Source organism: Narcine bancroftii, chromosome 5 (assembly GCF_036971445.1).
Source record: "Narcine bancroftii isolate sNarBan1 chromosome 5, sNarBan1.hap1, whole genome shotgun sequence".
Classification (NCBI taxonomy): Eukaryota; Metazoa; Chordata; class Chondrichthyes; order Torpediniformes; family Narcinidae; genus Narcine; species Narcine bancroftii.
In genome coordinates this window covers 70,803,450-70,875,538 of record NC_091473.1, presented here as the reverse complement: position 1 = coordinate 70,875,538, position 72,089 = coordinate 70,803,450, and the positions used below count along the sequence as shown (strand labels likewise).

Below are 72,089 nucleotides of genomic sequence, written 5' to 3'. Positions count from 1 at the left end.
GGAATGATAATTAGGTGTAAGTCATAGCTGATAATAATTTACTCTTTATTTTCATGACGTCTGAATTCAGGATATTTGTAATGCACTGTAGGGGAAAATCTAGAAAGGAACAACAAAGACATTGGGCACATTGTCATTTCTGGTAAGAAGAAAACTAATTGTGGCTGCTTAAGGCATTCTTCTTGTCTGACTGTAGTCTTTGGCAGTCGGTCGTCATCGCTACCGGTTTACTGCAGGAGCTGCCATTGGCCAGTTGCTTGGCCCCTGTCTGTTGAACATCCAATATAAAAGGCTTGTCTCTGCAGATTGCTGGATTAGAAACCTCATCGTTAGGGCAGTCAAATAAAACTGATAGCAGTGAACAGAGACCTGATTACTATCAACATGTGCAAAGGACTGGCTGCCCTGCCTGCTACTTGCCTCAGAAGGTATGTCTTTAATGATGTGGAGTTCAGATTTCTTTTTGCTTATATTTCCAGGAATACTCACTTCACATTTTAAAAAAAATCAAAGCAATTTGCATATATTTTGTGGATGTTGTACAACGAGTGATCAGATTTTAATGAAAGGGAATGGAATCTTTGTGAATTAATGGGAGATTTGCCTAGAATCTGTAGAAATACAGAAATCTGATTGGCATTGAACAACACTGAGAGACAGTTGATTCAGTTCCATTTAGTCATCTGTATAAACATGAATCAATATTGATATTGACCCTTTCCCCACAGTGACATTTCATTTATTTAATGATACTTTCACAAGACTTGATATCATAGGAAATTCAGTGATGTGAAAGTGTGATGCTCTGTTTGTTATTTCTTGTGTCTTAGTCCTGACTTGTCAGAGCAACAATTCACTCTTTGGGCTTATAGGAAATCTGTTTCCACCTTGAGCAGTTTATTTTTCCCCCAATATGCAGAGATATAGAGTATTTCCATCTGATTCAGTATTATGCTTGTCTGATGCCAAGATCGTGTTTTCTGTACAAAATTCCTTTTGAGGTTCTGTTAAAGTTTTACTTTAGTGCAATTCTATGTTTAAAAGTAAACTGTAAACTAGATGCAATATGTATCTCATTTGTGGCTATTGCTCGAAAAGGCTACTATTTCCAATTACGTTGTCGTTGATATCTGCAGGATGCAAACAATTAGTGCCATTTGTCACAACCTTGGATAATGCTTTGGGGTAATGAGGTTTCAGAGCTCTTGCTAATCTTTTGCGACCAGCATTTGTTTCTTTTCTCAATCGTGTATATATTGATTCCTCACAGTGCAAAGGATATAAAACATCGTCTTGGCTTCCTGTTGCCAAAACCAGAGACATGGACTGAACATTGCTCAGTGCCCATCAAAAAGGATAAGACGGGTGCTTCTCAAAGGTAACTGTCCTCTTGCAACCATTTTGGACAATAAACAATGTCTCGTTTGCACTGCTCCTTCCAAGACAGCTGTAATGAGAATGTGTGGTATTTTTGACACCTCATCTCCACTTTATTAAATATGTTGCGCAAACTCCTGCTGGTTTTCAGATAGAAGGCAAATGAGTAATGCTTCCCGTTTGATATTTCGTTTTGATCTCTTTTGCCCAACTCTCACGTCCACCAACATCTCACCTCAGTGAGATACCATGATTCTGGTGGTTCAGTATGTCAAAGGTGGCTTAAAAAAGTCTGCAATCAAACCTGAACCAGATTGAATGTACTGACATAAAGCACGTATAAATTAGATAAATCATGAGAGGAGGAGAGAATGGGGTTTGTGGAAGGTTGAAAGATTGAGTGTATGGATTTTATTCTGTTCCCTTATCGTCTTTGAAGTTTCTGAGATTACTGGATGGCAAACCCATTTGTAATAGAAAAGCTCCAAACCTGATTGGTCACAAGGCCGGTCAAGCAGAATTTTTTAAGGTTTTATTATTATTTTGATAAATAGAACGCCACTGATCCTGCTTTTACTGATTGTCACCGGAATGATTATTAAGTTCAGCCTAATTCCAAAGTTTCAGTCTGAGGTGATACCATTTTCTATAGAATGGACATAAAGAATCTTATTCCATTTTACTTTGGCATCTTCTTAAAAATAGGAAATCAAAGTATTCTGTGTAGCTTTGGATCAATTGTCCACCCTGTCTTAATGTCTTGTTATCTCAACAACCCACTGTGTAACTGGATCCTGGATTTCCTCACCTCCAGGTCACAATCAGTGAGGATTAGTAAGAACATCTCCTCCACAATCTCCATCAGTTCTGAAGCACCACTGGGCTGCTTTGTTACCCCCCTGCTCTACTCACTTCACACCTACTGTATGACTGTGTGGCTTTCCTGACAATATCACAGTAGTGGGTTGTATAAAAGGCGGTGATGAGTCAGCAGGACAGGAGAGAGACTGAAAACTTGGCTGAATGGCACACTAACAATAACCTCATGCTCAATGTCACCAAAACCAAAGAGCCGATTATGGACTTTAGGAGGGGAAAACTAGAGGTGCACAATCCAGTGATCATTGAGGATCAGAGGTGGACAGGGTGAGAAAATTTAAATTCCTGGGCGTCACTATTGTGGAAGACTTTTCCTGGACCCAACACATCCGTGTCATCATGAAGAAAGCAATGCCAGCACCTCTGCTGTTTCAGAAGTTTGCCGAGGTTTGGTATTACATCAAAAACCTTGGCAACCTTCTATAGATATAAAGTGAAAAGTATGCTGATCGACTGATCATAGTCTGGTGAGGGGGCACCAATACCCTTGAGAGAATGTCCTGCAAAAGGTAGTCGACACAGCTCAGTACATCACAGGCAAAACTCTCCTCACCATTGAGTACATCTACATGGACCGCTGCTGTTGGACAGAGCAGCAATCATCAAAGACCCACACCACCCAGCACATGCTCTGTTCTCGCTGGTGCCATCAGGAAAGAGGTATAGGTGCCACAAGACTCACACCACCAGGTTCAGGAACAGCTGTTACTTCTCTACCATCAGACTTCTCAACAACAAACTCAATCAAGGACTAATTTAAGGATTATTGCTTTGCACATTATTTATTATTAAATATTTATTTACTTTCTTGCACTGTCAATTTGTTTGCATTCCTTTCTTTGTTTACATTTCTCTCTTTTGTATACATATCTTTTCTAGAGTTCAGTATGTTGCAATACCAGTTAGTACAAATTCTACCTAGCCTGCAGGAAAAAGAAATTCAGTGATGTCATGTATGTAAACTGACAATAAATCTAAACTTTGAAGTTTAACTTTGACTTTTAGCTGCTGAGTCTTAGATAGGGAGCGTAGGACAAGGGTACATTGAATGCTATGTTGTGATGGACTGAAGCCTTTTCATTTCTTCTGGTTTTCTTTGAGGCTACTTTGGTCCAACAAGTATTTGCAGCCTCTGGGCAATCCCAGTTTCTCACCAAGAGTTCTTGCAATTTTGTTCTCCCATTAAGTCTCACACAATTCAGTTCAGCCTAATTCCAAAGTTTCAGTCTGAGGTGATACCATTTTCTATAAAATGGACATAAAAAATCTTATTTCATTTTACTACTCACCTACATATTAGAGACAATTTATAATGGCCACTTAGCATATCAACCTGTATGTCTGTGGCACTGGGAAGAAATCAGAGCATCAAAATAAATCCAACTGTTCACAGCGAAAACTCCACAGTGGAGGCCATGTTCAATTTTGGGTCATTGGAGTGATGAGGCATCATGTCTCCAAGCTGCGTCACTGCACCATTCATGTGGAACTGAGCTGTGGAACATGTGTTGGCTGGGCTGGGAGGTTATACAGCAGACAGCAGGATAAAATTGATGTTCTTTCTCATGGCACCAATAACCTGTCTTCTCTAAAATACATCCCCTCTTGTTGGATCCAGTGAGATAATTGGCTTTCCAATCCCTTGCCCCACTTGTCGTTCATTGTGTAAGGCCTGAAGATAAATTTCTTGCTATTCTTTCAACCAAATGAAAGAAGAGCTTGTTTTTGCCATTCCTGTCACCTGCTTGTGGTGATATGTAATTACACCACTAAGTCATCAGGGGTCATCCCAGTGACCTTGTATAAAAGCAGTCCAGAGCTACAGTCTAGCCTTCGAGGTTCATCTTGCAAAGAGACAAGACCTCTTAGTGTACATATTAGTTTATTAAAGCTGTCTTATACTCGCACTGCTGGTGTGGTTACTGTCAGTACACTGCTCACCCAACTTCCACAGGGTTCAGGAGAGCAAAGATCCTGTATTATTATGTTCATACCTTGACAAAGCACTCAGGCCTGAAATGTTGGTCAGCCTTTACTTCCAATAGATGCTGCATGACCTGCTGATTTTCTCCTGCACTTTTGTACAATGCACTCCAGTCCCAGTGTCTGTCAACTTTCCTGTTTACTTGCATTATTGCATTATTCACAACCACAAAACAACTGAAAGTGCTTTACAACTTCAAAAATAGATTTATTTGAAATGCAGCTCTGCTGCAAAGTTGCTGGACCACAAACCAACAAAATGTGCACTGAAGCATACTATAAACCTTTGGGTACGTGATAGAACACATAGTGAGCTAAAACTGGGTGACTTTGCCATGGTAAAAATAAAAATAAGCAAATCTGTGTTTCTGAATCAAATTAAAATTGTTTGAGAATATAACCAAGGACTTTCAGAAAAACTTTCAAAATATGAAATTGACACAGTTGTAGAATTATTCCTAATAATCTATATAACAGATAACTGTTTGTTCATTCTCAGAATGTTTCAGTTACTGGCTCTTTAATACTCCTGATATAGAATTTCCATTCTGTTTACAATACATCATCACCTGCAATAATCTTTGTATATTATTCAAGACGTGAAAGAATTTTGTCTCTAATTGGCCATTTCAATGTCTTTTCCTAGACTCAGTTGGCATGAGGTCAAAGAATGGAGTGAATCTTTGCAAAGACTAGTAATTCATAAAAGTAAGTAATTTTTAAAAAATGAACTTTTTATTAAAATGGGCTGAACCATGTTCTTTATGTTACTTGAATTCAATATCTGGTAAAATGTTCTTTTTTTATTTTACACATGGAAGTTGTTTGAATAACAGTAAAGATCTGGAAAGTGCAGCTACTTAAAAAATTCATGTTGATAAAATAAACACCGTTATTTTACAGCTGGACATTGTAAAATGATTTAGACTAATAGACATTCACAAAATGCACACTATTAAATAGGAGCAGGAGTAGAGCACTTGCCCACTATTCAACATGCTCATGTCTGACTTGCCCCATACCTCATTGCTTCTGTGCCAGTTCCCCATAATCCTCAATTTCTTCTCATAAATCCAACCACTTCCTCTTCAAATACCCTCAGTGGTCTGCCCTCCCGATCTTGAAGAGAATTCCAGCAATATGGAAACATTGCAGCATCTCCCCCGTAAAGCCCCCTTAGAATATTATATGTTTTAGTAAGTGTTCTCACCTCAAATTTCACAAAGAAAACAGGTTTTTAATTAGTTTAGCCTTTCGTAATTGGACAATCCTCTCATCCAAGGAATTAGTCCAGTGAATCTCTTCTGTGCTGTCTCTAAGGCTGGCATATCCTTTCTTTAATAAGGGGACTAAGACTGTACAGAATACTCCAGAGACAGGATCAACAATGCCCTGTATAATTGTAATAATAATGATCTATTTTAATTTCTGTCTTCTAAGCAATAAAAGGCAATATTAGTTTTCCTTCTTATCATCTGCTACACCTGCGTGCCAACCTTTTGTGTTTTATGTACACGTCCACTGAGATCCGTCTGTACTGGTGTCAATTGGAATCTCTTCTTTTTGGTGATAGCTTGCTTTTTGGCAAGTGCATAACACTACATGAGCAACATAGTTATCATAGGGGATAGCACAATGCTATTACAACGCCAGCGACCTGGGTTCAAATCTGACACTGTCTGTAAGGAGTCTGTACATTCTCCCTGTGACCTGTATGGATTTCTTATGGGTGCTCTGGTTTCCTCTCAAATTCCAAAGACGTCCAGGGTTTGTAGCTCAATTGGTCATATTTGGTCAATGCGGGCTCGTGGGCCTGGAGGGCCTGTTACTGTGCTGTATCTCTAATTTTAAAAAAGTTACATTTTCCTTCACTGAACAACATTCAGCAAGTGTTTGCCTGTTCACATAACCTATCTACTGTATATCCTATTGCAGGAACTAAATACAGTCTTTTGTCAGAAAATGCATACTTTACACTGTGTTCCATCCTCAAAATCATTTATCTTAATAGTTAGCCATTCAGAGTCAAAGACTGATCCTTGGGCAGCTCCACTAGTTGTGATTACCAGTCTAAAAAAAGGTCCATTTATCCTAATTCATTAGTTTCTATATGATAGCATGTTCAATTCTTATTAAATCACTTCTCCCAATATCTTTTGTAAAGCAATATTGAACTTGTTTAATTGCATTAAGATTTTCTAAATGACTTAGCTGCTTTTTGCCTTAATGGCAGACTGCAGCATCTTTCCAATAACAGTTATTAAATTATCTGGCTTTAGAATACGACACGCTTAGTCGAGGAAACTGCTCTCTCGTGAAAATATAAATCTTAAATTTGCATTTTATTTTACTAAAAATGACTTATATTCAGCCTTTACATAATACTCATTCACAATTAGTTTGAACAAAACCATTTCAGTTTTCTGACAAAATACAATTTGCTATCATCTTGATAAACAATTGATAACATATTCTACTATAGTTACTGAGCAACATCAATGAGGATTTTGAGGCACTTTATTGAGTAATGTCACCAGGATTGTTGAACATCATCATTTGGGCTATTAAGTAAAATCACTGGAATTATTAAGGGATGTCATTGGGAATATTAAGGGATGTCATTGGGATGCCTCTGGAGTTAGATATAGTCATGGGATCATACAGCATGGAAACAGATCATCACATCCGCACTGGGGCCAAACGATTCAAGTGCTTACCTGGACACCTTTTAAATGCTGTCAGTGACTCTGCTTCTATCTCTTTCTCTCATGCAGTGCCTTCCAGGTTAAAAAAGTCCTCCATAAATCCCACTCTGCTTCCACCCCTCCCATACCCCTAATCCAAAATCTCTGTCCTCTAGTTTTATGCACCTCGGATACTGGGAATAGTTTCATTCAGTCTACCCTATCTATATCCTTCCTAGTGTTATACTCCTCAATCATGTCCCTTCTTCTTCCACACCAAGGAAAACAGACCTTGCCAAGTTAAAGTCCCAGTATTGATGCCCCTGATTAAAGATCCTGCCAGAGGCATAGAGGTCGAATCAAAATTATTTTCGTAAAAACCTGATGTGCACCTAAATTCATCATAATTGTATATTGCATCGTTTCTCCGTCCTTCAGTAAAGAAACTTTGTAAATCAAACAGAAACGGTGGCTGATAAACGAAGTCAATTTTTATCACACGTGAGGACAAGGCTCAAAGACAGCCTTGAGAAAGAGAAACTCAAGAGTGAGAACCCAGGTACAAATGTACAATTCTGTTTACTGTTATTGTTCCAAAATTTGACAGTGGCCTTATCTCCATGTTAGCAACTAATCTCTAGCCATGGATAAAACCCCAGGAATGATCCTTCTGCCTCGTTCCTAAACTGAAGGCAATGATTAATCCTAACCCTAACCCTAACCCTAACCCTAACCCTTAACCCTAACCCTAACCCTTAACCCTTAACCCTAACCCTAACCCTAACCCTAACCCTAACCCTAACCCTTAGCCTCGTTCCCCAAGCGAACGGTCATCGACCATTGTCCACATGCACCCATTTCGTTAGTGGGTGCAAGTGAAGATTTTTGTCCCTTCTTTTTTAATTGGGGAGCTCGAGGCTCAATCTGTTGACAGTTCTGTTTCAGAGTTGAGATGGTAACCCACCTTGGAATCTGCTGTATCATCCTTGCTGCTATCTCAAGATATATCTATACACTGAGCTCCTTGAAGAATTTAAAAGATCACTGGCTTCCAAAAAAAAATAAATATAAATATAAATATATATATTTGAAGTTTATCAGCAAAGAATATAAATTACATTGTGTCATAACAGCATGTGATGTTAGCACTGAAGGGAGAGACATTGTGACTTTATTTATCCTCACCAAAAATATAAGATTTGTGGGACAAATGCCATAAAGATTCTTTAAATTCTTAGACTGTCTCATGCTGCTATGGTAATTTATCTGAAGATAAGTTGCAGCTGGAACTTTAAGTGAAGCAATCCTCCCTTCCTCCAGGGACTGCAACAGATGAGATACTGACTTGTAACGCACAGACACCATGGAGCCCCACTGCCAATGGGAGACCTTCCCATGCTCCAGGCTGGGCGTACGTGTAGCAAGTCAGATGAGCCAGCCTGGAAGCAGAGTGTTTATTTGTGTTGTCAGCTGTCCCAGTCATTATAAGGCCATCTGGTGGATGTTCCTTTGCATCTGGATCATTCGCCTCCTGGGGTTTCTCTGTCACTTGCATCCAACCCGCTTTGATTTCCAATGATTTTTCCAGAACCATGGTCTTGCCAGGGTCACTTACTATCGATTCAGTGTTGACAGATGTCTTATTTATGTTCTGACAAATGTTCGAAGGAGCATACTTGAGTGGAAATGACCGACAGAGTCTGATGTACTTGCTAATTCCCCACCACACAACTCAAGTCTGTGTTCAATCATTCAAAATAATGGAATTGGATGTGCATATGAATAAAATATCACATGACAGAAGCTTGGTCTTTTGGGAGCCAGTGCTACAATTTGGGGTTGCTTTATTCCTCCCTACATCTGCTTCAAAACTTGAGATGATTATTTTACTGTGCCTGCCAGTAAATAGATAAACATGATAATATTTATTTGTGAAGCAAGATGTATCATTTTGTTATGGTTTGCCAGCATTTGCCACCCAAGACAAGAGACAGCAAAATGGTGCAGCTGGTAGAACTATTGCCTTACAACACCAGCAACCTGGGTTCAATCCTGACCTTGGGGAATGTCTGTGTGGAGTTTGATTGCTCTCCCTGTTACTGAGTGGGTTTCATTTGTATGGTCTAGTTCCCTCTCACAACCCATAATGAGCCAGTAGGTTAATTGGCCACTGTAAATTGCCCATAATGCGCAGCTAAGTGTTAGAATCGGGGGGATAGTTGATGGGATGCGTGGAGATCCAATGGTCAGTTGATGGACAGTTAACACCTGCACCACCCTAGAAGACTGAAGGACTTGTTTCTCTGCCACATAACTCTACAACTTGCTGGTTTTAGTGCTTGGCTTGGCATATTTTGTTGTTAAATGTTTATTACTGATTGATGGCAACAAATAACCAAGGAGTCAATTCTTTAAAAATAATTAAATTACATATTCTCACAAAATTAAGGAAGGATTACATATTTATTCATAATTTCTGGCCTTTAATTGCTTTCAGCTGCTGGTATATTTTCTGTTAGTTTCATTTAACACAAAGACTATTATTTTCTTTCCCCACAGATGGTTTGGTCATATTTGCTGAATTTCTACGGACTGAGTACAGTGAGGAGAATATTAAATTCTGGTTGGAGTGCGAGGCATATAGAAAGGACAAGACATCCGCAAAATTGGCCTTCAAAGCAAGGAAGATTTTCGATGAGTATATTGCAGTTGATGCACCCAAAGAGGTAAGTGTACAAACAAAGGGAAAACCAATTTCATGAGGAAGAACATTTTTATGATGGCTCTGGTCTTTTATAGAACACAATAGCACAGAACAGGTCCGTCGGCTCTTGATGTTGTTCTGACCTGTATAAACCTACTCATTTCCCAATTTCATAACCCTCTATTTTTTTTTGAGTCCATGTATCTCTCTAAGAGTCTTTTAAATATCCCTATTGTACCAGCCTCCACCATTACTCTGGCAATGCATTCCAGGCACCTACTACTTTCGGTGTAAAAAACTTATCCCGACAGCTCCCTTAAACTTGCCTCCCTTCAATTTGTATAGGTATTCTCTGGTGTTTGCTACTCTCACCCCAGGAAAAAAAGGTGCTGGTTGTCAACCCTATCTATTCCTCTCATAATCTTTCAGTCCTCTAATAAGTCACCTCTCATCCTTCTTTGCTCCAGAGAGGAAAGCCCTTGCACTGCTAACCTTCCCTCATAAGACACATTCTCCAAGCCAGGCAACAACCTGGTAAATCTCCTCTGGACCCTCTCCATAGCTTCCACATCCTTCCTGTAATGAGGTGACTAGAACTGAAAACAATATTCCATGTCTGGTCTAACCAGAGTTTATCAGAGCTGCAACATTACCTCTTGACTCTTGAACTCAGTCCCCTGATAAATAAAGACCAGCATATTGTAAGCTTTCTTAACTAGCCTACTAGCCTGCACGGCAACCTTTTATAGCTTTTTTAAAAAAATTTCAATTAACATAAATTTGCAAAATAAAAAAAAATCAAAGAAGCATCACAGATATATACAATAAAATACCAAAACCAAACTACGTTGATATACAAAGAAGGAAGAATCAACAACAAATTTTGCACAAAATTACACCCCGTGCCGATCCTTAAAAAAAGTAGGAAACAGAATAAAAAATTTTAAAAAATAGAAAAAAGGGAAAGAAGGGGTAATTCTCCCATATCATGTAGCAAAATCACCTGTTTTCCAAAAGCATTAATTACATACAGATGAAACATTATGTGATTCATCCAGAGCTTACTTCCTCCTTAAGGATAAATGTCTTGACATAGACATTGCTAGGGATACTGGAGTTAGTGGTATTGGAGCCCAAAGATGGGGGGGGGGGGGGTAAATCATTAAAGATTAACCCCCGTACATCTTAAATATGGGTTCCATATTCTTAAATATATGTTGTAAAAATGTCTGAGGTTGTAAGTAATCTTCTCCAATGGAACACAACTATGCATTTCTGACTTCCACCCAGTTGGACTCAGTTGGGAATCAGATTTCCAAGTAATGGTTATGCATTTCCCGGCCACCGCTAAAGCAAGTTAAACAAATTTCAACTGATATTTCATCAGCCTCATTTTAGGTGATCTATCTGCTAATTTTCCCAATAAAAACAATTTTGGCACCTGAGGGTATTGAATTCTGGTAATTTGTTCCAGGGGATTCCCCAAATATTCCCTTAAGGATCTCACCTTAGGTCATGGCCAGGTCAAATGCAAAAAGGTCCTTATATCTTGACCATATTGAAAACATAAATTTGAAAATTCAGATTTAAATTTATTTAATTCTTGTGGAGTAAGGTACAGTTGAGGCAAAAAATTATATTGCACCAGCCTATACCTTACATTAATTGTATTCCTCATGCTGTCCCAACACAGGACAGACCAGCAAAATAGAACAATTTCTATACCCAAATCTGATTCCCATCTCTCTCTTGACTTATCTAGCCCTTGTTTATGGGCTTCCACCTGAAGTAAGAAATACATTTTTGAGATAAATTTCTTTATAATCCCCTTTTGAACCAGAGTCTCTATTTCAGCACATTGCGGTAAAGCCAGTGCTGGACCTGATTTGTCTCTTAAATAAGATTTTAACTGAAGATAGCAGAAAAAGGATGTATTTAAAACTCCAAGTTTATTCCTGATTTGTTCAAATGTCATAAATTTCCCCTGATCAAGACCATCTTGAGAGATCTATGGATTTGGACCCCAAGGTCCTTCTGTTCTTCCACACAGTTAAGAATCCTGCCATTAACCATATATTTTGCCTTCAAGTTTGACCTTCAAAATGCATCACTTCACACTTATCTGGATTGAACCCAATCTGCCACTTTTCCAACCAACTCTGCATCCTGTCTCTAACCCGTTGTAACTTATGACAATCTTCTACACTATCCACAACATCTGCAAATTTTGTGTCATCTGCAAACTTACTGAGCCATCCCTCTACTTCATTATCAAGTCATTTATAAAAATCACAAAGAGCAGGGGTCCCAGAACTGAACACTATGGGACTCCACTAGTCAATGACCTCCAGGCAAAATACATACCATCCACTAATACTCTCTGCTTTCTACAGGCAAGCCATTTCAGAATCCACTCAGCCAAGGTTCCATGAATCCATACCTCATTACTTTCTGAATGAATCTACCTTGGGGGACTTTGTAAATGACTTACTAAAATCTATATTCACCATATCTATTGCCTCACTTTCATCAATTTATTTTGTTACCTCCTCAAAAAAACTCAATTAGGCTCATGAGACATGACCTACGCCTCACAAAGCCATGCTGTCTATTTTTGACATAAATCCTGTCCCTAATAATCCTCTCTGATAGTTTTACCACCACTAACATGAGGCTCACTGGTCTATAATTCCCAGGATTCTCCTTATTATTTTTATTAACTTACAAGCACGTTTTTAGGATATAGGATACAGACAGAAACTTGAGCTCTTGGTACACATTGGGAGTATCTGAGACCAAGATTAAACTTGGTCCCTGATGATGAGAAGCAGCAGAACCAACTACAAGTGTGCTGAATGGCCTGTTTCCTGTTCCTGACATTCACACTTTTCTTCATCATTGCTCCTGGTGGCACAAACCTTCCTTTAAGTTGTTTCTCAGAGCTCATCTTGGTCACAGAAACATGACAGAGAACTATCTCCCCTGTCACGTCTGTATATTTGAATTGAGAATGAAAATACCACATTCCTGGAAACTCCTAATGAACTAAACCAATTAATTGTAGCTGAGCTGGAGTTACTGTTGTAATGTAAAGAAATGGAGCAGGAAACATTTTCAAAGCAGTGAAGATAAATAACCAGGTAACTTCTTGATGTCAGTCAAATCCTTTCCATCAACTTGAATGGGCAGATCACTACACAGTTTAACATTTCAATGAGAAACATCATCTCTAGCACTAGTTGAAACACAAAGCTGGAGAAACTCAGCAGGCCAAACAGTGTATGATATGTAGCCAACATTTCAGGCTTGAGCCCTTCATCAAGGTAAGGACAAAATGTGGGCAGGCACCAGAACAAAATCTCTAACTCTAGTGAGGTCCATCTGGAATGGGTAATCTAACTCAAACAAGAGAAAAAAAAATGTTTCCCCTTCATATTTGTTGGTGAGGAATGCAGACTCCATGTGAAGATGAACAGTTCTTAAATTACACCGTTCACATTAATGTACATGTGATTTGCCTTGGCGATTCTCTTTAACTCAACTTGAAGACAATATCCATTGCCTCCTTCAATTCAGATTTTCTTCATTCCATTCCAAGCATTTTTATGAGTTCTCTTGGTGAGGTTCCCAGGTTAGGTTAAATTGGGATGCATGGTTGAACCTGGAAGTCACAGAGGAAACAGCAGGTAACAGATGAACACAGAGGGTACCTTGGATTCCAAATGCTGGAGGTGACACAATGCCACCACATGTTCACCACTGACACGTTCATTCCCAAAAATATTTACCCTTCAAATACAATTAAAATAATACTGTTGACATCATATTTAAAAAGGAATAATGAGCCATATTTGATAACAACCTAATTTTTAACATTAGTGCAACAATAACATTTGTGTATTATTGATTTGATTGCATCATGATATTTGAATTAAAATGTTAGAATTTCCCAGTAGAAGTATTTCTCAATTCTGTGTAATAAAGTGGACCCCATACTGTTGTAGTGACTAAATTGGTTTCCATGAACTATCAGGTGAATTTGGAAGCTCAGATCAGAGAAAAGGTGAAGAAAAATATTCTGGAGCCAACATCCTCTTGCTTTGATGAAGCACAAAGCAAAATCTATACCTTGATGGAGAAGGACTCTTATCCACGATTTCTCAAGTCAAAGATGTACTTGGATTTACTGAGCCAAACTCAAACCAAAAGCCATCCTAAATTCAAAGAACAAATACCTTTGTCATCTGACCCGCAGCATGCACGTGCTTAGAGTACCTGGTCTGTCAATTCAATATTATTGCTGAAATGATGAAAGTGTTGAACTACTTCTTAGATTAAGTACAATAAAGTCTTCAAAGTTCTTGTTAGGAAAAGTTATCATAATTAAATTTGATCAAAAACAGCACTTTAACTTTAAGAATTAAGATTACGTTTGTGTATAACGTTAGCAAAAGCTCAATTTTTCAATCTAATGATTTTTGTTATCTATGTTGGAAATGTATGTACTGCCTCCTTCAACATTATATGTACTGAAATGAGCCTGTGACCTAATTTCAGGTTTGTATTCCTAATATTCAACATATCTTGTACTTCCTTCTTACGCCAGAGATCATTCAGCCCATCAAATCTCAGCCAAATTTCAGAGCTTTTCCACCTCCCAAATCTGAAAGCTATTCTCCTCCACATGCTCTCCAGCACAACCTTGACTCTCCAGCCTCCTACCTATACGAGGGGGTCATTGCACTTCTTTTGGATGGGGGAGGAAATCAGATCTTCCAGGGTAAACCCAATTGGTCCCGTGGAGAACATGCAAACTCCACATAGAGTTCTGAATTGAACTTAAATCACTCATGTTCTGACATGTCAATTGTAAAATGGATAAATATCACTGTCCATTCACAATTTCTGGTTGAAAGTCCTGGAGCACTATACCCTGCCGAGGCATGGGAATGAGTTCATGATGTGGTCTGTAGTATTTCAACATGGAAGAATGAGCAAAAAGCAAAAAATGTACACCATTGCCTCCCAGTTATTTTCAACATTAAAATAAATGCTGTAAACTTTAACAACATAAGGTCATTGCTTGCTGATTCTTTTATTGTTTCCCTAAAACCCCTTACAATGTTCTTGTGCATAAAACAACACGATGTGATCTGCACAGTTAGTTAGCAAGTGACCATTAGAAAGCTGTATTCATGAACTTTTTATTAATTAAAGTACAATCCATGATGTGGGAGAGTGATTTATAGAAATATAAATTTATAGAAATAGAAGTTTTACTTGCTCTGTATATTTGTCTAGAATGTATCTGTATTTGTGGAAGTTAATTGTTGAGTTTGATGATATCTGAGAATAATTTATTGTACATCAGGAATAACAAGAAGTTTAATTATTTTTATATCCATTAAATTCATCCTCACTGCACACTTTGTATATTTGAGTTAATCTGACAGGCTGTACTGTGGGGAACGTCAGGTAATCAAAACAAGAGCAAAACAGAAACTTTAGCCATAGATGAGGAGTCAATAATTTTGTCTGTATATATTGGTTGAATTATGGTGTGTAGAATTTCCATTTGTTTTTAATATGTAAATAAATTATGTTTCATATTAAATAAATGGTTTCATATTAAACCTTGACTCCACAATCTCATGAAGTTTCTAGGTATCAGGACAAACATAGGAAAGGAAATACCCTTCTGATTATCATCCATTCCCCTTCCTCTGCCGATGAATTGATACTCCTCTCCGTGATGCAACGTTTGGATAAAACACCTGCAACATCAAGGCTACAGGATGCAGACTAGATGAGAGATCTTCAAAGTCTGTCAACAAGAGCAACAAGAGCATCTTGGTAGCATTACAGTTAAGCAAACTGCTTAAGTCCTCAAGGACTAAGTCCTCTGGACTAAGTCTGTAATAGGCAGTGAGTGAATTAATATGAGGGGCACTCCTAGTTGAACTAATCCTCACCAACTTACTATGGCAGACACATCTGTCCAGGACTGGAAAGGTACAAATGGCGACTGCATAATCTTTGTGGAGACAAAGTCTGTCTTCACACCAAGGACACCCTCTACAATTGTAAATGGAACAGGCAGAGGACAGTTCTGGCTGCTCATAACTGGCACTACAACAGAAATATTCCTCATCGCCATCATTAAGCTCCTGTCCACCCCACCCCTCTGTGTCATCATTAACAAGCCCAGGGGATCTGACTTGGTAAAAGGAGAAATGCAGAAAGGCAATACTTGAATACATACCTAAAACCAGTAATCCCAAACCCAATGGAAAAAAATTAAGATCAGCAGTTCTATCATATCTGATGGTGAACAATTAAACTGCGAACAAGAGGCTTTGATAATATTCTCAACCTCACTGCTAGAAAGGGTAGTATCTAAGTGCTAAACATGAAGCTGAAAAATTGGCAACTAGGTGTGCCATTCACAAACATTCATTCAACACTCAGTTCATACAAACAAACTGAAATATAGTTTGGAAAAATAATTGTTTAATGTTTGAAAACCTAAAAAGCACACACCAAAAACAAATTAAATAATGCAAAGCAACTGAAATAATTAATTTTTTAAAAACACAACCACTTAACGTTTCCCTAGAAACGAATGTCTCCCATTCAGTTGAGCAGTCTTTGAGTTCGATATAACCTAAGGCTACTCTTTCCAGAACTGGGAGTCTTGAGAAAGGTGGAACTGCCCAAAATGACTCAGGAGAAGTCAGTAGCACATTTGAGAAGCAGCAGCAGGTGGCATAGAAGAAGGCCATAGCAGGAACCTTCGGTCTGTCCACCTAGTCATGAGTGTAGTCGCGTCTTCAGCTCCATTTGGAGCTGGCATTGTTCAGGCCTCTGTATGGGACAGGCCTTGGGGACCACAAAAAGGATCTGGTCTCTATGTGCATGTGCATGTGGCTAATTATTCTCTGAACCATAGCCAAGCTGCTAGTCTGGACAAATCCAAATGTATGACACAATTTAATTTTCAGTCAACATATCCATACCTCAGGCACCTATAATATTTGATAATGTAAACCAAGCAAAATTAAATTTAAATTTAGACATATATACAGCACAGTAACAGGACATTTCGGCCCACGAGTCTGTGCCGCCCAATTTACACCCAATTAACCTACACCCCCAGTTTGCTTTGAACAGTGGGAGGAAACTGAAGCCCCTGGGGAAAACCCACGCAGACACAGGGAAAACATACTCCTTACAGACGGTGCGGGATTTGAACCCTGGTCTCGATCGCTGGCACTGTAAAGGTGTTGCGCTAACCACTACACCAACCGTGCCATCCAGAAATCCTTGTTCAAGATTTCCAATTGTTTTTAATTTTCATCTGTAATTTAAGTTGCTTTCTGCTGAAGACAAGCTGACAAGAGCAGGATGTTGAAAGTCTCCACATTCTTGGATTTAGTTTCTATGGCGATTTTAAATCACAGTGGAAAATATGCATCTTGTGACAAGCAGCTCATTTTATACAACAGGCATCTTTGAAAACTACACAGGGAGTACATGTTCATGTTCTCCATCTTCACATTTCCCATATGGTCTTACACTTTGGGCTGACTGGAGATAACTTATGAGATTATCTTGTTGGAGAGGTTCTCACCGATCTATAATCCCACAGGGGCAGGACAAATTCTCACCAATCTGTAATCCCACAGTGGTTCTCTCAGAGTTCATCCAGTCAAGGATAGGACATGATGAGTATGAATAAATAATTTAGAAAATGTAACCAAAAGGAAAGATGTCTATTGGCATACGGACTGCGCACACTACTCTGTTTTAAGGGTCTGTGTATCCCAGCTATTTTCCATTATTGAGTTAATAATACTATCATGTATCCTCGATAGCACATTGCTATTTTGCTATTTCTATTTCTCTCGAAGTTACTTTGTTTTACAATGATCACTCCAATACTCTGTCCTAAAGAAAAATTTAAATAAAATCTCACTGCTAGACTTTCCTCAATGAGCATCAGCAATTTCCTTCCATTATTTGGAACACTTACTTAATTCTCTATTTTAATGCATCAACAAACTATTTTGGCTCTCTTGGAAACTTGCAGTTGTAGAGGACCGTTACTCGGGAGGTGACCAGATGGATGACCAGGTGGATGAACACAGCGATCTTGCAAAGCCTGTGCAGGCTAATGGGTTTTCATCCTGGCTGATAGCCCTAGTGGGGGGAACGCCGACCAATCAGTGGCCGGAACACCATTGACGTCACTTCAGGCAGCAATGGCGGGAAAACTGAGCCCAGCAGCGAGATACTGGACCTATCTATATAAGCAAGGACAGGGAGAGCAATAAAGCAGTCTTGACTATAACTGCATTGAATGTGTGTCATTCTTCCACTCTCTGCTATAGTGTGACCCCGAACAGTCCAAAGGGCATTTGGACCCAAAGATGACCGACCAGTCAATGTTCCACGCAGTTTCCTTGAAGCTGCCGATGTTCTGGACATTGCAGCCACTGGAGTGGTTTGAGCAGGCTGAAGCCTAGTTCCAGCTCTGACAGATCTCCACTGATGCCATGAAATATTACAATGTGGTGAGCTCGCTCGACCAGGACACAGCAGCAAGAGTCAGCGATTTCCTGTGGCAGCCTTCAGAACAAGGCAAAGAACTTTTAACCTGAACTTTTGGGTTCTCATGGCGCAAGCATGCCGCTTGACTGTTGCATATGGACAGCCTGGGGACAAGGCCTCATCTGTCCTCATGAGTGACATGCTGGCCTTGGCCAAGGGGCACAAGCCTTGCCTGCTTTTTTGAGTAGGTTTTTCTGGAACAGCTGCCTGAGGATATCCAACTGTTGCTCGCCGATGAGGATTTCAGTGACCCCAGGAAAGTCACTGGTTTGGCTGACATGCTCTGGAGAGTGAAAAGGGACAGCAGCGCTGTGGTGGAACAGGATGCTAGACCATGCATGCAATGAATACCAAGGCTGTAACAACTGATGGAAAGTCAAGTAGACTCCCTACTGACCAGTACTATTTCACAGTGATGGGGTACAGAGGCCTGCCGATGCCGTCCCCCTCCCTGTACATTTCAGTGAAATGCCATGGGCCACCGTTGCTAGTGACTACAGTGGTTGGCTAACCAGACAGCCTCCTCCACATCTGGGACTCTCAGGAAAGCATTCCCTGGTTGACACAGGTGTGGAGATTAGCGTCCTTCTCCCCTCAGCCTACAACACCTGAAATGGGAAACTGGACCTGGCCCTGAGGACAGCGAACAGTAACTGAACAAGGACATTTGGCACCCACACCATTCCTCTCCATTTTAGCAACAGCCGCCTCATATGGACCTTCACACTGGCGGGAGTGGCACAACCACTCATGGGTGCAGACTTTCTCCAGGCCCATTGTCTGCAGTGGACTTCAAAGGGTGGGATTGGTGCATGCCAGGACTTACTAGACTTTCTCCATAGGGGAAGTTAAGTTGCCGCCCCCCCCACCTCGACTCCGTCATGATGTCTGACAATGAATTTACATGCATCCTGGTGGAATTCCTTTCCATTGTGGTGCCACAGTTTATCTCAGCCAAGCCCAAGTACAGGATATGGCACCACATCCTAACACTCCACACCAGGGCATGCCGCCTTCCTTCCGAGAAACTCAACCTTGCGAAAGAGGAGTTTAAAAAGATGGAGGAGCTAGAGTTTGTGCGGCATTCCGACAGTCTATGGACCTCTCCACTACACATGGTGCCAAAAACAGAAGGAGGGTGGAGGCCATGTGGAGGCTACCATCACCTCAATGAGGCCACCACAACAGACAGGTATCCTATGCCACATATACAGGATTTCACTGTGAACCTACAAGGGGCACAGAATTTCTTAAAGGCCGATCTCATCCGGGTCTATTATCAGATCCCAGTCCATCCCGCTGACATCCCTAAAACCGCTATCATCACCCCTTTTGGGCTGTTTGAGTTCCTAAGAATACCTTTTGGGCTCAAAAATGCAGTCCAGTCCTTCCAGAGGCTGATGGATGTGGTAGGCTGGGACCTCAGGTTTACGTTCATTTACCTGAATGACATCCTGATAGCCAGCTGCAATTGCAAAGAACATATGGCCCATCCAAGACAATTGTGCACTTGCCTGAACAACCTTGGCCTCACAATCAATCTGGCCAAATGTCAGCTCAGGCTCGAAACAATAGACTTCCTGGAACACAGAATTAACCAACACAGGGCAACACCCCTGCCCGAAATGGTAGGGGCAAACAGGCACTTCTCCAAACCCCACATGGTGAAGGGCCTCCAGGAATTCACTGCTATGATCAATTTTTACCACCAATTCATACTGGCATCAGTCCACATCATACGCCCCCATTCGCACTAATAGCGGGGAAGAAAAAAGAGGTCACCTGGGACAGGGAAGCATCAGAAGGCATTTCAGAAGGTAAAAAACGCACTGGCTAATGCTATGCTTCTGGTACACCCCAGGACAGATGCCCTGACAACCCTCACAGTAGATGCCTCCAATACAGCGGTGTACTTGAACAGTTGATCAACGGGCAGTGGCAGCCCCTGACATTCTTTAACAGACACCTCCGGCCGTCTGAACTTAAATACAATGCCTTTGACTGCGAATTCTTGACACTGTACCTCGCAGTCTGACACTTCAGGTACTTTTTGGAGGGGAGGCAATTTAAGGTTTTCACAGACCACAAACCAATAAAGTGTCATGACTGGTGATCCAATCCATCCAGACCCTGATTCCTGCCTACAGGGCGGAAGTTTATTGGCTCAGGCTAGAGGACGTCACCATTGGCCTGGTTACCCAGATGCTTCTGTGCAAACTTCCCATCGCAAACCCCACCCCATCATACCTGGGGATGGCAGATTTTCAACAAAGTGCACAACCTGGCGCACTTGGCCATCAAGACCACTGTCAAGATAGTAGCCAGCAGGTTTGTCTGGCACGGTCTCTGAAAGCATCTTAGTCAATGGGTCAAGACCTGCATACCCTGCCAGGAGTCATAGGTACAGAAGCACATCAAGGCACATCCCCAATCTTCGAGGCAGCACAATGAAGGTCCAATCACATCCACATAGACACTGAAAGACCACTGCCAGTCTTCCGCAGAGGGGGAGGGGGGCACAAAGTACCTTTTGACAATGGGTAATCACTTCACAAGATGGCTAGAAGCTGTCCCACTGGCCAGAGCCTTGATCAATACCTGGGTGGCAAGATTTGGAGCACCAGAGCACGACTTCAGAAAGGGGTGCACAAACCACAGCGGAGCTCTGAGCAGCACTGACCAACCTTCTGGGAATGCAACTCCACCACACAACAGCATATCACCCCCAGGTGGCTCTGATGGCTCAGCTCAGGGGACCATATTGGACAGATGAACTACTGTGGGTCCTCCTGGGGATCTGCACGACACCAAAAGAGGATTTCAATGCCTCAGTGGAGGAAATGCCCTTAGTGGTCCTGGGGGAGTTCTTGGCTGCTGCCAAGGACACAGAGGAACCACCAGTGGCGATGTTGACAAAACTAAGAGAACGACTAGGCACTCTAACCCCGACACAGACTTCATCATATGGCCAACCCAAAACATTTGTCCCCAAAGATCTAAAGACATACAAATATGTCTTTGTACGACGGGGAGCACACGTCACGCTTCTGCAGTGATTGTACGAAGGGCCCTACCGAGTAACCAGACACAACGGGTCCAAATATGTGTTGGACATTGGTGGTAAGGAGATGTTCACTATCGACTGCCTCAAATCAGCACACATAGACACTAGTCAACTGGTCAGTCTGCAGCCCCTGCAATCCAGGGGTAGGCCATCAAAATCAAAGGACAGCACCCAGATTGATGGTCTGGATGGGTGTCGTGTAGCAGCTTGCTATTGGGGAGGTGACCTGATACACAAAATGGCGGACAAACACAGCAATCTCATAAAGCCTACGCAGACTAATGGCCTTTCTTCCCGGCCAACAGCCTACACGGTGGGAACACCAACCAATCAGTGGCCGGAACATCTTTTGCAACAACGCCCCTTCATTTGAACACTGTTGATGGTGGAAACATCACAGCGTCTACCCTGTCATCCCCCTGATGGAGTTTAAATGTTTCCATAAGATCACCCTCGTTCTTCTAGATCCAAAGAATATAAATCAATTTAACCTGGCATGATGAGACAATTTTCTCTTTCCAGAATTGGCCTGCTGAACCTCTTTTGAACTGTCACTTCTGCCAGCAATGGCGGGAAAATTGGGCCCAGCAGCGGAAAACTAGGCCTATTAAGCAAGGGCAGGTAGAGCTATAAAGCAGTCTTGACAATCACTGCATCGAATGTGTGTTGTTCTTTCACTCTCCGCTGTACTCTACACAGTGACATTTTCATAATGACTAAATATATTTATTTTATTCCTTCGATAAATAACCTAAATGTCAAGACTACTCACAATCAATATGCCACAGGCTATATGATTGCCTTAAAGTGACCATGTAGGAGCCCCTTAATTTTAGAAATGTAATTAACCAGTATTTGTCTTTCATTGTGTTTGCTTTCTTCTGAATAGACGTGCTGATTTTTGATCATTCAAATAAAGGAAATTCTCCCCAAGATTTTCATGTCAAGTTTCAGCTTCTTCAGTCAAATAAATGAAATGTACAAAAGACTTTGAGGGTGAGGCAGGATGGGTATGAGGAAGTTGCTCATCAGGCATTTAACAAAAAAGGCTGATCCACTAGATTGGCTCTCAAGACACGGTGGCTGGTGCATTAGCACAGATTGAAAATTGGCCAACACATGGAAACCAGAGCATTGGAATTAATGGATAATTTTTAGACTGGAAAGATACAAATAGAAGAGTGATGAAGGGATTACATTTGACCCTCAGTTATTTATTGTCCATATTGTTGACCCAGAAGAGGTCGCAGAATGTAGGGTATCTAAGTAGCTGATGACTTTTAAATAAATAGAAGACCATGTTGTGGTGAAGATCCTTAAGGGGATATGGGTAGGTTGGATGGTGGGGGAGGGGGGGAGGTGGTGAAAACGTGACAAATGAAGTTGAATGTGGGACAATGTGAGATCATGCACTTTTCTAGGAAGGATCAAGATATGGGCCATTACTTCAATAATGTTTAATTGCAAATTAGTTAATTACAGAGGGGTCTAGTTGTTCATTTGCATGAATTAGCAAGCAGATGAATAAAATAGTTAGGAAGGCAAACAGCATATTGGCCTTTATTGAAAGGAGGTTAAAGTTAAAAATAGGGAAGTATTACTGCAATTGTGTCATGTGTTGGTGAGGCCATACCTGCATAAGTATGCAATTTTGGTCTCATCTCAGAATTAATATAGTTGCATGGAAGAGAGGTTCAACAGGCCAATTCTGGAAAGAGAAAATTGTCTCATCATGGTGGGCTAAATTGACCTATATTCTTTCGATCTAGAAGAACGAGGGGTGATCTTATGGAAACATTTAAGCTCCATCAAGGGGATGGCAGGGTAGATGTTGTGCTCAAATGAAGGGGCGTTGTTGCAAAATTGGGGGCCCTGTCTTTTAAAACTGAGTGGCATAGGAACTTCTTCATGCAAAATCTCTGGAAGTCTCAATCCTGAATGGTCTCTGGAGGCTGGATCAATTGAAGTACTTAAAGTCAAGATAGATACACTTTTGGTAGATTGGGGATTCGAGGGTTATGGGGGGTGGGTGGGGGGAATGTCTGATACAGAAGAGTTGAAGCTTGTAGTTCATCAGCCATGGCCATGGCCATATTAACCAGAAAGGTGGGCTTGAAGGACCAGGTGGATTACTGCTGCTCCCATTTTCTTGGATCTTGTGTTCCGTTTTACTTGTATCATAGGCAGTGAAGATGTGCCTGTTACGTTAAGATGTGAGAAACTCAGTTTGATCATTGCTCTTACCATGCTGGTTTCTGTGCTTTTTTAAATCCAAAATGGTACCAGAGAATGGCCACATTTTGTAATGCCTGGATAGCACACAAAATTAAGATTTACTGTATCTTGGTACACATGACAATAAACGAAACCAGCCATTCTCAACCTTTTTTTTTTGCGATGACCCCCTTAGAATTCTGCTCAAAGTTTATGGGCCCCCTTCCTCGTGAAGCAGTCATACTTAGTTGGTTTCTTCAAAACTTCTCTCCACCTGACCACATAAAAACCAAAAAAAAATTTTATGATTTCAGTCCGTGCCCCCCCCACTCCGAAATGTGCTGTGGCCCCAGGGAGCTGTACAGCCCTATTGAGAATTGCTGAATTAAACTAAACTAAACTGAACTTAACTCAACTAAGAGTTACATCTACTGTGTATCTGCCCATATCTCCAACTGATCTACATCCTGCTTGTATCCTTTGACAAACTTCATTACTATTTACAACACCACCATTTTTTGTGTTGTCTACAAACTCACCGATCAGCCTGCCTACATTTTTTACCAAATCATTTGTACGCATTGCCAACAAAGCAAGTCCCCACACTGATCGCTGCAAACACTACTGGTCATAGACCTCCATTCAGAGTGATCTAATTGAATGGCAGAGCAGACTCTGATGCACTGACCAATCTACTCCTACTCCTGTTTCAGATGTAGCTGAACATAAACTAAAATACATATAGAGGTAGATACATAAAAAAAAGACACCTGAATAAAATGGCCTTTATCCAACGTTGACAAGATTTCCAGTAATGCCTTTCATCTTAATTCAGCACCATATTTGTCCTTAATGGATGTAGTCAATCTGGATATATGTAGATGCAATGCGCATTATAGCTTGAACAGTACAGAAAAAAACAGATGATTGCATAAAGACTTTCTATTAACAAGATTATGCATCCCTTTAATTCTTGAACTCATTAAAACATGAGATGATTTTTCCCATGACTGTCTTTTATCCCAAGAGGTAAGAATATCTATTGTGCAATTATTGTGGGTTTGAGTCAAGTCTTGAAGCAAATCCCTTTATTGCTTATCCCATGCTTTCTTTCTGACTCAGTATTTTAAGATCACCCACGGGGATTGTTCATTATCTCATTCAATTGTGACTGTAACTTGAGTATAAATGAAATGGAAACTAAATCTTGTCCTCAAGGAATGCTCCATAAATCTAAACCTGCCTTCTGACAGCAACATTTGCATTGATTTATGTCCACTTTGAACGTATTCTAGGTGCCATGGGATAAATTTAAGATTCCTTTAAAAGTGCAGTCCCTCATCTGGGATTGGTGTGTTTGCTATTTAAAAGTACTGGCGATATAAATTCCCAAATAGATTGGTTAGAAAAGTCTGCAGTTTCACACAGATGTGGAAACATTTAGTTCTGTAGCAACCTGCAAGGCTGACATTCCCATCAATATGCTAGAGCTGTCCCAAACATCACAGGTAAAACCCTCCCCAACATCAAGAACATCTACAGGGAATGCTGCCAATGGAGAGAATCAGAATCAAAATCAGGATTTATTGGCATGAACAAGTCACGAAATTTGGTGATTTGTGCCAGCATCACAGTGCAAACATTTATATTATGAACCATCTTACAACATTAATATATATTTAAAAAATAGTGCACGAAAAATAAGGCAGTGTTTTTTTTTCATTGATTACTCAGGAATCTGATGGCAGTGGGGAAGAAGCTGTCCCTGTGCCGTTGAGTGCTTATCTTTAGGCTCCTGTACTTTCTTCTCAATGGTAGCAGAGTGAAGAGGGCATGGCCTGGGTGGTGGGGATCTTTGAATATAGAGACTGCTTTTTTTAAGACACTGCCTCATGTAGATGTCCACGAGGGAGTGAAGTCTGGTGTCTGCAATACCGCAGGCCGAGCTAACTGCCCCCTGGAGATTTTTCTTGTCCTGAGATTTGGTGCCTCCCTACCGGACAGTGATGCATGCAACCAGAATGCTCTCCACGGTACACCTGTCGAAGTTTACCAGAGTTTTTGGTGACATACCGAATCTACTCAGATACCTCACAAAGTATACCCATTGGTGAGCCTTCTTTGTAATTGCATCAACATGGAGGCTCCAGGACAGATCCTCAGAGATGTTGACACCGAGGAATTTGAAGTTCTTGACCCTCTCTACTGCTGAGCCCTCAATAAGCTGCAGCAATCATCAAGGATCCACATGATCTGTTCTCACTGGTACCATCAGGAAAGAGGTATAGGTGCTTCAAGACTCGCACCACCAGGTTTAAAAACAGCTGCTACCCCTCCACCATCAGAATCCTCAACAACAAACTCAATCAAGGACTAATTTAAGGACTCTTACTTTTGCACTTTATTGATGTGTTTTTTCCTCTCTCTCCCTCTCTCTGTATTGCACAGCTTGTTTGCATTTCTTTATTTACTTACATATGTACTCTGGTGACAATAAATCTGAAATCTGAAATTGCTGGACATCAACAGTGCCGGTGTGTCAAACTGTATCAGTTCACTCCCCCCCCCCCCCCCAATTCCCAGGCAGAGTTGTTAAAGGAGTAAAGAAAACCATACAGATTTACTTAGCTACTTTGGAGATCCCAGGAATTTATGAAAGCTGATTTTAACCTATTCCTTTGAGGAGGTATTAAGGTTTGCAGAAATGAGTTAATGTTATTTTTCTCTCTATGTTTCTTTGTGTCTGAAGAAAACTTTGGGATCCAAGTGTAATTTTAACTGAGTGTATTTTTTGGCTTACCTTGGTAGACAGTATAAGGTGTTGACTCTAACTTGCCTGAACTAGTGTGGCCTCACAAACCTGAAAATTATTCTTCTGCTTCCTGCTCAGAACAGACTGGAAGCAGTCAGGATTTTGTGAGATCCAGTGGTTAAAATATACCACACCTAATTTCCAAGATATATTGATCTTTTGTTAAAAACAAACCCAGTTAAAATTGGGTGAAACATGCAGATGCTGTGATTGTAATTAAAAACACCCTGAAATGCTGGATTAACTCAGCCAAAGAGCGAAAGGAGACAGACAATGGAGAGATGATGCGGGAAGGTGGGGAGGGAGTGTTTAATGAAAGCCAGAGTAGTTGATATCAATGTTATCTGGTGAGACAAAGATGAATTTCCGAAGTTTCAGGCCTGAACCCTTCTTCAAGGAATACGCAGAATAAGCCAGAAGCAGGAATTCTCAGAAAGTCTCACAATTCAAACAAAAGGTCATTTCGCACCGCAATGTAAAATGAAGATCCTCGGGAAATTTTCCTGGGAACTCTCCTGTGAACCTGCGGTGTGAAAAGGTCAGGTCAGGAATTTCAAACGGGTCTGCAGCCATACCTTATAGTTAGGGACGTGGCCCCGGGAAATTTTTCCCGGACCACCCTCTCTCTGCGGTGTGTAAAGGCAAATGGCCGAGCAGGGGAAGCCTTGTGATGTCAGCGCTTGTGTGCTGCATCGCATTGGGGATTAAAATTAAAAGATTCATACCTCCTGAAACAGCGGGCTGCTTTGGCCTATCATGACAGCAGCACAATGAGGGATGAATGACTGTCCTCGTTAACCAAAATTCCTCACTCAGCTGGATTTCCCAGAGCGGTTCCAGCTGTGTAAGGGATTATGGGAAATGAAAATTGCCATTCATCCAGCATTTTGCTGCTGTTGTGACATGCTGAAGCGTGGTGGGGTGGGTGGGTCGCGTGCCAGTAGAAGGTGGTTGAAGGAGGGAAAGGAGCTAGCAAGTTAGTGACTGATGGACGGAGAGGGGGGTGAACTTATTCTTACTCCTGTGAGTGCATAATGTGTCATCAGTTGGGGGCAGGACCTCCCTTAAGTTGCCAAGGAGGGCAAATTCCCAGGAATTTGTACCGCAGTGTGAAAGGCCTGGAAAGCTGTGAATTCCCAGGAATTTCACCGGGACAAATTAGGGTGAAAATGGCTAATGAGGGAGGAATCCAGACCAAGAAAAGGTGTTAATTGGAAATGATGGGACGAGGTAAAAATTTATCATATCTGTGACAAAGGAGACGGGCAATGGAGAGATGATGGGGGAAGGGGGGATTGGTTTAATGAAAGCCAGAGAAGTTGATAGTAATGCCATCCAGTTGAAAGATGTCCAGTCAGAAGATGAGGTGTTGTTCCTCCAATTTATGGATGGTCCCAGTCTGGCAGTGCATGAGACCACGGACAGGCATGTTGGCACGGGAATGGGATGGGGAATTGAAATGGGTGGCCACTGGATAGTGTCAAGGTGCTCAGCAAAGTGATCTCCCAGTCTGTGACCAGTCTCTCTGATGTAGAGGAGACCACAACAGGAGAACTGGATGCAGTAGATACAATAGATAACCCCTGCAGATTCACAAGGGGGCCTGAATGATGGTAAGGAAGGAGGTGTGACTAGGAGCAAATTAGAACCCTTCCAGATCAACTGCAGCAACACTTTTGAGTTTTAACATCCTTCATCTCTCTTAATTAGGCAACTACTTAAATCTGAGTACTGACCCACCATCCAAACACTGTAACTATTGTAGCATTTCATAACTCCATTCAGGCTTAACCTTACAAGACATAACAATTATTTGTGATCATCAAGTTAACTTTTTCTGAAACTCTAATTCCCAACCTCTAGCATAACTTTAATGTCTCTGTTGGTTCCATGCAAGGAAAATTAATTCAACAGTGACCAATAATTCACCAGGACTATATTTCAATAAATAATTTGAAAGAACTATTTGTTAGTAAACTAAGTGATGAGTTGAGCCTGGTAAATTTTCATTTGAATACTAATTCAAGCTTGTGAATAGTGTACTGTGATAGAAAGTTGAAATCACAGAATAAACCTTTCCTGTGGAGCATCCATCCATCCATCCATTCATTCACTGATATCATCAGCTATCTTTTTATAAGAAAATCTATTAATTTACAGAGAAGAAAATAGGCATGTGTTGTTTAGAAATATGTATTTACTTCATAAGGTTTTGAACTCTTCCAAGATAAAATAGAATGCTGGAAAAAGCCTCTTCAGTCATTTAGAATGTACACTAAAGTTCAGATAACAATAAATGACACCCATTTGGCTCAACTACATCCAATGTAAAACTCAGTCTCGCATAATATATCATAAAGTTAACATTAAAGTATTAATAACGTGGTTAAATGTTAGTTTCTAACATTGAGCTCAAAATATTTCAATGTTTCTAATGCAGTTTAGGGTTGCATAATTGCACCTTAATGAGGCTCATTAAATTGTCTGCTGTGGCAATATAATGCCTTGACGACAGGAACCTACATTTTCCTTCTTCTTCTGCAAAGTGACCTGAATGATTTCCTGTTGCTCATTTGCCCAGATTTTAAAATCCTCAATTTTGCAGAAGAAAGCTCTCACCAGTATGTGAAGTAGAGAGGATAACATTGCATCACTTTTTCCATTAGTTATATCCCATATTACTTTCAAATCTGTCTTCTTTTGCAAATCATTCATGGCATTGGATTTGCAATAGCGGCCGTCAAATCATGAGGAGTTCAAACTGCTGGAGTAGATACACATTTCACACAAAGCAGAATAACCTTAAGAACATTAACTTTTTAATAATGAATAATACTTTCAATTTCAATATTTGATTCATTTAGTTATTAAGATGAAAACATTATATTATGGTAGCTCACATTTACAAACCTGAACCATTCCACCGTATATTAGAGATTTTGGCTTTAGAGACCATTTTTACTCATTTAAAACAGCATGCTCACTTTGGAGATTGTCAAAATAATTGTGCCAAGTCGACAATTTTTCAGGCTTTGAAGTGGTGTGCTTCAACTCCATCTAGTGCTGCCTAACACAAGTGGATTGGCACCACCCAGCATCAAGCCTACAGCTAGGAAGTGTTCAACTTAAACAATTATCAGTCAATCCAACTCTCAATAGGGTGGGATCTTATTGAGTCAATTGTAAAGTCACAACTTACCACTGCCAAGACTCAAGAGAAATGAAAGAAGCAAAGCTAATACTCCTAAGAGAAGTAAAGCCAGACACCAACTTGATAAGGATGGTTTTAAAAGAAAAAAAAAACCACATTTTGCACAAGAATGGACAGTTATGGCAAACAAGGTGGTACTGTATTAACCTAATTCAGCTCTTCTGGCTTGGCATTACTGTATCACTTGCTTGCTTATTGACCCTTCATTCCTTAACCTTGGCTGTGTCCTGCACTTAGGGCATTAGCCCTTCACCAAGGTTTCTCACTAACCTTCTACCATAATAATATGAAGCACTTACTGAGACTCTATCATGAGATTATCCTTTATGTGAAGATTGTGAATGCTGAAATAATAACACATGCAATACACAGAGTATTTTTAATGAGGTGCATGCAATGGCTGATACATAGTATTGAGGTACTCTTCTAAAATATTTTGGATAGCATACTTATTTTAAGGGCAAAGTGTACACTCTGGACAAATCATTCCATTTGTTGTTTGAGTATATGTAAGTATGGATGGAGTGAGGAACATTTCCAGGATCGTCTTTGTGTGTATTTCTCTCCATAAGGATTTCATAAAGACGGTATAGGCTGTGCCAGCCTATGTTTATTTGTAGGAAGGAATATCTAAATCCTAGTTAAAAGGTTCTGCGTTAAGGTTAATTCAAACCTGTTCAAGTTTCATATAAAAATCTAGGGACTTGCCTCATAAATTCAAACTGTTTATTCAGATGATTTGATATTCAATCGGGTATTTGTTTGCTCATTAAATTGTTGAAATGTGTTTCCAGAGTCACTCAGTGATCTTCATTATCTGATTAAATTTGGACTGACCATTTTAATGCTTTACTTTTGTGAGGCACAACACAGTTTACATGAAGTAAACAAGTAATACTTTCTATCTCCATCGCCTCCATCTTCTTGTTTGTTTTCCTTCAGGGTAACAGATACACTCCTGCAATTCTGTGACAAATTTGCTTCCACCTTACCATGCCTGGAAGCTAGGCTAACTTAATCAATTAAACAAAATGCTCCTAGGCACAAACAGACAAAGGAAAATAATGGTTGCTTTTAAATTTGCAGAGATAGTGTTCCATGTCATGTTCAATATTTGTTGATTTTCACAAATGATACCAAATAATTTCCTTATCAGAAATTAAGTTATATGTTGGAGTCTTGGAAAATTAAACTTAATTAATGCATTTGTAAAATTTATAAGATCTTGCTGACTTGTTATGTTAGTATGGATTGAAAGCCCAAATATATAATGATTCTATGATATGAGATAGATTGTGTATATTGGATTGTGCTGTATGAAGCTGTAGTGTAACTTGGCATCCTTTTTGTATATTTAATTAATTTGTCAGAGTGTAAAGTATTTATTGGAGTCTGGTGATACATTGGATTTATTGGTCACAAATCATTGCTTTTTCTTCAATAACTGAAATATCCCAAGTAATCATAACTGTAGCCTTTCCTCACCTCCTCACACCAGTGATACATTACTGTGCAGCCTCTGAAGTACCTTAGATCATTGAGGACAATTAGAAACATAGGGGTTAGTTGGTTGGTTAATTGGGTGTAATTCGGCTTTCCACTGTGCTGAAATCGGGTACCCTGCAGGTTACTGAGTTTCAAATTTCAGGTGAGTTGGGAAGATGATGTCAGGAGGTCTGCTCTCATATCTTATAGAATTTGCGTAATGTATTTCAAGTATGCTCATAAATAATAAAACCTTTTAGTGATTTTCTGCAACTGTAAAAGTAAAGTTAAGGTTCTCTGAATATTGGAGGGATAAGAAGCTGCTTGCCCTGTGAAAGGATTCTAATGTCTTTAATTGTATTTTCAAGGCATTTTTGTGATTCTTGATATAATTGTGATAAGAATCCTAAGGGAATGATTTGTTTTGCCCAAGAATTTGTTTGAAGTCATTTGATTATTTATCATTTGGTATAATCTCATAACAGAAAAAAACACACATGAAAGACAAGTACAACTTTGAAGGTACAAACACTTGACTGTATTTGGTGTGTTTATTTTGGGGCTATTCAAGGACAGGTGCAAGATGTAAGTGATGTCATTTTAGTGCTCAAATGATTAAAGAAAAATAACACTTGCAATGCTAGTGAGGGTTTACTCATTTACTGGGTCTATGAGGACACCAAAACTGTCTCTCCAACCATGCTTTGCACAGCCTACTTTATCAGCTCCAGATAAAGTTCAGATTTCAGAAACCTGCTGAACGAATCCTTCTCCATCAAAGAAAGAACTCTCTTCTGTGCCAGTTCAAAGGTTGATATCGAAGGTTCAGCAAGGCTCTTCATGGTGACCTCTTTGGTGTAGTGGTCAACATTGATCTGTGGAAGAGAAGAAAAAAATCTCATTGTGACTTCTTATCACATTGCAAAGCATCATTTTGACAGCATTGACTGATTTGAAAATGTATTTGTTATTTTGAAAGCAAGTAAAATCAATAACAAATGTAAAGGTTAAAAATCAGATGTTCTGTATGTGATGTGGCATTCAGAATGTCCTTTGAAATATCTTTGTGTTTTTGAACAAAAGTCAACAAAGGAAGAATATTGTACAATCAATAGAACTATTTTCAACAACACTGTTTCTTCTTTATGAAAGGAAGTCGAAAATTGAAGTGTTTTTTGCTCACCAGCACTTTGATTCATTAATGAAAGTATTGAGTACAGAAGTTTGGATGTTTTGTCAAAAATTGTATAAGAAATAAGTGAGTCAAATTTTGGAGTATTGTGTGAAGTTTTGGTCACCTAATTATAGGCAGGATATCAATTAGATAGAGAGAATGCAAAGAAGATTTACGAGGTTGTTGCCCGGACTTCAGGAACTGAGTTATGGGGAAAGGCTAAACAGGTTAGGACTTTATTCCCTGGAGCAAAGAAGAATGTGGGGTGATCTGATAGAAGTGTTTGAAATTATGAGAGCAATAGACTGAGTAAATGTTGATTGGCTTTATCCACTGAGATAAACCAGAGGTTAAGGTGAAAGGTAAAAAGTTTAGGGATAATTTCTTCACTCAGAGAATGGTGGGAGTGCGGAACGAGCTTCCAGCTGAAGAGGTAAATGCGGGATAAATTTTAACAAGTAAGGTAAATTTGGACAGGAGAGATATGGTGGGCTATGGGCTAAGTGCAGGTCAGTGGGACTAGGCAAGAAAAAGGAACACAGACTAGAGAGGCTGAGGTGGCTTGTTTCTGTGCTGTAATGGTTCTTTGGTTCTCAGTAAATAAAATATTTATTTTTGTTTTCTTAAAAATGATTAATTTTGCTTGAAAAAGTATATTTTTGGATTGAAAAAATGTTTTATGAGGAGCTTACAGTAGATATCCTCAGCAGTTGACAACATAAGAATATAGCTTTCAACAATCATCTATAGCATCAATTTTAAAATTATACTTTTGCTCTTGAAATCACTGGCAAACCTCTTGAGGAGCTTCTTTCTCAATGAATTCTTCATAGATTTTCTTTGCTTTTGAGGCCAAGATGATTGGTGATTTGGTTGCCTTGTAATCTTCGCATGCCATCCAGAACTCAATGTTCTCCTCGCTGTGCTCTGATTGGAGAAAAGCCTTGAAGGCATCCAAACCATCTGGAAGCAAACCAATGGAAAATATATTTCTCAATTTATCATGTTTCACCACTGCCATCAGCTGGGATAGATTAAATAAACATTTTTCATGATTTAATCACAAACATTTTCATACTGGTGTAATACAGATCTGGCTTCAAAGGTTGGCGTTCTTGGCTACATGTGCTTGATTACAACATGTGAGAATGTTCGATCATGGCTTTGATGTGTATTGAGGTTTAACTGTTCAGGTTTCATCAAAAAGCAAACAATTCAAGAGACCATTAGCCTAATGTCTTCTGCAATGCTTGAGTTGAACTCTTTACAGTTACACTCTAAAGATTGGGGCACATCTCAGTGGAATCCCAACAGGTGCCAATTTTGGTTTCAAAGTAGCACCAGTATAAGTTGAACAAAGAAATGGTGGCAAAATGCTCTTATCTTCTGACATGCTGAGATAAAGGGGGATCATAAAATACCAGCACAATGGACCTGGCATCAAATGTCAATGTTTCACCATGTCATTGATCCACTCTTAGAGCGTCATCCTAAAATGTTCAATCACAGTAAGATCATGGATATTTTTAGTATGACGGAATGATTTTCTTAAGATCAAGGCGGCACAGTTAGTGCAACACTGTTATAGTGCCAGCGACCCAGTTTCAAATGTGCTGTAGTCTGTAAGAAAATTGTACGTTCTCCCTGTGACGTTATAGGCTTATTCTGGGTGCTCTGGTTTCCTTTCACATCCCAAATAAGTTATTTGCAATCACTTTGAAGTCATTTCAGGCATAAGTGTTATTTGGGTGGCTTGGGCTCGTGGGCTGGAGAGGCCTGTTACCGTACTGTATCTCTAAATTAAATTAAATCAATAGAAACTTTGTAGATGATATTGTTTGTGATTTGTTATTTCATTGACAAGGTTGTGTGATCGTAAGAATATCAAATGAGCAAACTCATCTCAATTCCAGAAAATATGTGGAAGTGTGGTGTGATTCACTTTGGCAGGTTAATTTGGGTGTCCCCTGGGTTGAATTTGGGATTTACCTTTTATTAGTTGGGGAGAAAAGAAACTCTACAACTTATATTTGATAGGTAACTATATTTCCAGTAATAGTGTATAACACTGGATGGCTTTTCATTTTGGGAAGCCCTCCAACAAAATCCTGTGGGACTAGTGAATGACGGATGATATTACACATTTTACCACTGATTTTAGGAACCAATTTACGAACTGCCGCCCTGATGCCAAGAATGTATGATCAGCATTTGATCTGTTTTCCATCATACTTGTATTGTTTATCAGTGAAACATTGAAGTTAGTGCTTTGGTTGTCCACTTGACACTATGATAACAATACTGAGAAATATAACTTTATGAAGTCAGTGGTATCAATACTCATCTGCCATGATCCTCTGCTTCTATAATTTTTGTCATTCTTCATGTTGGTAACTTAGGTCACAAGAATCCTATGAAGTCATTTCAGGCATGGAGATGTCAATGCAGTTTTGGTGCATTGGGACTTTAATGATCCAGTTTGACGTGTGCCTTTTGTTTGACAGGGAAGGAATTAAAATGTGCAAAGAACAAGGTTTTTGGAAGGTAACTAACCATGCTCTTACCTTGCAACCACATTCCCAGTGGTACACAGTTCCAGATAATCTCAATGGAAAAATAAATTATGGATTAAGGAAGGGTGAAATATTTATTTTGGGCATGTCAGATTAAAAATGTACAAAAGGGGTCTCCTAAGAATGAACTGAAAATGCTTAAGCAGGCCTCTCTGAGATGCAGGGTCATACATAATTTATTTCAAGGCTGTTTTTTTTATCATGAAAAGTGAAAGAACTTTAAAACATAATTCTCAGTGTTGGATCACAAAAATAGCAGAGGAAAGAATGTCAGGAGTGCAGCAAAGGGCCAATGCTTGAACCGAAGGTCAGCGGCAGCCAGTTAATGCGACCAGCTGCAAACTGGACTGTTCTGCATCTCATGTAATTGAACATTTCCTGGAGAACATATTTGTAAGGAATCCATTTAAGACTAAAAGAAGCCTTCCCTTACACATATGTTTTGGTCCTGTCCCTCTTTACAGAATTATTGGAAGGAAATTTTTTCCATTATATCTACTGTTTTGAATATTAATTTACAACCACATCCCATTACTGCAATTTTTGGATTACCTATGATAGATTTGACTTATTTATCTCTTCCTGCAGATCGTATGATTGCTTTTCTTACACTAATGGCTAGAAGATCTATACTATTAAATTGGAAAGAGGTAAATCCTCCCACTGTTTTCCAATGGTTTACCCAAACTATACTATGTTTAAATTTAGAGAAAATTAGAAACTCTGTCTATGAATCCCCTTCTAAGTTTGAGTTAACCTGGCGACCATTTATTCAATATTTTCATTTGTGGTGAGTTGATCTGGCTCTGTTTTCTTTCTATGATTATGTATGATAATTGGGCTGTAAGATGAGATCGGAGTGATTGACGTGGTTTAGCTATATCTGTAGGTTTTTTTTTTAAAGTTTTTTTTGTTTTTTTTTTAATTCAGATTTGTTTTTTCTTCTTTTTTGGGGGTTTTTTTTTCTCTTTTTTCATATATTGTTATTAATTATATCTTTTTTTTTAGAGATAGTTCACACCCTAAACTGATCAAAATTTTTTTTTTAATGATATATTTTTATTCTGTAATATTATTGTTTAATATCTCTGTATTAATTTATTACTTACTATGTATTTTTTTATATCTCTTTGAACTGTATGTGTTTATAAATTATAATAATAATAAAAAGATTGAAAAAGAAAAGAAAGACTAAAAGAAGCCAGCTGGTGCATTTTAAATGGCAGAGTACTAAAAGTGGGTTGTCAAATAAATTTTAAGGATTCATATGGACGGGTTAAAAAAAATCAAATTATTGGTTACAAACAAATGAATCAACAAGAAAACACAAGGCTGCCCTTTTATGTTTCCGGCTTGTGTATGAAAGGACAGTGTTTCTCAGTAAGGTGCTGACTCTCACTAAACAGAAAGCCACTGCTATCTTGCAGAGATGACTGGAATGTGGAGGTGAATGCTGGGAAGAATCCAATGAATGGTCCCTGGCTCTTGCATACAAACTAGGAGAGACTTTAGGCTGCACTTTATAATAGGAAGTGAAGCCTGGTCATTCATAGTTCAAAGGGGCCCCTATTTTGCCTGCAATCATTCTCTGTTTTTCAATTCTAACCCTTTGGAAAAGGATAATAAATTTTTAAATGTATGCCCCTTGATTTTTTTTTATTGCTATGGACTTTTGATTTGTGAAAGAGGATGACAAAAGCACCATATACAGTTATGTTTTCATAGAACATAAAACAGTAAAGCACAGGGACAGGCATGTTAGCCCACTGTGATTCCAATCGAACTAATTCTGTCTGCTTGCACATGGTTTGTACCCCTCTGGACCCTGTCTCTTCATGTCTTAGTTGTATGACTCCATTGTACTAATTTTTCTATGTTCTATAAGGCCATTAGATTGAAATCACTGTGATTAATAAAATCAGAATCATATTGAAGACAACATCACTTACAGCTGTTCATCAGAAGCTTCTCCAGAGACTCACGCCACTGCAGCACTTCATTTTGGGATACTCTGCAGTAGAAATAGCATGTTAAAAGAAATACACTATGTCTTTCAATAAACCTACTGACATACAAGTCAATCTCTGAACAGTGTGACTGGATTTCGTCAGTAATCATTCACACAATCGTGTTTCCATTCAATGTCCTAAAGTTGTAAGAATGCCTACAGGAGGGCACTTAATTCTGCCTCTCAGCAAAGTTGGGTTATGTCTTCCATGTCTTGTTTTAGTTTAATTGGTACTTCCTGCTTACAAAGTTAATTTTTACAAAGGTATTGGAGAAGTAGAGCACTTTCAAATCTGTTGCAATGTTTTCATAGATTTCTTTTTAGAATCTGTTTAACCACCAAAAAATATCTGTTAGACAAAGCTTCAACACAGAAGTATCAAACTTGGATGCTTCTTCTAGGACTACTCTGCAAGAAACAATTATGGCTTTATGAATGATACTATTCTTACAGGGTTTAAATATCTCTCATATTTTCCCATTCTCATTCATATTAAATCTGTTACGTTTCGAACAGGAATTCTATACCCAGGCCCTGTTAGGCTAAATACAAACAGCTGAAGAAATTCTGTGTCAGAATTGGAGGGAAATGGAAAGTTGAAGTTTTGGGTTGAAATTTTGCTTCAGGACTGGAAGCAATGTTTCAGTCTGAAAAGTCTACTGTCCATTTCCCTCCTTGGACTGCTGAGTTCCTCCAGCAGTTTGTTTTTGCTCTCGATTCCTCCATCTGTCATCTTTTGTGTCCTCAGCAAATAGACAAACATCTATATTTGTTTTACTGGTAATTATTAAGTAATATAATCTTGTGAGAAAACCTTATCTTGAGCTATTTGAACTCTGAAGTATTTGCCACATCACAGAGGTTGGGCAGTATAAGCAAATGAGCTTGTATGTTGAATATGATCTTTTATCTGCTCTGCATAGAATCACTCAGTTATAAATACACTAAAAAATGACACTTGTCGCCCTTCTAGTCCTGCCTGACCAGCAAAGTCCTTCCAAATTTCTCTTCATATTTTTAAAATCCTATATTATGGTTCAGGACCTCTAACTAGTAAATAAGAGGATGATGTTAAAGACATTTTCCCAACATTCTGGAGTTTAGTTTGGATTGCAAATGCATCTCACACAAAGGATTGTCTCTACTCATGAGCTTAAATGATTATTTGGTTAATTTAACAGGTTGCAACTTCGTAATATATGCAAATGACAAGAAATCATTTCTAGTAATTTTCTGAAAGGTGGATTGTAAACTTTTAAGTTAGCTTTTCCAAGGACATCCTAAATGTGATGAGAAATTCCGCCTCCACCACCTTTAAGGCACACCCCTCATTTGGAGTAAAAACAAATTCATCAATGCACCTCTAACAGATACACCAATTACACTTCAATCTCTGAGCCCTAGTTATTGGTTTCTCTTATCCATTTCAATTAAAGCTCCTCTCAGTCCTAATGAGAACAATTCCAACTTACTCATTTTTCCTCATAATTAGCCTTCTCCAGCCATGGTAACAGCTTTGTAAATCTTCCCTTTGCTGTTAGCTCATTAGTGCTTTCCTTCTGTACTCAGTACAATAGCTGTGCCCAAGTCATGTTTATATAGCTCGGGAATGACTTGTCTTATATTCAGTTCCTTGGCTAATGAATGAAGTGGCTCCATTTGCCTTTTTAACCGACCCATTTACATATTCTTCTGTCTTCAAGGATATGTAGATGTCCACTGCAAGATTCATCTGTGACTCCAGAGCTTCATTATCCCACCATTCAAACTATAAGACCGTAAGATATAGGAGCAGAAATAGACTCTTCAGCCCATCAAGTCTGCCTTGCCATTTCTTCATGAACTGATCCATTTTCCCACTAAGCCACACTGCCCAGCCTTCTCCCTATAACCTTTGATGCCCTGGCTAATAAAGAACCTATCAATCTCTGTCTTAAATATACTTAATGACCTGGCCTCCACAACCACCAGTGGCTACAAATTTCACAGATTTACCACCCACTGGCTGAAGAAATTCCTACACATTTCTGTTTTAAGTTGGGCACTCTTCAATCCTGAAGTTGTGCCCTCCTGTCCTAAACTCTCCCACCATGTGAAACATCTTTCTACATCTACTCTCCCCAAGCCTTTCAACATTTGAATGTTTCAATGAGATACCCCCCCCAAACTCCTAAATTCCAATGAATATAGGCCAAGAGCTGTCAAACGCTTCTCTTTTGATAATCCTTAATTTCATGGATTCATCCTAATGAACCACCTTTGAATGTCAGCACTTCTTTCCATAAATGATGAGCCCAAAGCTGCTCACAATACTCAAATTGAGGGCTCACCAGTGTCCTGTAAATTCTCAGCAGAACATCCCTGCTCTTACATTCTATTCCTCTCAAAATGAATGCCAGCATTGCATTTGCTTTCTTCAACCCCGTCTCAACATGCAAGTTTACCTTCGGGCTATCCTGCACGAGGACTCCCAGGTTTCATTGCATTCGGGTATTTTCAGTTTTTTTCCTCATTTAAAAAATAGTCTGCCCATTTATTTTTTTTCTACCAAAGAGCATGACCACATACTTTCCGACATTATATTTCATTTGCCACTTCTCTGCCCAATCTCCTAATCTGTGCAAGTCCTTCAGCAGCCTCTGTCTCCTCTACAATACCTGTTCCTCCACTTCCCTTTGTATCATCCACAAACTTGGCCACAAAGCCATTCATTCCATAATCCAGTTCATTAATATACAACATAAAAAGAAGCGGCCCCAACCCCGGCCCCTGTGGAACACCACTAGCAATTGGCATCCGTTCAGAATATGATCGTTGTATTCCAACTCTCTTCTTCCTCCCAATTAGCCAATGCTCAACCCCATGCTAGTATGTTTCCTGTTGTACCATAGGATCTTATCTTGTTAAATAGCCTCATGTGCCACACCTTGATAAATGCCTCACATTTATTGTGTCCTATTTGTTTGGTTGCCCTAGGAGCTACATTGCCATTTATTTCTCTGGATTGAATTCCTGACTAATCCATTGATAGTAAAAAAAAACTGCTGGGGACACTCAAGGGGTCAAGCAGCATCTGTGTGAGAAAAAAAAAATACTTGACATTTTGGGTCAAGGCCCTGCATCAGGACTGAGAATAGGGAGGGAAGAAAGCCAGTATAATGAGGAGAGGGGTATGGGTGGACACCTCTGTCTTGACCCAAAATACTAACAATTCCTTTCCCCCTACACACCTGGTGATTTCCTCCACCAGTTTGTATTTTGCTTCAGCCTCTAGCATCTACAGCAGGGCTGGCCAACCTTTTAATTTTTAATCTTTAATTTAGACATACAGCATGGTAACAAGTCATTTCAGCCTATACGTCAGTGGCGCCCAATTAACCTACACTCCTGGTACATACATGTGGCCTGAAATGGCCTGTTACTGTGCTGTATGTCTAAATTAAAGATTAAAAATTAAAAAGTTGACTACCCCTGATCTACAGTCTCTTGAGTCCACTAATATCTTTCTGTACTGTGAAACTTCATCCTTTTAGTCTCAAGAACATGATCAACATTTCGATTATCTGTATTGAAACCTATACTGAAGCCCGGTTCTCAAATACCGCTAATGATTATTCTTGGCCTCATGCCGCTGAGTCCATGTTGGTATCCAACTTGCCACTTTGTCTTGAAACACATGGGTTTTGATATTTCTGATTCATGCCATAAATGTAACTTATCTTGCTCAAATTTACGTGGATTACATCAAAGATCCCATTCACACTGACCCTCCTTTTTCGATACTCACTCCAAGAAAACATAGTCAAGTTAAGCAAACAGACCCACTCTTAATAAACCAATAATAAATATGCCTTGCGGAATCAAGATCTATAGGCAACCCAGGCTTTTTTTGGTAATTCATCCTATCTCTGATTTTGAGATGACTGGCTCATAATTCTCCCTGGATAGACTAGAGCAGTGCACTTTTGACATTAACATCACATCTGCGCCAGAGAGGATTGGAAAATGATGGGCAAGCCTCTATTATTTCCTCCCATACTTCTCCTAGGAACATTTACACACACTAAACCCTTTAATATTGTTGCTACCAGACTGATCTTTAACTACAACTCCGAAGAGAATGAGCCTTTATCGCACGGTTGAAAGAGTAGAGTGGAGCTGATAAGCTTGACCTTTCTGTAATGTTTAGTTTCCATTGTGAAAATACAGAAATACTCTGCTCTTCAATGCTCATGAAAGGACAGTCAAACAACAAGGTGCTATTTTCATAAGGTAATGGTAGAATGTACTTCAAGGAGAACAATCTGTGGATTAAGGATTTAATTGCATGTCGACCACTTGCCTTCTGTTGCTAAGGTACTTTGATTATCAGCCTCATCAACATTTGACAGCCCAATGATCATCATTAACTTTTCATTCAGCCTGCTGTGAGAATCCTCTATGATATAATGATAACATCGAGTGTTTTAACATGGAAACTTTTTTGGACTGAAATATTCACTAATGTGCAAGATGTAATGATGTTAGATTGAACATGATGCAAGATATCACTATAGATATATAATTTCAGGCAAGGACATTAGATTCTATGAGATGAACTTTCTTTAAGTATGATCTTCCAGAAACTGATCAGAAAACTAATATTTTTTAGAAACACTGAAGAAAATATTTTGGCTTCAGAGAAGATAGAGGGCATAGAATTTTGCCTGAATATATGGATCCTTTTCCTGTGGAACCTACTTTGGGAAGCAATAGTAAAAGTCACACAGTGCACAAACACGTTGGACTGTTATAGTTCGATCTCTGGGATGCTTTTTAAATATAGCTTGGTTGATTGAGGAGAAATTATTCAATCATTGTCTCCCATGAATGAGCAAAACCAAAAAAAAATTGCTCCCCATTCTCTTCTCTCCTGACAACTGTAATATATTCACAAATGAAATATACATTTTGAGACTTTAAGATTTTGGGTCAGATGTTGTGTTCTGTTCCATTCTTTCAATAGACCCACCACATGAGTTTTCTGTCTCTCAGTAGGTTCTCACATGTAATATATTCACAAAGGTAATATACATTTTGAGACTTTAAGATTTTGGGTCAGATGTTGTGTTCTGTTCCATTCTTTCAATAGATCCACCACATGAGTTTTCTGTCTCTCAGTAGGTTCTCACATGTAAGTTCTCACACTACATCTAAGATTTCAAGAGTTTGAATTGTATTCTCAAGCTGAATCCATTGTAAAATTATTTAAAATTGTGACAAGCCAATTTCATGCTCAGTCTTTTTCTAAATTACACTCCAATCCCCCAATCTGTTACAGTTTTCTTTCCATTTGCTTTTTTGATTGTCTACCATAGCTTGATTATGTTATCACTCTGAAGTGAAACAAGAAAGTCTGCAGACACTGTAATTGTAATTTAAATACAGCATGGTAACAGACCCATAAGCCTAAACTGCCCAAATACACCCAATTAACCTAAAGCCCCCCAGTACAATTTGAATGGTGGGAGGAAACTGGAGACCCAGGAGAAAACCCATGCAGACACAGGGAGAACGTAAAAACTCCTTACAGACAGCACAGGATTCGAACCTCGGTCCTGATCACTGGCGCTGAAACAGCATTGCACTCACTGCTGCGCTAACCATGCCGCACTACACAGAACACCAAAATGCAGGAGAAATTCAGCACATCCTGTAGCATCCATAGGAAATGAAGATATATAACCAACATTTTGGGCCTGAACTTTTTTGTCAATGTATGAGCAAAAAGCAGACAGGCTCCTGAATGAAAAGATGCGAGAGGAGGGAAGAAGGGGCAGAGGGAGGAGCATAGGCCAACAGCTAAGAAGCCATAGGTAGAATGAACATTGGCCTCCTGTTTTTGTTAGCCGGCCCTACGCCCTGTCTCTCTCTTTTCTTATCCCCATTTTATCCTTTCCTCCAGCCCGCCCCATCTCTCTCTGATTCCCTATCCCCCTGTCTCCTTTCCCCCAGCTCTGCATTCATAGAACTACATCCCTCCTCCAATTAATTCTCAGCTTTTCTCTCCTGCCCTCCTTATTTATGTGCACCTTGGCTGTTGGCCTGTGCTCCTCTCCCTGCCCCTTCTTCCCTCCTCACCCCATTTTTTTATTCAGGACCTTGCCTCCTTTTTGCCAATTCTTCGGTGAAGAGCTTAGGCCCAAAATGTTGGTTACATTTCTTTGCCTCATATGAATGTTGAGGGACCTGCTGAGTTTCTCTAGCACTTTTGTATATTTACTTTCTCTCTACGGAGTTTTGATTGAAGCATGTTTTTCCTTTTCTATCTCAGGTGGATTTAGATATCTCTGGTTTTACTTTATGTTCTTCTTTCTTTGCTTCTCACTTCTTATCAATCATTTTCTGATTCTTTTCCGACTCTTTTCGACTGCTTCCCTAATTTCCTATTTTTCTTTATTCCCCAAGTGTGATTCCCAGTTTCTAAGACCATTAACAATAATGCAAAGCATAGCAAATTTTGTATTAGTTTGAATTTCATATCCTCTGTGCACTGAAGAAGGCCATTCATTCCATGTTGGTTCTTCAGGTCTTCTCATCAGCTGCAATCTTCCACTTGCTATCACCTACTTACACTGAATAATTAACAGTAACTATTTAACCTACCAATCAGCCCATCATTGCAGTGTGGAGAATCCAGACCCATTGAGTAGAAACCCCCCCACAGTACAGAGAATCTGAAAATTCCACACAGATAGGACACGAGGTCAGATTCAAACCTGAACTGAATAGCAGGAAGACCAAGTGCTATGGCAGTATGACATCCAATTACTAAAATATTGTATACATTGTTCAATATCAATAATTACCTTTTTATACCTTCCTAAAATCTATTAGAAATATATACATTTTGCCCAAGATTCCATTGGAAGCAAGAACTGAGATTGTACAGATTAAGCCTTATAGACATGACTATCTATTTACATGAACCATTTCTAATGCAGCAACTGTGCCAATACCATTCTGGGTTTAAATCAAGAAGAGTAATTGGTGTGGTCAATTTAAATTTTTGAAATTTTCCAAATAGTTTACAATCGGATAAAGTTGTTTTGGGATTATGTAAAATCTGGAAATGAATATAGCAAATCAGGCTAATGCAGTTTTTGTCAACTGGAAAACATATCAATATTACTGCCTTGTCTTTGTTTCTAAAATGCTAACATCTGTTGCCAATTCCCAATATAAAGTTTAAAACTTGCCCAGCATGTATCCTGTCAAACAATGAATCACTGTCGTGGTATCTTAAATAAATCAGTATTGATTAATCATACATTTACCACATCCAGAAAACTTCTAGAACCAATTCTAGAACCAATTCCCAAATGTAACTTTTAAAGGCTAGTCACGTGAGCAAACCTAACAATATCACAGAAGGACACAATAGTTTTCTTTGGGAAATTACATTTTGTCAATACTGTATAAATTTTCTCAAGAAGGAATGAAAAAGGTTGGATTTTTTTTTCCCACTGCAAAGTTATGCTTCCTTCCAAGAAAGCCACACACAGAGTTTTACAGGATTTCCTTTTCTCCAATGTTGGACAGGAAAATCTGCTACATCAACAGTGGAAGAGTCACCAACTTGGGACAGTTTCCTTCCTGCTGTTATTAGACTCTTACATGAACCTTCTGTTAATATAAGATAAAGCCATGCATTATTTACCGTTCTTTTTCTATTTAATGCTGCACTATTGCCCACTGCTCTACTCACTATACACTTATCCCTGTGTGGCTCGGGATGCGGCAATGGGTTATATAAAAAGGGGAGATGAGTCAGGATACACGAGGAAGATTGAAAACTTGGCTGAATAGTACACCAACCTCGCACACAATGTCACCAAAACCAAGCAGCTGAGTATTGACTTCAGGAAGGGAAAACCAGGGGTATACAATCCAATGATCAATGGGGAATGAGAGGTGAAGAAGGTGATCAAATTTAAATCTTGGACATCTTGATTCCTTGGACCCAACAAACTAATGGCATCGCAAAGAAAGCATGTTAGCGCCTCTACTTCCTCAGGAGTTTACACAGAAATTTGTTATGACATTGGAAGCCCGGGCAAGTTTCTACAGATGTGTGTGATGGAAAGTGAGCTGACTGGCTGCATCATGGTCTGGCATGGGAACACCAATACCCTTGAGTGGAAACGCCTTCAAAAGGTAATGTGCACAATCCAGGGCATTACAGGTAAAATCTTCCCCACCAGTGAGAATATCTACAGGGAACGCTGCTATCAGAGAGCAGCAGCAATCAAGCACCAACACCACCTGTTCTTGCTGCTACCATCAGTTAAGAGGTATAGATGTCACAAGTCATGCACCATCAGGCTCAGGAACAACTCCACCATCAGAATCAACAACAAACTCAATCAGTACTCTTACATTTGCACTTTATTAATTTTTTCTGACTATATTGCCGTCAGTTCATTTACATTTCTTAATTTTTTTAGCTGTATGCATATCTTCTTGAACATAGCTTTTTTCAGGAAGTGATCATTCTGTCTTGCCCGCAGGAAAAGAATCTCAGGGTTGTATGATGTCATGTATGTACTCTGACATAAATCTGAACTCTGAACTTTTAAAACTACATCCTCCACCTTTGTTGTGTTGAAATACAATGCTTTCATTCTTGCATTACCTGCTGTAGAGATGACTTGCTGGATAGTGTGCAAAACAAAGTGTTTTATTGTAGCTCAGTAAATGTGACAGTGAACAATTTAATTCAATGCCATTTGCATAATTCCCAGGCAGCAAACTAAGAAATAGAAAGCATTTTTTTTAAAATACAGAATGTCCCTGCAAACTAGATTGCTTTTGTAAAATGGAAACAAATGCATTGGTTAAACACTTACATGTATCCACCATGTTCATATGATTAATTGTGCAGTGGGAACACTGTTTTGATTGAACCTCCACCAAATGCCCATTTTCAGTTTATTCAAAGGTACATGGGCCTCCACATAAAGACTAAAAAGGTACATCTGTAATTTGCAGCTTTATCTCAGCATGACCTCCAGCTATCATCAACCATTAACAATCATTTTCAATCATTGTTGTTTGTTTTCTCCTGTTATTTTATGTTCAGAAGACTCTTTAAGAATAAGGCATAACCGCTCAGGAAAACAGAACAGGCAGTTTTGCAGTCATTCACTTATGTAAGTCGCTTTAGGGGATTGTTGTTAAATGATTTGGGTTTTATTTGCTATACAAGATTTTTCCTGCAGGCAACAGAAATCAATTAACTGAATCTTTTTCATTTCATTTCATTCTATGCATTTATAATACTGACTTTTCTCAGAGATAGCACACAAACCTCCAAATTAAAGGTTAAAATCCTATTCCAAAATTGGAGCACATTATTCAGACTTGTGGTTCTGTGTGAATGTGAGATGATTTTGCTGCATGAGATAATTTTCTGAGATTTTATCTCAAGCTACTGTTTACTTTTAGAGTGTGCATGAAATCCCATGAGACAATTCATTGATTATTTAAAAAACATATTTTCTCTTCACATCTTCTGGTCTTTTCAGTAACTTGCAGCATTTTTTAATTTCTGTCATAAAGTTGCCAATCTGAGAAGTCAGTTCTGACTCACACTCAGCAGTTATTGCTTGTCCTGTTGAATATTCTCATCACTTCATTTTAGGTTCTCTTTTACAATGGGCCAAACCTTTCTGACTGTGGCCACCAGTTATGAAGCGGTTTCTGGATTCTGGGACTTAGAGACAGATGGTGCCTCAACAATCCCTACATTTATTGTGGCTGAACTCCTACTGCTGAAATATGGAAATTACCATTTGAATTCTGTGCATGTCAGACACAATCTAAGATACCTTGATGAAAGGCTCAAACACAAAATGTTGGTTATGTATCTTTATCTTTGCTAGATGAAGTATACTGTTTGACCTGTTGAGTTACCCCAGCAATGTATTTTTCCTAGACCCAACCTTGGACTGGAACCCCTATCAATCTCGAAGAGAATTCTAGGCCTGTTGCTTTGGAAGGTGAGCATAAAGACACACTGTAATTTAAAAATTATTTCATGTTAATGTTCGTAATGATTTCTAAATAGTTGTATGTATTTTAATTCATGTCATATTTCTTTTTTAAGATAGAAAGAAAATTCATGTCAGTTTTAAATGACATTGAATGTTGGTTTTTCTCATTCTTTGACAAAATATTCCAAATTGTCTTGAATTAAGAGCAGCTAATTATTGCCATTTCAATCTCAGTCTTTTTTTGAACAATGCTTTCCACTGCATTGTTCAAAAAATCTATGGTGAGTGCAGATTGCACTCCAACCTTATTCAGAACCAGGCCAGTATCTGATTTTGTAACATTATGAGCCAAATTTAGTGTCCTAATTTTCATTTCCATTCATTCACAAAATTACTAAATTCAGTGGATTATGCAAAAAAAGTTCAAGGGTAATCATAAATGTTCTTCATCAGTCAGTAATCTTACTGAAAATATGAGTTATCCAATTATCTCTGAGCTCTTAATTCTCTAAATTGTAAAGGCTGTTTAAGGTTAAATCGATGATGAATTTAAATAGATCAAGCAAGTTAGTTGAAATAATGGCACAGTAACATTCCTGGAATGCATCTAGAAAACCTTGTGCTGATATTTCAAATTTGCAGAATATTTCAGTATAACTCATTTGTGATAGAAAGGTTGAATGATATTGTTCACTTTCTGTTAGCATCTGTTACCAGATTCAGATCTAATTATCCAAAGTAGCCCAAGCCTTTAAATCTGAAATTCATCATCCTAACTGAAAATGCTGGTACATTCCTTGCACTGTGATCTTTATCAACTCTATGAAGTGTGTTCCATCTCAAGGGAGGAATGGAGCAGTTTGTGGGATTTTTAACATGACCTCGTGAGTCATGGGTTTGTGCCAATCATTTCACATGGCATATTTTGATTTAATCTCATTCTGAAAGACCTTATACATTGAGGACAATGAGGTAACTTCAGAAGGTTGACTCAAATTCAACTAAGTAATCTTTTCCCATAAGGAATGGGTGGTTAGAATGTGCCTGGAGATGTGGTGGAACTGGTTCCACTGTGGCTTTCAAGAAGGAACTGGTTAAATGTATGGTGAAGAAACTTGGCATGGCAACAGAGCAAAGGCCTGAGGGTTGGATCCAAATTCCCTCACTCTGTGTTGTAACTATTCTATATTTTTCCAGATATAGAAAAGAAGGATTATTTGTGTCACAATACATTGCAATTTACACTTCAAACCCAGAATGTGGTGGAACCCAAAATGTTGGGAAGAAAACCTTTCCTAGTCACTGATGGAGATCCAATCCTTCAACCTTCATGGTTGCTAGCATTGCCACCAGAAATAAATAGGAATATTATTGATGTTTACCATTAAAAGTTGAGAACAAGAGGATGTTCAAAGCTATTGTTTGTCTCATACAAGTTGCTAATGGCAGATGTTAATGCTACAGGTGAGGAGATGACCAATTGCTTGGAAGGAAACCTGGAAACAGATTGTATATTTCTCTCTGCAGCTTGTTGGTTATTGTGTGCTTCAAGGTTTCCAATTCCTTACCTGTATGCTTCTGACAACTGAGTTCTATTTCACTCCCATCAATAGCATTCCTGCCCCATCTCTCACATGAAGCAAATATCCTCAGTGATCATTCATTACCTTGGAGGCTTTAATGCCTTCTCCACTTTATCAGAATATGGGATGATGTAGTCAGTGAGGATCTCTGGCTTCTGCAACAGGATTCCCAATTTTGTTTTTATCCCTTTGGCCCTAGGAAGATAATTCAGAAAGGTTAATAATGCTATTATTAATCTGATGTTCAGTAAAAATGCTATTCCCAGCCAGAGACCTCTGGCAATCAAATGATAGATACTCAGCATATAATTTCCAGGTAACCATTCTTCACTCCCTGCAGTTTTCTGGAGAAATTACCTTGCTTTTATTGGGATAAGTTGATATGGTTTCTGGAATAAGTTTTACTGTTTAATGTTTAAATAGACATTGTGTTCTGGATAGAAAGAAATTTCATAAAATATTGATAGCCATCAGAGAGGGAGACTCAAAAGCAGACATGATTAATTGGAAGCACCTTGTAGATGTCGGTCTGCACATAAACTGATAGCTCTTGTGATTTCTGCCCACTCATTGCAAATGCAGAGTTCAAAAATGGCCATATAAAAACTTAGAAAAGCCCACCTTATCCATGCCAACCTTTGTGCCCAACACAAATAATGCATTACTTCTTGTGAGTATTCAAGGAAAGTAAATACTTTTTCAAATGCCATAACCTACCAGTTACACCAATGGACACAAACATTGCTCAATGCACCCCATTACATCATGCCTAGCAATAAGCTCAATCAGGTCTCATTGATAATAGAAACAGAAACTACTCTTTCATTTAGGCAGCTTCATAGAGTGAGATGGAGTTAATGTTTCAAGTCAGTGACTTTCATCAAAATTGGAAAAGTGAAAAATAAGGAACATTTTAAATGTTGGAGTAGGGGGCACAGAGAATAAAGGAAATATCTATGATAGGGTGTAAATCAGGCATCATTTGAATACTAGCTTTGACCTTGGATTTACTACTTCCACCCATACACTGGCTACACTTTGAGTAATACTGGAGCCCTTTTGCCTCCAATATTAGGCAGAGCTGATCCATGATGTTCACTAACCAATGTACATTTTCCTTAGCACACTGACCCATAGGAAAACCTACAGTCCAAACAACCATTCACTTCTTGATAGTCTCCAGAGATTTTTTTTTAAAGTGTCTCGCTTTAAACAGAGACTCAATAACTGTTCTTATGTTATAGTGGGCAGTAACTCGCAAGGTATAACCAAATGCAAATGTTTGATTTGATGCCATGGAGTCCAGAGGCAATCCATCCATCTGTGCTGGGTTTGAAGGACAGACTGTAACCTGGGAATTTGATGGAGGAGTTTTATACATTGTCCATGGACATACATCAGGCACATCCCTGGAACAGCACTGCCAATAAAAGAGCAGCCTAATGGTGTTTGTGCAGAGGACTTTGCAAGGTCCCTATGCTTGGCATCTTACTTTGATTCCCACATCATACAAGAAAACACATCTAATTTCATTCATTCTCTGTTTGTCAGTAGTGGTTGTGTGACAACTGAGTGCCTTGTCTGGCTAATTCAAAGTCAACCACACTGGTGTCTGTAGATTCTAGGGAAGGATCATGGACTATCTTCTTTGAAGGGTCTTTATGAACCAAATTGATTTTGGTGATAATTCAGTAGTTTAGTGTTTGTCATTACCAATAACAAGTATTTGTTAAAGCCCTGGATTATTAATTAAATTGAAATACCAAACAGCCAAGGTGGGGTTTAACTCTAAACTGTGGATTTTCAGTCGAGACCTATGGATTATTCATCCAGTAACTTAACTAAGGCATCATTGATCTTTCTCCCTCCTCTTCCTTTCACCTTGCTGCACGTTCCCACTACTCATGCTCTATCCCTGCTGATCCTTGTATAGAAACAAAAACATTTTAAAAGTATTAAATTTCTAATAAGGAGTATACCAATTGACAAATATCAAAATAAATTATACAATCTTGGTACTTAATTAATCTAAATAAGGTTGCCAAATTTCAGTGAACATACTATATCCATTCCTAAGACTATAAGTAATCTTTTCAAGGGAATACAACTTTGCATTTCCATGTTCCAATGATCAATGTGAAGTAGGGAATCGGATTTCCATGTTACCACTATATATTTCCTGGCTAATGGCAATGAAATTTTAACAAATTTAGATTTACTTCTAAAGAAATTAACTTTTGTAACTGCCAAATTCCCCAGAATAAACAATTCCAGGTCTAGAGGGAAGTTCATTCCCAACAATTTTTGTTGACACTTCCCCCAATTCTATCCAAAAGGGTCTTAATTTCATGCATAACCAGGTGGAATGTAAAAAGGTACCAACATCTATACCACACCTAAAATATTATCAGAAAATTATGGTTTATTTTTATATATCTTTTGAGGTGTGAGATATAATTGGTGCAGAAAATTATAATGAATCAGTCTATATCTAGAATTAATTAAGTTAGCCATACTTTCTACACAAAGATCTGACCAGCATTGTGGATCGATTACAATGCCCAAATCTGATTCCTAATTCTCCCTCTATCTATTTAGTCCAGATTTTGGGCTTTGATTGAACCAAAGAGTCATTGAATGTATGTTCAGCCAAGTGTGCTGGATGTTGTTAGCTGTAGCTTTGAGCTCCATAAACAACAGTACTGGTGCTAGGTTAAATGTTGTAGTCTGAATATTATCATGACCTGCATTCTCCATGTGCTTCTAGCAGGTGTTCAATGTACAAGTGCTATTTCACTCACCAATATGGCATCTGCAATGTGTAGTGTGCATGTGACACATTTATGATTTCTGCATCTTTTGTTAGTACTTAAAAGTGGAGGCTTATGAATGCAACTTATTTGAATATTTTATTTAAGAATTTTAAACCAACCTCGTATACATATTCTATAAAGCTACAAAAGAAAAAAAATACACGTGAGAGAGATATATATATATATATATATATGTAAACCATCCCTCCCTCCCTTCCCCCCCCTCCCTGCCCACCCACGCACCCTCCCCCACAAAATATATCAAGAAAGAAAAAATAAAAAGTTGGGAGAATGTAAAAAAAAATAAAATCTCAATATGAATATAATGAAACTGGGGGTTACCAACAGGATGGGCTTTCAAAGAGTCTTCAGACTTACAAACCAATGTGTTGTAAATATGGGCTCCATATTTTTGAAAAAATTGATATGTAATATATAAATTATAAGTTATTTTCTAAAGTGGAATACAAGTACGCAATTCAGCATGCCATCTCTCCATCCTTAAGTCTATATCTGATTTCCAGGTAATGGCTAAGCACATCCTAGAAACAGATAAAGAATGTCATAAAAATTCAATATCTTAATTGTGGTCTAACCACTTTAAATATTATCCTACAAAAATGACATCAGATCCTATGAGAATTTAACCCCTAATATTTTCTCCAAAAAAATTTTGACCTCTAACCAAAAAGGTTTTACTCTAGGGCATTCCCAAGTAGAATGCAAAAAAAAATATCCAACTTCCTGAGCACATCTTAAATATAAATCTGATAATATTGGATTCAATTGTTAAAAAAGTTTTGAGGAGTTAAATATAATTTATGCAAAAAATTATATTGAACCAATTTATACCTAACATTAATCATTTTTATCATATTTTCTTTACATAATTGCATCCAATCATTTTCATCTATTTGTCTATTTAAATCAACCTCCCATGAATCCAATTTATCAGCAAGATTTCCATTTTTAACTATTCATATAGTTTGCAGATGGATTTTTGAACTGCTGCCTCCTGGCATGTCTAAATCTCAACTATTTTGATGTTTATCTAAATTTTAAGATTCCACAAAAATTGTTTCCTTTGCACAATAAATGCTTTAAACCAACAAATACAATTTAAATATCTATTTTTATTTGCACTGGGTACTGTGTACAAATGAACAAATATAAAATCTTGTTGCAAATGAAAAAGGAAAGTGATGTGATTGTATGTTGTTATTCAAACTTGTAGACTGTGGGAAACCACTCCTGAAGGTTCACTTTCTTAAATTGTTCACAATTTACGTAAATGGTCTAAGGAACTGGATGTGCAATTAAATTATGAATGAGATAGATAGCACAAAATAGAGAAAAATTATTTCAGTTGAACATAATGTTGGTGAGGCTAGAGCTGGATAACTACCCTGCATACAACATCTTTCAGTGGCTCCCGTCGGGGAATGTTATATGGAGTATCAGAGCTAGCACCACCAGGGTGAGGAACAGCTTCTTCCCATGGGCAGTGAGAAGCCTGACTGACCATAGCAACTGCTCACACTAACCATCCAAGTCTCTCATTTGTATAAAACAATAATCATTTATTTATTTTTATAGATATAATACTTGTCCTCCATATATATTATTTGTTTGTATGTGTGTTATGTCTGGTTGTATGTCTGCATGTTTTGCACCAAGGACCAGAGAACACTGTATCATTGTACTTGTACAATCAGATAACAATAAACTTGACTTGAGTACATCAAATGTCCTTCAGTTATCAAATGGCATATTCCAGTCAGGAATAGACAGTTTGATATTTCTCAGGCTTCTTTAATTTGGGCACCAGTTGTTACTGTGTGTAAATTTCTGGGAGCAGTTCAAGAGATAGCAGCATGATAGATGAGGCTCAATTGACAGCACATTACATAAGGTTATGAGTTCAAGTCTCACTTCTGCCAATTGAGTACAAAATTGTGTCTGATCTCTAGGTCATTGTTACTGGAGTGTTGCATCAACAGAAAACCCTTCTTGCTGCTGAGGTGCGAAAGTGAGGTCTGGAGTTGTTGGTCTTGAGTATGACTTGGGAATTACCATTGTCAATGTCTGTTTATTGATGATTTTGTGAAATTAAGTGTGAGCTCTAGATGATTATTTTTGTCTTACCTCGAAGTTATCAGCTTTAGTGAGCACAGATTATGGCTCCCATTTCCAGACTGTATTGCTTAAAATACTGACAGAATGCCTTCAGAGAATGGATCGTGTTAAATACTGTACGTTGGAAAAGTAACAATGTGTAAGCAGGTGATTAGTGTGTAGCAAGCTTGCCAGAAGAAATGATATTTAGCCTGATGACTTGAATGGATTGCTTGCAATGACTGACCATTTCCATATATCTTTGTCTGGCTCAGCCTTTCCCCAGTGTTGTCTGTGCTATAGACAAGCAGTAGTTCCAATCTGTTGAGTCTGCCATCTTCACATATCCTCTTAATTAAGTTTCTTTCAGCAAACCTTATCCATCTTTAAACATTGACATGGGGGCTGTGGTTTAATCTCTGTCCACATGATAAAACAATTCTACTGTTCTCAGCCATAAATATGCAGTGTTTCATCTTTATTCCTCACCTTCAATCGCTTATGCTTGAAAATGTTTGTCTTGAGGACAAACGTTATTAAGATTCATGCCAATGCCAAAATGTGTCCCCCATAAAGCGATTCCAGAATCAGCTGCGAGCAAGTGGAAGTCTGTTTCATAAAGGTGTTTGACCTGAAACATTAACTGTTTCTCTCTCCACATATGCTGTCTGATCTGCTGAGAATATCTCCAGTATGTTCTTTATTCATTACAACTATATCAGCATAGATTCCACACCATAGCCTGCATTAATTCATATGAGAATACACTTGGTTTATCACAGCTGACAACACTTTACTGAACAGCAATCAGTGGCTCTTAAGGGCACACCAAAGCAGTGGCCTGAAGCAATTCATATCTTTTCCGCTGTGGAGGAAAGATTGAGGCTGGAGAGAGCATAAGATAACACCAATGTTCTTTCAAAAAGGTTCTTTGTGCTTATGTTAGGAGAGAGAATCCACCATTAAAAAAAAACCATTAAAAAAATCACAAAATCTCACAGCCACTCAGAAATCTGTCCTCACCAAATCACCAATCCCCTGCACATAAATCATCCCTCTCCATTTTTGAGGTTTAAACTACTAATAATATGAGGAAGGCCTCACAGCTTGTGAACATGTGGGACTATGTGTGTGTTTTGGGGAGGGAAGCAAGGGAGAGCTTTGTTTCATCCTGTATTCATATGTGTGAGTTCTTAGACAACACATGGGTGAAGGAAAAGGTTCTTTACTTTAAAGTTGTTGTAAACAGCACATGAGGCATGTCATGAGGCTGCAGGTCTCCATTACAGATCTGCATACTGTGTGTCTTGCTCTGGGTCAGCCATTGCTGGCAGCTAAGTCTAATCAAATGGTAAGGCATATTGCTAGTTGTCATGCAAACCTGATCACTATCATTACAGGTTTTTTATAGGCACAACACTCATTAAACTAAAGCAGAGTGTCCACCTCCTTGTGGGTAGAGGAATCACAAAGGCTCACTAGTTAAATTTCAATCTGTTAAATACTAGATTGAGTAATCTAAGCACATTGTTAAGTATTTGACCAGTCTCCCGGTTTTGAAGGTGCCCGAGATGTTCCCTACTGTGAGCTGAATGGTTCTTTAAATTATGTTAAAGCCAAGGAACTCAAATGGTTGTGCATACGGCTTTCCTGTGAGTGCCAATTGGCAGTTGTTTACTGGATCCAGGAGCTCAGGTTTATGTCAGATGGCTTCAAATGTGCTTTGCAGGTCAACTGGTACGATTGGGTGCATGCCTGGGAGCAGAGATTCTATTCAAATTGCTCTATTGGAACATCTTCACCAAAGTGATTGGTAAGGTAAGTTACATGGAGAGCATTGACTTTAGATTGCAAAGTGCAGTGAAAACCAACACTATGCAATCTAACCTCTGCACTTGAAGCAGTTAGAGAGAGCACGTTAACAATCTATTTGACTCCTTGCCTATTTTCTCTTGCTCTGATAATATCATCTCCACTTCAACTAAAATATTTTCACTGTTTTATGGAAGATATTGCATGTAAAACAGAATGAGCTGGTTCAGTAAGGACTGCAAATTAGGAGCTCACAAAGAGGACATGTTATTATCAGAACATGTATGGGGGATGGGGGCCTGTTAGATAGATAAATTGCTTTTATTCCAATAAAATCCAAAACCTGCACCCTTTAACAAAAACAGCAAACAACTTTCTATCAAAAGAGATGTATGATACTGAACACAACTTCTTCATTAAAGGAAAATACCAATTCATATTCAAACCAGGAAAATAACACCAACAATGGAAATTAATAAAAGTAATCTGTATATTGCTATGGTTACAATCAATTATATAATGATGCATTGTTTAAGTAATTTTAAATAGTTCCATGACAAAAATATCGAAGGCTTCAAAGACAGTCGCACATTCTAAACTCAGCAAACTTCGTCTTGACTAAAGTTTAAAGGAGAACAACTTTTTTTCCCCCTGAGATGCTGACTTTATGAGAATATTTCTAACGGATGACATTCACGGGACATTGTACAAACATGAAACTATATTTCCTTAAAATTGGCCTAACCAACAACTTGGGATGTTTTCCCATCCAAAACAGTAACCACCAAGTCCCTGAAGAAACATGTGACATAATCTAATAAATTCTATTTTCCACTACTCCATGACAATGTGAGGCGAACGATCAAGACATCATTTCTGATTTCCAAAAATAAGAAAAGACTCTGCTGTTTATTAAAGACAAATAAATCTGAACTTTATTCAAACTATTACAAACTGAGAAAGTTTCATTTCCAGCCATCCCAAATTGAAATCTGTATTACAATCTTGTCCTAAAGCAACTCTTCTGATCATTCTCAAAGAATAACTGTGATATTTAATTGTTAGATTTATTTTACAGAATGGAAACAGGAAGTATGATTTCAATTAACTTTCTTTCTAGGTTGATGTGATCATCAAAATGCTTGTCACTATGCAGTTATCAGTTTAACTAAAATTTAAAATAAGGGTTACAGAGGTTGACACATGGATGAAGGTGAGATACAATTCAGGAATGATCTAACCATGGGAAATAGTTTTGAAGAGTTGAATGGTCTCTTCCAATTCTTCTATCCTAAAATCCATTTTCTCTTCCTCACAACACTTGTCTTTGTGGTAATTCACTTCTTGCGGTCTCATTTCATCATAGGTAATCTTAAAGGACAAAATGATTTTTCATAGTCTCTGCATTGTTAAGAGATCAATCAATGGTATTATGGTCAACATATTATAGAAAGAATATTTGTGGACAAATTGCATACAGTCATAAACTATAAACTGATGAAGGGGGTTTACTCTATCATAATTCACTTATTCACTGCAAATCTGCAGCAATAAATGCAGCTAAGTTTGAATCAGATTTCCAGCTTTAATATTGGACTGTTTTGAAAATGGGTCCAAAGTGGCCTCCAGTAAAGTTAAGGCATGTCTGTACTTTAAGTCTTGTAAGCTGCCGGCATGTCTGCTGCATTGCTTTGCAAGGATATCCAAAGCAGAACTACCGGAATTTGTTTGCTTGAAAAATGCAAAAGCTAATTGAACAATGAGGCAATTTGGAGATTTTTATATTCTTGTTAAGGACAAATAAGTACAATAATTATATACAAATCAAACAATAGTTACTACTTAACAGAATGCTTCAATTGACCATATTTTACGGAATATAGTTGATAGGGTAGTATAATGGTGCAGTTCCTGCAGCCCAGGTTTGATTCTGATCTTGTGCTCTCTGTGTGGAGTTTGTGCATTCTCCCTATGACCATGTGGATTTCCCTTGGGTGCTCCTGTTTTCTCTCACATCCCAAAGCAAGCAAGTTGGTGGATTAATCGACCACTCTGAATTGCCCATGCAGAATGGGGGTAGAACAAGGAAAATCTAGGAGGGGTGCATGTGTGAGAGAGTGGGTGATAAGGAAATAAGTGGGGGAATGGGATAGATTGGAAAGTTCTGAAAATCAACATTAAATTTAAATATATTTTAAATTTAAATTTAATATTCAGCAGGGTAACGGGCCATTTCGGCCCAAGAGCCTGTGCCACCCAATTACACCCTAGTGACCTAGTACATTTTGAATGGTGGGAGGAAATTGGAACCCCCCCCCCCCGGGAAAATCTATGCAGATAAGGGGAGAACTAGCGCGGGATTTGAACACCAGCATTGCACTAACCACTAGGTTAACTGTGCCTTCCTTATGGACTTTATAGGCTTCCTTTAACGTTGTAAAGGGAAGTCAAACAAATGAACATGATGTTTGGAGTGCAGCTCTTGCCTGGAATGTATGGTACTCTATCAAAATAACAGAGAAACTGCATGTGGCTTCAATTCAATATTGGAGCTACTCTCCATCTGGAGTAAATGAATTGGATGGATGTTTCAGTTATCACCCATCACATTCTTCCAAGCAATTTTTTTTTTTAGCCAGGAACTTTTCAGCCATGTGTTGGGTTATCTTGTTGGGTGGGTGGTGAGTAGGGGGATGGGTGGAGGGATGGGTTGGGGGTGGAGGAGAGGGGGTTAAATCTACCTAATTTGGTCATCAAAGACTAAGAAAATAATTGACAGGGCAAACCCTGTATGAATTCAAGTTTGTATATTATAATTTTTGTGAAGATTGTTGCTGGGAGTTAAGGAGGAATATATTTCCAGTCCTTGCAAAGGACATGAGCAGCATATGGCCATTCACTTCAGAAGAAACAGGTTGCCAATTTCAATACGTCAATCATATAATTATAGTCATATTTGTGTGGCTCTTGCAATTTACCTATAGTCTAAACCAGGGGTGACCAACCTTTTTCTTTGAAATCTTTAATTTAGACATACAGAGCGGTAACAGGCCATTTCAGCCCATGAGTCCGTGCCACCCAATTAACCTTCACCCCCAGCATGGACTCATGGGCCAAAATGGCCTGTTACCATGCTGTACGTATATATTTAAAAAAATTAAATTAAAAGGTTGGCCACCCCTAGTCTAAACAGTCCCCAGATTTCCATAACAGCAAGGAAAATATACAGCAGTGATAGAAGGGGGCTGAAGACATATTGAAGAAATATGCCAGAGAGGCTTAAATGTCCCAGCTGCTCCCTTGGCTTGTTTGTGTCAAAGAGTTTGTTCACAGAGACTGCTTTGACTCTTTTCCAAAACTTCATCACTTCCACTTCCAATAGCAGTACTCCACTACATAGCCTGAAACTCAGACACTTAAACATCAATATCCAGAGCGAGTAGAATTGCTAGCTCAAAGACCTGTTTTTCCTGATTCCTAATGTAGAACAGGCCTGAAATGCTGTTTCCCTTTACTTCCTATGGATGGTGAGTTTTCCAGCATTTTTCGGTACTGTCTTATATTCTGCCTCTGGTGTCCATTCCATTGGACACTAGATATGCATGACAGGATACATCAGTTTGTCCTGAATGTGTTTTTTTTGAGCAAACAATGCCTTGAGAAACATCATTAACCTTATGAGGGCATTGAAAAATATGTTCAAAGTGATATTTGGACCATGTTAAAAAGAACTGAATTCTCTGAAGTGGCTTAAAATAATATTTTCTATGAATCTTGCAATCACATTTTAATTAGTGACAAACACAAATTTGTCTGACTATGTCATTCTTGTCAATTTCAATTTCTGTCAACTTCCAGTACACTGTCAACATGCATTTTATAGCAGCGTGATCTAGGAAAAAAAGGATGTTCTGCATCTGTGAAAGATTTGAAAATGGCCAATATCTGATCATACATCTTTGCACCTGAAACATCTCCTATTTCTGATAATGTATGCCTTATTTTCATTAATATACAATATTAAAATGATCCCTGTGTTATGTGATTGATTGCAATTCAGTAATAAAGGATGAATACCAATCCTAATGAAATGAGATTAAACACATTCTCGAAACAAGGAAGTCTAATATACTTGTATCGACTAGCATTAACTAATTTGGACTCACTTCTCAGAGATATTCCTTTTGTCTGAGTCATCCATCTTTTCAAAAGAAAACAAACTTGTTTTTATCTTAGTCAGTTCAGACAAAGGGTCTCAGATTGGAAACATTCATTATTATACTTTCTACAGATGCTGCCCAGTGTACTGAGTGGTTCCAGAATTTTCTGTTTCTTTTTTATATTTTAGTTATAGTCATACCCAAATAATTTTCAGCATTAACTATACTTTCAACTGCTTCAATTTGTGCATTGGTTTGTAAGGATGCATTCATTGTTTGCAGACATCTTAATAATGAGATTAGTATTGCCCTATTTTTAAAAAAAATGGTATAAATCAATACAATGACCTGAAACAACAAATGCCACAAAAAATCAAATTACATTGGAGTTTGAAGTGAAATAGCTAAAAGGATTTGGGTTGCAATCAACAATTGCTTTGCAAGTTTCTTGTAGAAAATATAGCTGACATGCTTCTGCATAAAATGGATTAATTTCATTAAATGAATAATTTGAAGTCCTACAAGTTGAAGATGACTGCAACAAAATAAGATACTTCATTCAGCACGTTTATTTACTTGATTTTGGAGAGAAAAGTATGAAACTCCTCTCAGATCAATTTGTGTTCAATTAAAGTTACCTTTAGCTGGTAGGACCTTTCAATTCTTATGAGATTTACTGATTTTAAAACTAATGCCCTATACATATGATTTTTTAAATTGTTTCTGTTGACATTATCAACTCTGCATTATGAATATTTACTAAATTAATATTGTAGTCAAATCAACAGTATATTAATCATTATTTTCAACCAGAAAACACTGAAATAAACTTTTGTCTTATTAATTGATCCATTAGTGCAGTGCTGAACAAAAGGCAAATATTTTAATAGAGCAATCCAAAGATATAGTTATAAGCATGAAAGCCAGCACTTAATCACAATGTACATGGTGGCTAAAGTTGCCCATCTGGGGTAATCCCATTTGCCTATGCTTGATTCCTATTCTTCTAAATCCTTTTTATCATGAACCCATCTTAATGTTTTTTTTAAACTGTTGTAGTTCTAGCTGGCTCTACCACATCGTCTGGCAGCTCATTCCAGACACCCACCACCCATCTGTGTGGTGGATGGCCTCAGCTTCCCCTTAAATCTTTCCTCCTCACTTTAAATTCATTCCCCTTCAGATTTAGTGTGCCTACCCTGGGGGGGAAAAAAAACTGTCATCATTCACATTATCTTTGCCCCTCTTGATTTCACATGCCTTCAGAAAATCACACCTCAGCCTTCTATAAACCAGGGAACAAGGACCCAGTTTATACAGTATAGCTTTACATGTCAAATCATCAGTTACAGTAATGTACTTGTTAATCTTTTCTTCACCCTTCCCCAACTAGAACTGCACACAGTATTCCAAGTGTGATCTCTCCAACATTTTCTAGTTTTAACATGACATCCTAACTCTTACTCACTGTCCTGACTGATTAAGGACAAACATGAATTACCCCTTCATTCCTCTATAATGCCTCTATCACCACTTTCAGGGAACTATGTACTTGTTGCCAAGGTCTCTTTGTTCTGCAACACCCTCCAAGACCTGTATAATTCCTACCTTGGTTTAATTTACCAAAATACAACACCTCTCATTAGTTCAGGTTAAATTCCACTGACTTGGCCTACTTTTGCAGTTAATATAGATACTGTTGACTTTTTACACTGTTCACTGCCCTACCAATTTTGATCTCATCCACAAACTTACTATTGCTGTCATCCAAATCATTACCATATTGAGAAACAACGGATCCCAGCAGCAAATAAGGCTTCCAATCTGAAAAACTGCCACTATCACCCTCTGACTTCTACCATCATTTCTATACCCAACTTTCTAGCTTGCCCTGGATATTAAGTGTTGAAACCTTTGAAATCATTCATGTATAACCTTGTCATATCTTATACTGTAAAACTTGGAGTTTTCAATTAAAAGTCCTAAAGCACTTAAAGTGCCAACACCTGAGAGGTAGCAAGAAAATGATTAAACGTAATTTTTATCTGAGTTCAAATGATTTAAGTCGCATGGTATCAGTCAGATATTGCACTGTCCATTAAATCAAGATTTTAATTGATAGGAATATATGTTAATTATAACATAAAATTTGAGTCCCTCACATTAGTAGCATATCATTCACATTGGTTAAAAATCAATAAGACAAATGTAATCACTTGACATTTACTGAATCCAGTGCTAAATGCATTTTCTCACCTTTCGAGGCATGTTGCTGGTAATGCAGCTAACCCTTTGCACATATTAGTGGCTCTGCTTTGGTGTTATTGTCACCAAAGTGAAGTCTGTCTGCCTGAACTTCCTTCTGGTGCTTGCTGCTGAAGCTTGCAGATTATATATACAGGCTCTCAGCCCATGAGTGACGCCGGCTGGTCAACCAATTAAATCTTTTCAAAAGTGATTATAGTCCAGGGACCACACAAATGTTTCTCTGCAAAGAAGGGTCTGTCGTCTATAGCCTCCAGCAGCTGAAATGGAAAGGTCATTCGCTCTTGCAAAAAAATAAATTATATTGGCTCTTTTAAAAACAAGTTCCACAGATAGTTAAAAGATTAAATTGAATTCTAGTATTCAAAAAGGAATTCACTATATTTAATGAGCTGTATGCCCTCAGTGTACTTTGTATTAAATTTTTAAAATTCCAACATATATAATAGTATACAACAATGGCCTTTTACATTTCAGTGAAAGAAAACAGGTGAAGGAATTTCCAAGCACACATAAGGCATGTTATAACAAACAATCTGTGTGAGCAGTAGAAAAAAATTGTAATGATGAAGGAAGTTATGAGTTTTCTCGGACGATGCTGAGACCAGGTTATTAGCTGGAGAGTGGTCCAGTGGATATAAATAACATGATAAGATGTAGAATGATAACAGATATGATTGGAATACACAACAAGTTATTTAAGATTTAGGGTGGAAGAAGTCAATGTTAAGCAGTCTCAGCAAAAACATCTGGAGTTTGAAATAGCAAAAAAAATTATTTCAGTGTCAACATTTCTTGTGGTTGAATGCTCTGTGATCAAATATTTTTGGTTTTTTAATTATTTTTGAAAACTCATCAGAAATAGGGTCCATGAACAAAGATTATGTTATGTCTTGCTTCATTGAAAACTTGTGTACACCCTAATCTGATTTTCTGTAACTTACTTGGATCAATTAATGTTCAATCAAACATTGGAGCAATTCGTGTAGCGTGTCAAATGACTCAAAGACTTGTAGATTCAAACCAAGCTTTCATTACCAAAAAGAGTGGAGCGTAGTTCATCGAGGTCGACCAGTCCATACTGAGCTGGATCTGGTGAGGTGCAGCACCTTATGACCTGGCCAGTAGGTGTGGCTATGGCTCTCAGCCAGTCATTAGCCCTATATGTAAATATATACAGAGGTGATAGGATCCCCTCCAATACAGAGTCTTTTAACTCTGAATATAACCATAATTTTAAATACACAAAATGCTGGAGGAACTCAGTGGGATCAGGCAACATCCATGGAAGGCTTTGGACAGTCAATATTTCAGGGCAAAGGCACTTTATTGGGCCCCAATTAAGAATTTTGGCTCAAAATGTCGAATTTCTATTGCTTTCCATGAATACTCCCTGACCGACGGAGTTCCTCTAAAATCTTGCGTGTTACTCCAGTTTTCCAGTATCTGCAGTTATTCTTGTTTGTCACCATATGTCTTTTGCTTAAAAAAAAGAACTACCATTCCTTAGCTGAATTATGTAATAATTTTTTTCCATAGTTGACAGCACTCATGACAATTTAATGTTATCTATTAATCTGAAAATATAGAATGACTATTAAATTATTCTTGTTTAAATCCCATTGAGTTACCAATAGAGTTACAGCAAATGATATATTGGAAACATGTTACCATTTAAGTTAATCACTCATCCTTGTCTTTGTTACCACTAGACATGACTATCCCACAATACTTGCAGCCAGACTAATGAGTTCTACCTTCCATTAATAATATAATCTGAAACAGAACTGCCTATGTTCTAGCTCACACTAAGTCTGTGTTCTTCAATTACTTATGTGCTTGCAGACCTGAATTGGTTCTGAACTAAATGTAGGCTCAGTGGTAAAACTCCAGACCTCATTTTCTAATTTTGTCCATTGTGGTATTTATATATTAACCATTTTCTCCCTGGATTAGACGTACTCCACTGAGTCCCTTCAGTTTCAATTTGTTTCATAAGTTTCCATTCAGTTCTCAGCTTTATATATTGATTTATTGGCCATATACTCCATATTGTGTTAAGTGCAAGTGTTACATTGAGATTGGCACAATTGGTACTTTCTTAAGAAGCTGTGTCATGTAGTAATCTATTGCAACATTTTATGTACAGTAAAACCCCTGTTATCCAGAATTCAAGCAACCAGCAAAAAAAGAGAAAATAAATAAATAAAATTTAAAATAAATAAGAATAAATAAAAAGTTTGAAGTTGTGAAATTGCTAAAGTAAATGCTCTCTGAAGTAACACAAAAACCTTAGGCGAAGATGGAAGCAAATATTCAGCCAACGATGTGCCTTGGTCACACTTTGCTGTTTGAATAAAGTTGTATTTGAATAAAATGGCATGACCCAGGCTGGTTTTTTTTTAATTTTTTAAAATTTTTCACACTATGAACCATATTGACCAAAATACACACAAACCTTTCCCTCTTGAATATACAGTGTCATTTTCTCCCCTTTTTCCCCCTCCCTTCCATCCCTCCTTCCCACCCCCCTCCCCACCCATTCAATGTTCAACATATATGATACATTAAACCCATTAAAACAATGTCATCACACAATGAAAATGAACAAGAAAATTGTGTCATCTACTTTTACACACTGGGACTGTTTGTTTCGTCTTCTTCTCATTCTGCCATTTTAGGTGGTGAAGGTCCGCGGTAGGACTTCTCTGTTGTGTTCCATGTATGGTTCCCAAATTTGTTCGAATACTGTGATGCTATTTCTTAAGTTATATGTTATTTTTTCCAATGGAATACATTTATTCATTTCTATGTACCATTGCTATATTCTCAGGCTATCTTCTGATTTCCAGGTTGACATAATACATGTTTTTGCTACAGCTAAAGCTATCATAATAAATCTTTTTTGTGCTCCATCCAAATGGAGTCCAAGTTCTTTGCTTTTTATATTACTTAGAAGAAAGATCTCTGGATTTTTTGGTTTGTTGCTTTTTGTGATTTTATTTAATACCTGATTTAGATCTTCCCAAAACTTTTCCACTTTCTCACATGCCCAAATTGCATGTACTGTTGTTCCCGTTTCATTCTTACAGCGAAAACATCTATCTGATACTGTTGGGCCCCATCTATTTAACTTCTGGGGCATGGTGCATAGCCTGTGCAACCAATTATATTGTATCATGTGTAACCTCATGTTTATTGTACTTCTCATAGTTCCGGAGCATAGCTTTTCCCATGTTTCATTCTTTATCTTTATGTTTAGATCTTGTTCCCACTTTTGTTTGGCTTTACAGCTTATTTCCTCATTCTCTTTCTCTTGCAGTTTGATGTACATGTTTGTTATAAATCTTTTAATTATCATTGTGTCGATAATCACATATTCAAAATTGTTTCTTTCTGGTAACCTCAGCCTGCTTCCCAATTTGTCCTTCAAGTAGTTTTTCAGTTGGTGGTATTCAAACATTGTACCATGAGTTATACCATATTTGTACTTCATTTGTTCAAAAGATAATAATTTATTTCCCTAAAAACAATTTTCTAATCTTTAAATCCCTTTTCTCTCCCACTCTCTAAAAGAAAGGTTATCTATTGTGAAGGGGATGAGTTGATTTTGCATCAGTATTAATTTTGGTAGTTGATAATTTGTTTTTTTTCCCTTCTATGTGAATCTTCTTCCAAATGTTGAGCAGATGGTGCAGTACTGGTTAATTCCCATGTTGTACCAGATTTTCAACCCACTTATATAGTATATGTTCAGGTACGTTCTCCCCTATTTTATCTAGCTCTATCCTGGTCCAATCTGGTTTTTCCCTTGTTTGATAAAAATGTGATAGGTATCTTAATTGTGCTGCTCTATAATAATTCTTAAAGTTTGGTAGCTGTAAGCCTCCTTGTTTGTACCATTCTGTTAATTTATCTAGCGCTATCCTCAGTTTCCCCCCCTTTCCATAAGAATTTCCTTATTTTTTTTTAGCTCCTTGAAGAATTTCTATGTTAAGTGAATTGGTAATGATTGAAATAGGTATTGTATCCTTGAGAAAATATTCATTTTAATGCAGTTTACCCTTCCTATCAGTGTTAGTGGTAAATCCTTCCAATGTTCTAAGTCATCTTGCAATTTCTTCATTAATGGCTGATAGTTTAATTTGTATAGATGGCCTAGATTATTATCTAGTTTAATACCTAGGTATCGGATTGCTTGTGTTTGCCATTTAAATGGTGATTCTTTCTTAAACTTTGTGAAATCCACATTATTCATTGGCATCACTTCACTTTTATTTGCGTTGATCTTGTACCCTGATACTTCTCCATATTCCTTCAATTTCTTATGTAATTCTTTTATTGATAATTCTGGTTCTGTTAAGTATACTATGACGTCATCTGCAAATAGATTGATTTTATATTCCTTCTCTTTTATTTTTAATCCCTCTTATTTTATTTTCTGTTCTTATCAGTTCTGCCAATGTTTCTATAGCTAATGCGAACAGTGAGGGAGATAGTGGACATCCCTGCCTAGTTGACCTGCTTAATTTAAATTGGTTTGATATATATCCATTTAATGTCACCTTCACCAGTGGTCCCTTATATAATGCTTTAATCCAATCAATATATTTCTCTGATAGGTTGAACCTTTGTAGTACTTTGAATAAATAATTCCATTCTACTCTGTCAAAGGCTTTTTCTGCATCTAAGGCAACCGCCACTGTTGGCGTCTTGTTTCCTTGTACTGAATGGATTAAGTTAATGAACTTACGGATATTGTCCATTGTTCGTCTTTTCTTAATAAATCCTGTTTGATCTAGTTTTACTATTTTTGGTACACAGTCGGCCAATCTGTTTGCTAATAGTTTAGCTATTATCTTATAATCTGTGTTGAGTAGAGATATTGGTCTATACGATGCTGGTGTTAGTGGATCTTTCCCCGTCTTTGGTATTACTGTAATTATTACTGTTTTGCATGAATCTGGCATGTTTTCTGTTACTTCAATCTGGTTCATTACTTCCAGGAGAGGAAGAATTAATAAGTCTTTAAATGTTTTATAGAATTCTATTGGGAGTCCGTCCTCTCCCGGTGTTTTATTGTTCGGTAGTTTTTTTAATATATGCTCTATTTCCTCTATTTCAAATGGTTTTATTAATTTGTTTTGCTCCTCTTCTTGCAATTTTGGTAGTTCAATTTTAGCTAGAAACTCATCTATTTTGTCTTCTTTCCCTTCATTCTCAGTTTGATATAATTGCTCTAGAATTCCTTGAAGTTTTCATTGATCTCCGTGAGGTTATATGCAATTTGTTTGTCCTTTTTTCTTGATGCCAATACCGTTCTTTTAGTTTGTTCTGTTTTAAGCTGCCAAGCTAGTATTTTGTGCATTTTTTCTCTTAGCTCATAATACTTCTGTTTTGTCTTCATTATGTTCTTCTCCACCTTGTAAATTTGTAATGTTTCATATTTTATTTTTATGTCCGCCAATTCTCTTCTTTTTGTTGTATCTTCCCTTGTTGCTAATTCTTTTTCTGTACTTGCTATTTCCCTTTCCAACTGTACTATTTCCCGATTGTAGTCCTTCTTCATCTTAGTTACATAACTTATTATCTGCCCTCTGATGAACACTTTCATTGCATCCCATAGTACAAATTTATCTTTCACTGATTCCATATTTATTTCAAAGTACATTTTAATCTGTCGCTCAATTAATTCTCTAAAATCCTGCCTTTTAAGTAGCATGGAGTTTAATCTCCATCTATACGTTCAAGGTGGGATGTCCTCCATCTCTATTGCTAATAACAGGGGTGAGTGATCCAATAAAAATCTAGCCCTATATTCCAATTTTCTAACTCTCCCTTGGATGTGGGTTGACAACAGGAAAAGGTCTATCCTTGAGTATGTTTTATCTCTACCTGAATAATATGAGTATTCCTTCTCCTTTGGGTGGTGTCTCCTCAATATATCCAAAAGTTGCATTTCCTACATCGATTTAACCATAAATTTGGTTACTTTGTTCTTTCTGCTAGTCTTTTTTCCAGTTTTATCCATCTTTGAGTCCGAATTAAGGTTAAAGTACCCTCCTATCAGTATATTCCCCTGCATATCTGCAATCTTCAAAAAGATATCTTGAATAAATTTTTGATCCTCTTCATTAGGTGCATATACATTGAGCAAGTTCCAAAATTCTGAATATATCTGACACTTTATCATTACATACCTCCCTGCTGGATCTATTATTTCCTCCTCTATTTTGATTGGTATATTTTTATTGATTAATATAGCTACTCCTCTGGCTTTTGAATTATATGATGCTGCCGTTATGTGCCCTACCCAGTCTCTCCTTAATTTCTTGTGTTCCACTTCACTTAGATGTGTTTCCTGCATGAATGCTATATCAATTTTTTCTTTCTTCAGTAAATTTAACAGTCTCTTCCTTTTGATTTGGTTATGTATTCCGTTAATATTCATGGTCATGTAGTTCAACATGGCCATTTCATACTTTGTTTACCTCTCATTTCCGCTTCCTCATCACCACCTTTCCTCCTTATCCATTTCTGGGTTTTTTTTTGAACGCACTGTAAGACAACACTTCTAAAACATAAAATATTTCCACTATTCCCACATCTAAAAATCCCTTAACCCCAACTGTCCTCCCCACTCTCTGAGTTGCCCCTTGTCCCTTGCCGGGCAACCACAACTCCCCTCTCCATTTGGATTGCGAACCCGCTCGCAAGCGTCAACTGATTTTGCAGTGACTGTTATTCTCTCCCACCCAGCCCCCTCCAGAAAAGACTTTTATCTTGACATATAACAAAGCTCACCCTCTTAATTCTCCCCTTACTTCCTTTCTTCCCTTTTCTTCCCTTCCTTAGTTCTTACTTATACATTATTTTTCTTCTTTATATGAAGTTTGTCGTCATTCTTGTTCTTGTTACATCTCTTCATCTCTCCTTCTGTTTTGCAGGCGTTCTGCAAATTCTCATGCTTTCTCCAGGTCCGAGAACAGTCTGCTATGCTGCCCCGCGATAACTATTTTATGCACCGTTGCATATCTTAACATAAATTTATAGCCTTTCTTCCATAGGATTGATTTTGCTGTGTTAAACTCCCTCTTCTTCAGGAGCTCAAAACTTATGTCTGGGTAGAAAAATTTTTTTTGACCTTTGTATTCCAGTGGCTTTTTGTCTTCTCTCATTTTTTTCATTGCCTTCTCCAATATATTTTCTCTTGTTGTATATCTCAGGAATTTTACTAAAATGGATCTTGGTTTTTGTTGTGGCTGTGGTTTCGGGGCTAATGTTCTGTGTGACCTTTCTATTTCCATTCCTTCCTGCATTTCTGGCATTCCCAGGACCTTGGGGATCCATTCTTTTATAAATTCTTTCATATCTTTGCCTTCTTCACCTTTCTTAAGGCCCACTATCTTTATATTGTTTCTCCTATTATAGTTTTCCATTATATCCATCTTCTGAGCTAACAATTCCTATCTTTCTTTAACTTTTTTATCAGTTTCTTCCAATTTTCTTTTTAAGTCGTCCACTTCCATTTCTATGGCTGTTTCTCGTTCTTCCACCTTGTCCACTCTTTTCCCTATTTCTGTCATGACCAGCTCTAATCTGCTCACTTTTTCTTCTGTACCTTTTATTCTTTTTATTTCACTAAATTCTCGTGTCAGCCATTCTTTTAATGCTTCCATATATTCTTGAATTTTTTTTTTATCTTATGTACTGTTAATTCACTTTATCTTCTATTTCTCTGTGCAGAGCTTGATGTTCTCCTTCTTCTTCTTCTGTGTCTGCTCTAGGGTTTATGTCTTCTACTTCTCTTCCTTGTATCTGTGTCTCTTCTGACTTTCTTGTTGGGCTGTTTGTCTCAGTTTGTTGGGGTTTTTTTTATGGTTAGTCCTCTTCTTCTGGGCTGGTTATCTGTTGTGTCTCTGGTTTCCTTTTTTCATTCTCACCCCTCCCGTTCCCGTTATTTTCTGTATCTTCCCACTGGGAACCCTGCTGTCGGGTCTTTCTCAGCTGTTCGAGCTGTGGTGTTCCACTCCACAGCTGGACCCCCTCCCGTTGGTGTGGTCTTTGTCATGTGCAGTTGCGCACCTCTGTTTGGCTAAGTGAGCCATCTTTGCAGTCCTGCATTCGGTGGGTCGCGACCCTGCGGGATTTTGACTGATCTCAGAGAGTGGGCTCCTCTTTCCATGGCGGGTCCCTACTTCTTCATACAGGTAAGGCCTTCACCTTTCTCTTCCGGCATCTTTCCTTCTTTTCTTCCCGTTGTTTTTGGCTTTTCTTTCTTTGGTGCCATTTCCTCCACACCTTTATTTTTTATTTGTTGTGATTTGTGTGTCTGTGGCTTTGCTTTTTCTTCACTTTTTTCTTTCTTTTCTGAAGAGAGCTGGTATTCTCCTACCAGCCACTACTCCATCACGTGACTCCTCCACCCAGGCTGGTTGATGCCATTTGCCATTGGGGTGACTCTCTTAAAGTGCTTCCTTATCCCTGCTTAGTAAATCTTTATCTTTATTGGTATATTATTAAGGTTTTTTCTGTAAACTTGAGGGAGGGGGATTAATTATGATGCTGCCATTCCTCATAGCAGTTAACACAAAGCTGTTGCAGCACCAACGACTTAGGTTTGAATTTAAATTTAAATGCAAGTTATGGGAATGATGTGATTAAAAAGGACTTTACATAATTAAGAACTATAATACTGATTTTTCTTCAAATTATTTTACATTTTGCATTGTCTCTTATCTTTTAAACTGTTTATTCTTCATGCTGGTGTAGTAGGCCTTGTAAGAATGAGTCTCAAGCAACCAGAAAACTCACTTTTTCAGAATCTACCAATTCCCGCAGGTGCTGAATACCAGGGCTTTTACTGTACTATACCTCAGTTGAGAGCCAATTGCTATAATAAACAGCTATGAATCTTTGACACTATTAGACTAAATGAGGGTACATATAGGACTTGTACAAGTCCCATAAGTAAACTGACACATTACACCGCTGATGTAGGTGAGCTACTTACTGTAGAACTGCATGTTAATGAGAAATTGATGAATCTGTGATTTAAAGAACGGGGTCAAATAACATGGTACATTAGGATCAGGTAGGTAAGAAAACACAGTAAATAGAAAGCAAGATGAATCGAATGTGCATTTTACTTGATTGGATATGATCTACCAAACCAGTAGAATGCAGAAATTACAGGCAAAATGTTAAAGAAGAAAATCCATTGTTGGACAACTGACTGAAAGCCATTCTACCACTAAACTTTTATAAAATATTGGTTTTGCCAAAGATGGAGTTTCACGTCCAGTTCTGGCTGCCACATTTATGGGAAAATGAAAGACGTTATGGAAGCTGCAGTAGAACTTTATTAAAATAATTCCAGTGATCTGGGCCTTTAGTAAGTAAAATCCCTGCCTAATTTCTTTGCTTGAAGCAGAAAGGGTTACAAGAGAATTTGATAGTCATATTTAAAGGGTGTGGACAGAGTGGGAGGAGAGAAACTTTCTCCAATAGCAGAGATGTCATAAGCAAAGGAATATAGAGTGACGGGGATTTGCTAAGACAAAACTAACGAGGAATAATTATGGCATGGAATGCTCTTCCAGAGGTAAAAATTGGATACAGATTCAATGGTGGCATTCAAAAGAGAGCTGGATGTTCCACAAATAAAAATTTGCAAGTGCAGGAGAGGGAGATAGTCAAGGGAGATCAATCTTACATCCATCTGTACTGTAACCAATCCACAATTCTATATTCCTATTATGGAAGTGGTCTCCATTACAAAAGGAACATATTAACCAGCTGGCATCAAGCAATGCAACTGTAATCAAATTGTTAAAAAAATGGAAGACTCTGAGATATCTGACAGATTCCAAATCTACAAATGTAGTAGAAAAGCAGCAAGTGCAAGAATCACTGAGAGCACAGTCAACAACTCCTTTTCTCCCTGCGGATGCCACTCAACACATTGAGTTTCTCTAACAGTTTGGTTTTTTTGCTCCTGATTCCAACACCTGCAGTCTCTTGCGACTCTTCTTCATTGAGACCTAGTCCAGAGACTGCTGGGCAGTTTCAGTGGGAAGCCGGCAAGATATGCAGGTTACTTTATTTAAAAAAAAGCAAGGCACTGCTCTCAGTGGCAGAGAAATCCAATCAGAGCAGCCACTACTCTTATTCTGTGAAAACTTGCACAATTTTACAAAAGTGAACAAAATTTGGTAATCCCTGAGAGCTGCACACATGCTGAATGATAATTACTGCAATAAAGTTAAAATTGCAGTCAAGTGGTGAAAGTGCTGTGATGCATAGTAATTTTGCCACTGATTGTTTCATGGTTGATTGGATGAGACACAACCTTGGCCATTTACCATTGACTAGGAGCAATGCCTTGATGTGCATACACTGAGGAGAAGAGCAATGATGATTTAAGATAACATAGAAATTGGATTGTCGATAATTATGGTAGTTATACCTGGAATCTAATCATTTAGGACAAAGACTGGATCAGAACACTTGGTCTGTTTGAGCACCAA

At 38.3% G+C, this 72,089-nt stretch overlaps 2 protein-coding genes across 3 annotated transcripts; one reads left to right on the top strand and one right to left on the bottom strand.

The window, feature by feature from the left end:
• Positions 1–327: 327 nt before the first annotated feature.
• On the top strand, positions 328–15,260 carry LOC138762710 (regulator of G-protein signaling 4-like). Of its 2 annotated transcripts, XM_069936294.1 has the most exons (6): positions 328–428; positions 1,271–1,378; positions 4,886–4,947; positions 7,387–7,482; positions 9,483–9,649; positions 13,661–15,260. In XM_069936294.1, the coding sequence occupies exons 1-6, from the start codon at positions 385–387 to the stop codon at positions 13,895–13,897; spliced, it is 714 nt and encodes a 237-aa protein (XP_069792395.1). In that variant the 5' UTR covers positions 328–384; the 3' UTR covers positions 13,898–15,260. The 2 variants fall into 2 exon arrangements, with proteins under 2 accessions (XP_069792395.1, XP_069792396.1); XM_069936295.1 differs by lacking the exon at positions 7,387–7,482.
• Positions 15,261–31,538: 16,278 nt separating this feature from the next.
• Positions 31,539–61,660, bottom strand: LOC138763514 (regulator of G-protein signaling 5-like). Its single transcript, XM_069937804.1, has 5 exons — positions 61,552–61,660; positions 48,480–48,590; positions 36,720–36,781; positions 32,994–33,160; positions 31,539–31,898 (listed from the first exon to the last, which is right to left on the bottom strand). The coding sequence occupies exons 1-5, from the start codon at positions 61,593–61,595 to the stop codon at positions 31,737–31,739; spliced, it is 546 nt and encodes a 181-aa protein (XP_069793905.1). The 5' UTR covers positions 61,596–61,660; the 3' UTR covers positions 31,539–31,736.
• Positions 61,661–72,089: the final 10,429 nt, after the last annotated feature.

What these genes read in the sequence shown, in the direction of transcription:
- LOC138763514 (XM_069937804.1), bottom strand. Translation starts at nt 61,595, where the DNA reads ATGTGCAAAGGGTTAGCTGCATTACCAGCAACATGCCTCGAAAG. An exon ending in AAGGCATTAAAGCCTCCAAG is followed by an intron (nt 36,782 to 48,479) that starts GTAATGAATGAT and finishes TTTCTACTGCAG; the next exon opens with AGTATCCCAAAATGAAGTGC. An exon ending in AGAAAGAAGCTCCTCAAGAG is followed by an intron (nt 31,899 to 32,993) that starts GTTTGCCAGTGA and finishes TCTCTTCCACAG; the next exon opens with ATCAATGTTGACCACTACAC.
- LOC138762710 (XM_069936294.1), top strand. Translation starts at nt 385, where the DNA reads ATGTGCAAAGGACTGGCTGCCCTGCCTGCTACTTGCCTCAGAAG. An exon ending in ACTCAAGAGTGAGAACCCAG is followed by an intron (nt 7,483 to 9,482) that starts GTACAAATGTAC and finishes CTTTCCCCACAG; the next exon opens with ATGGTTTGGTCATATTTGCT. An exon ending in CAGTTGATGCACCCAAAGAG is followed by an intron (nt 9,650 to 13,660) that starts GTAAGTGTACAA and finishes ATGAACTATCAG; the next exon opens with GTGAATTTGGAAGCTCAGAT.